This window comes from Hemitrygon akajei, chromosome 2 (genome assembly GCF_048418815.1).
Source record: "Hemitrygon akajei chromosome 2, sHemAka1.3, whole genome shotgun sequence".
NCBI classification, from domain to species: Eukaryota; Metazoa; Chordata; class Chondrichthyes; order Myliobatiformes; family Dasyatidae; genus Hemitrygon; species Hemitrygon akajei.
The window spans coordinates 58,187,364-58,259,452 of record NC_133125.1 but is presented as its reverse complement, the minus strand read 5'-3'; the positions used below and the strand labels follow the sequence as shown (position 1 = coordinate 58,259,452).

The window sequence follows — 72,089 nt, the reverse complement described above, 5'->3', positions numbered from 1 at the left end:
CCGAGAGTTGTTCTGATTGCATAAGGTCCATCATTAACACTGTGAATCACTTGCAACGGCTCCAATGCCTGGGGTATATTCATACCTATCAACAGCTCGATTTCAGGCAAATAGTTCAGCAGTTCACAATAGTTTTCACTACCTCCGCCAGCCACCTCCAATCCTGAAAAGGCATAGCTACACATGACCTTCTCTTGACCCACGGTGCGTAAGAGAATGTGTATTCCTTTTCCTGTCAGGTTGAGCTTGTTCATGAGGCCCAATGTGTAGACACTGTTGTACTTTCTTGATTTAGGAAAGTGTAAGTAACCACTGTTTCATTACTCTTAGACTTCACCTTAATTGGGATTATAGGAAGTTTACAATCAAGATCACCAGCCCCGGTAAGGCCATTAGGTACCATGGCTGTACTCATTGCTGTGTTTGCTTCATTCACGGCTTGTTTCGAATCTGCACCCTTTTCATCAGCTCTGGGATCAGTTTCAGCTTCATTTTCTACAGTAGCCACAGTAGTGGCAAAGCCACTAATTTAAGAACGAATTTGTAATCCAGTTTTGTTGGTGATGTCGCATCATATTTCTTTCCAAACACTGGATGTGTAGCAATCTTTACCTGCCGTTCAATAAAATCAGCAATATCACTGAAAGTAACCTTATGATTGTGCCTTTCTTGCAGTTTATACAGAAACGATCACCATTTTTTCCAAAGTTTATCAGGCAAATTCTTTACAACAATCTTCATATCAGCAGGCATGTCCAATTCATGCATGGCCTAAATGTCGTCCATAGCATTGTAAAGACTTTTAAGAAAAAAAATGTAATCTTGAAGAACTTTCCCATCTTTTAATTTGATAAGTGGCCATATAGACCACAGCAACTTTGTGCTCATCACCAAGATGTTCCTGTAGTAAAGCTTCGGCCTTTAGCTATCCTTCCTCCAGACTAACACACTGGCAACTTTTGACAAGCTCTCTAGGATAACCTCCAGTGTACTGTTTGAGAAAATAGAGATGGTCACCATGATCTTGCCTTCCATGTTATTCTTGAAAGCCCTCATAAATGAATGATACTGAAAAGGATTGCCATCGAAGATTTGAATCTCTCTTTTAAGCAGATAGCAATGCGTTGTTGCATCACTATGCTTGTTATTTCCTTTTGTGTCCTTATGGTCTCCATCATGGCATTTAGACCTTTCTAATCTGAAACACAAGTGTCACCATACTGTAAATTGATTTTCCCATAAGCAACTTCTGCTTTTGGATATGGCATAGGTTTAGAATACCTCCTTGGTATAGGTTGAGGGTGTGCCCTCTGAACTACCCCTTGTTGTTCAAACTCATGGCTCATCAACTTTTGTTTCTCAAGTCTATCTACATTGACATTGAGTGTGCTGGATTTTCTCTGTTCCATGTCAGTGTTGGAACTTTCACCATGGAACTGCTTTGCTGGAGCACCTTTAGCATCCACTGTACGTAAAGCTCTTAGCACTTTAACTCTGGTTTCAATTTCTTCTTGCAGCTTAAGCTGCTCCATCCAACAGGACAGACCTCGCGGAGGTGGCGGGACAGTGGTGTACAGTAGAGGGAGAGTTGCCCTGGCAACTCTCAACATCAACTCTGGACCCCATGAAGTCTCATGGCACCAGGCTAAACATGGGCAAGGAAACCACGTACTGTCCTCCCTCAGCTGATGAATCAGTACTTCTCCATGTTGAGCAGAACTTGGAGGAGGCATGGAGGGTGGCAAGGGCTGGACCGAGCTGGTCAGGTCCTACTGGACAGAGCTACTAGACTGGGACTACAGCAGGTGGTGAGGGAACTAACATGAGGGAAAAACACACTTGACCTCACTCTCACCATCCTGCCTGCTGCAGAAGTATCTGTCCATGACAGCATTGGTAGAAGTGACCACTGCACTGTATTTGTGGAGACTATATGCTGTCTCCACATTGAAGAAACCCTCTGCAATGTTGTGTGGCACTACCACCGTGCTAAATGGGATAGACTTCGAATAGATCTAGCAGCCCAAGACTGGGCATCTACGAGGCGCTGTGGGCCATCAGCAGCAGCAGAATTGTACTCAACTACAATCTGTAACCTCATGGCCCGGCACATCCCCCACTCTAACATTACCACCAGGCCAGGGGATCAACCCTGGTTCAATGAAGAGTGCGGGGGACATGCCGAGAACAACACCAGGCATATCTCAATATGAGGCATTACCCCGGTGAAGCCACAGTACAGGACTACTTGCATGACAAGCACCCTAAGCAGCAAGTAATAGAGCTAAATGCTTCCACAACCAACGGATCAGGCCTAAGCTCTGTAGTCCTGCCACATCCAGCTGTGAATGGTGATGGACAATCAAACAACTCACTGGAGGAGGAGGCTCCACAAATACTCCCATCTTCAATGATAAAGGAGCCCAGCACACCTGTGTAAAAGATAAAGCTGAGGCACTTGCAACAACATTCAGTCAGAAGTGTCGAGTAGATGGTCCAGCTTGGCTTCTTTCAGAAGTCCCCAGCATCCCAGATGTCAGTATGCAGCCAATCTGATTCACTCCACGTGATATCAAGAAACAGCTGGACACTGCGAAGGCTGTGGGCCCAGACAAAATCTCGGCAATAGTCCTGAAGACTTTTGCTCCAGAACTTGCCATGCCACTAGCCCAGCTACTCCAGTACAGCTACAACACTGGCATCTACCTGGCAACGTGGAAAATTAGCCAGGTATGATCTGTACACAAGAAACAGGACAAGTTCAACACAACCAATTACTGCCCTATCAGCCTATTCTCAGTCATCAGCAAAGTAATGGAAGGGGTCATCAACAGTGCTATCATGCAGCATCTACTCGGCAATAACCTGCTTACAGATGTCCAGTTTGGGTTCTGTCAAGGCCACTCAGCTCCTGCCCTCATCACATCCTCAGTCCAAACATAAACCAAGGAGCTAAATACCAGAGGTGAGGTGAGAGTGATAGCCCTCGACATCAAGCCAGTATTTGACAGAGTATGGAATCAAGGTGCCCCAGCTAAAGTGGAGTCAATAGGATTCACGGGGGAAACCCTCCGCCGGTTAGAATCATACCTGACACAAAGGAAGATGGCTCTGATGGTTGGACGTCAATTATCTCATCATCAGGCCATCACTGCCCGAGTTCCTCAGAGAAGTGTCCTAGGACCAACCTTCTTCATCAATGACCTTCCTTCTATCATAAGGTCAGAAGTGGGGATGTTTGCAGATGACTGCACAATGTTCTGCACCATTCATGACTCCTCAGATAGTGCAGCAGTTCATAACCAAATGCAGCAGGATCTGGACAATATCCAGGCTGGGGCTGACAAGTGGCAAGTAATATTCGAGTCACATAAGTGCCATGCAATGACCATCTCCAAAAAGAGAGGCTCTAATCATTATCCCTTGACACTTAGTGGCATCACCATCATTGAATCTCCTACAGTCAACATCCTGGGGGTTACCATTGACAGGAAACAACTGGTCTAACCATAGAAACACTGTGGCTAACAGAGCAGGTCAAAGGCTAGGAATCCTGCAGTGAAAAACTCACTACCTGACTCCCTAGAGCCTGTCGTCCATCCACAAGGCTCAGCTCAGGAGTGTAATGGAATACTCACCACTCGCCTGGATGAGTGCAGCTCCATCAACACTCAAGAAGCTTGACACCATCCAGTACAAAACAGCCCACTTGATTGGTACCCCTTCCACAAGCATCCAATCCCTGTATCATTGATGAACAGTTGCAGTGTGTGTACTACCTAGATCTAGGAGATCTAGGCCTCATATGGAGCCAGTGATCATTAATGGAGAATATGTGGAGCAGGTTAAGACCTACAAGTATCTGGGAGTACAGTTAGACGAGAAGCTAGACTGGACTGCCAACACAGATGCCTTGTGCAGGAAGGCACAGAGTCGACTGTACTTCCTTAGAAGGTTGGCGTCATTCAATGTTTGTAGTGAGATGCTGAAGATGTTCTATAGTTCAGTTGTGGAGAGTGCCCTCTTCTTTGTGGTGGCGTGTTGGGGAGGCAGCATTAAGAAGAGGGACGCCTCACGTCTTAATAAGCTGGTAAGGCAGGTGGGCTCTGTCGTGGGCAAAGTACTGAAGAGTATAACATCGGTAGCAGAGCGAAGGGCGCTGAGTAGGCTACGGTCAATTATGGAAAACCCTGAACATCCTCTACATAGCACCATCCAGAGACAGAGAAGCAGTTTCAGCGACAGGTTGCTATCGATGCAATGCTCCTCAGACAGGATGAAGAGATCAATACTCCCCAATGCCATTCGGCTTTACAATTCAACCGCCAGGAGTAAGATATGTTAAAGTGCAGGGGTTAGGACTCAATGTATTTAAGTAAACTACTTAAGAACTTTTTAAAAGCTATTATTAATGCTTTTTGAGAGGGTGATTTTAGATGCATATCATATTTTTACTGAGTTAAGTATTGTATGTAATTAGTTTTGCTACAATAAGTGTATGGGACATTGGAAAAAATGTTGAATTTCCCCATGGGGATGAATAAAGTATCTATCTATCTATCTATCTACAAGGTGCACTGCAACAACACACCAAAGTTCGTAATGCAGGCCCTTCCAGATCCACGACCACTACCATCTAGAAGGACAAGAACAAAGGTACCTGGGAACACTACCACCCGGAAATCCCTCTCCAAGTCACTCAACACCCTGACTTGGAAATATATCACAGTTCTTTCATTGACACTGGGTCAAAATCATGGAATTCCCTCCCAAACAGCACTGTTGGTGTACTTACACCTCAGGGGCTGCAGCGGTTCAAGAAGGCAGCTCATCACCATCTTCTCAAGGCAACTAGGGTGGGCTACAAATGCTGACTTAGCTGGCTCTGCCCACATTCCGTAAATAAAAGAGCAAACACGAGGAAATCTGCAGTTGCTGGAAATTCAAACAACACACACAAAATGCTGGTGGAACACAGCAGGCCAGGCAGCATCTATAAGGAGAAGCACTGTCGACGTTTCGGGCCGAGATACTTCGTCAGTCCTGCCGAAGGATCTCGGCCCGAAACATCGACAGTGCTTCTCCTTATAGATGCTGCCTGGCCTGCTGTGTCCCACCAGCATTTTGTGTGTGTTTTCCGTAAATTAATACATTTTTAAAAATGTCTTCGAAATAGCTCTCCCTGTTCTTCCTGATTTCTCCAAAGCTGTTCTTCCTGTTGTTCCTGGTCTCTTTAAAACTGTTCTACCTTTTCCTCTAAGGCATGCTTATCCCTCAATACTGTTGTCTTGTGTATAACTCTGCTGCATCAGCCTCCATTCTGATGTGGTATCAGACGCATGGGACGTCTTGCAGAAAGTACTTCATACACATTAGGCATGCTGTCTTCAACTTTATAAGTAGTCACAGCTTGTTTTTGTCTTTGTAACCATTCAGTTTCTCCCAGGGAACTTACCTTCAACGTTACATGATTATTTAATTTCTCACTTAGTCTTGGGTTCAAGGTCACTGCTTCCAGCTGAACTCATTTGTCTTCCAAGTGCGCAAACGAGACAAAACAGTTCAGCTTTTCAACAATGGAACCAGTTATTTCAATTCTTCAGCATTTTAACAGATTCAAGGGTTGAACACTTCAGGCAAACACCACGATAGAGCTTTCCAGTTGGGCACAGCAGTATTGACCACTTCAGAACTGTGTTTCAAATCCAAACATACAGCGGGAAAGAATAAAAAAGGATGTCACTTGCCACAAGCTGCTCCAGGATGGTGCTTCCAGTTTCTCAGACACATCCAACCGCTGATGTATAACTGTCAAAATCTTTGCTGACAAGATGTAATGGCTAAAACTAATACAAAATCAAAAGAAGACCACTGCTGTTACCCTGTGGCTGCCACACGGTTGTTGTACTTGCATGATGCACCCTCAGCTCCAATGAAATGACTGTTCCAAAGAGTTAAATTTCGTACTTTGGTCCTTTATTAGCAATTAACAAACACACAATCCTGAAACAATATTAAGTGGTCAGCAAAGCTATGACTTCTGCTGGTCCCAAGCCACAAACTGCCACAAAATATTAAGAGTACGTAACTTAATTGCTTTGTTTTTACCACACCCCCATTAATGAGGCTAGTTACCATAATAAACATAATAAATGCACAACACAAAATACACAACAAATGGAGAACAGATACATTGGCTCCTGCTGTGACCTTGTCAAGATCCTAACTGAAGTCTATGTAGACCATATCAAAGACACTGCCTTATTACTGTAACACTCCTTGTTACTGCCTCAACATATTCAGTGAAGTTAACAAGCCTGAACTTTCCTTTAGATCTGTACTGACTGTCCTTGATTAATTCATCCGTTTCTGAATGAAGTTTTATACTGGCCATGTGAATTCATTCTAACAATTTGCCCACATCCAAAAGTAAACCAACTGGCTGTAATTTCTCAGTTTATTCCTTTCTTTTTGATTAGCAGTACAAAATTAGTCAAGTTTTACTGGATTTGTGTAGCCGGAGGTGACTGGAAAAAGAAAGTTGGAGTCTCTGTGATTTTTCCCCTTACTTGAACCGGCTGTATATGTATCCAACTGTGCCCGCTTCCGGGGTTTAGAAGCTCTAACTCCCCGGAATATGGATAACTGGTGTAGCACCTTTAGAGATTCAGAGCTGTACTGCTAATTGCCAATCATTTTTTGAGTGTCAAGAATTGAGTAGTTAAAGAGTCCCTGAAATGAGTTTCAGCGCTCGATCAAAAGCCCTACTAGAGGTACAGTCTAGCATTTCTTTTGTGCTCAGTTCTTGATTCAGTTTGATACTGTATCTCGATCCCAGCCTCGGATACACCAGCATTCGGGTCTAAAACATCCTCGTCAAGGACTCCTGTCACTGTATGATTGAACTGGTACGGACACAGTGGGGTATCAGAGTATTTCATCCACTGTGACTGGCCACAGTGAAAAATATTTCCAGATGGCCTGGAGATACACATCCTCCAGGTAGCCATTGGTCAATTTTTGGAAGGGAGAGCCAGTCAGTCCTGCTACAGAGCCAATACATCTTCTAACCCTGGAGAGATTTGATGGTGACCCAGGCTCAAACCTTGTTGGGGTTCAAACTCCAGCCTTCAGAGCACAGAAAGGTGGCCTTCATTATCTTTCTTCTGACTGGAAGAGCCCTGGCCTGGGCCACCGCACATTGGGAACGAAGGTCAGATTTGCTCAGATTCAGAGAAATTCATGGATGCCATGAGGAAGATGTTCCAGACGAGGCTTCGACAGTGTGATGAAGATTTAAACTTGGCCCAAGAGAATGGCCGGAACGGGGAGGCCTTGGCCACCCTATACCACCATGGATTCCGTGACAAACTGAAGGATGCCTATGATTTGGGAGAGCCAGCAGAGAGCATAAGTGGGACTATATCAAGAGGTTGAAGAGGACTAACCCGAGCCCAGCCTTAACACATCATAGTGTCATTCCCTGATCTCAAACCTTGACCAGCCAATCTCCTGCTCAGGATCCTGTCAGGTCCATGCAAACTGGCTGCGTAAGTATCTCTCCAATGAGAGGTTCCGGCATCTGACTATTACTGTGGGGAAGCAGGTCACATACAAGCCAAATGTCTGAAGCTGCAGCTGTTAAGTGCAGAGATCTCCCTGGGGATGAACCCATGAGAGGTGAATGCATTTTTGGACACTGGGGCAGCTGGAAATTTCCTGGACTTGTGCTTCACCCATTGACTCAACAAATCACTGCTGGAGTTGAGCCAGCCCATGCCCACTGCAGTCTTGGACTGCGCTCCACTTGGTTACGGGCAGATCTGGCTGCAGATATTGGTCTTGCGGATGTAGATAACGTGGAGGACATTAGTTTCTCTATCACTGAGTCTCCTTACATACCCCTGATCCTATCCTTGGGTACCCTTGCCTGTCCCAGCATAGCCCTTCCATGAACCGGAAGGAAGGGAGGATCACTATATGGTTCAGTCACTGCAAGAAGGTATGCTTTTGGCTAGGCGTACCAACCCCCAGACTGTCCCAAGACCAACAGCCGACAAGGGGGCAGATTTCTGTTTGGGGTACCTGGAGCCTTCAGGAAACCCATTCCTGCCTTCAAGGGCAGAGCTAGCTCCAGCCAAAGTCTCGATCCTGCCCAGTCAGGGTTGCACTGGAACCAGGTGTCTAGTCAGGTGCCCAGTCTGGAACTCCAGCAGCTAAGCCAAGGTTCTCCAGTTGCCGGGTACTGTCTAAGGGGAAGGCTCAAAAATGGAGACCTTTGGAGCCTAGTCCCAGGAGCACAAGGTCCGTTCGTTGTGCCTCACTGCCAGTGTCTGAGGAGACGGATGAGGATTCTGACTGAGATTTGGCCTCAGTTTTCAGTAATGACTCTTGTGGAGTATGGAGGAGACTCTGAGGTCTGCTGAATCACATCTGCTACATTAGGAGCCTCAGGAGTCATCATCAGAGTGAAGTTCTGGGGTAATTGAAGCACCCAAGCTGGTAGAAATCCCTTCTGTCTATAAGAATTTGGAAGGGAAAGGCCACAACTCATTCCACTGCACTGACCCTATGATTGTGCAATAGATCTACTACCTGGTGCCCTCCCTGGACTTAATTATACACACTCTCAGGCTCAGAGAGTAGCGCTATGGAGAGGAATACTAAGGAGGCTCTTGCCCTGGGGTTCATTCAGGCCTCCACCTCTCCAGCTTGCTTCTTCTTTGTACAAAAAAAGGGAGGGAACCTCCATCCACTTATTAACTATAGAGGGTGGAATGGCATAATGGTCAAGAATTATTGCTCTCTTCCACTCATGAACACTGCCTTCAAGATTCTCCAAGGAGCAAGAGAATTCTCAAAGCTAGACTTGGGATGTGTGTGCAGTCTGGTTCATATAAGGGAGGGTGATGAGTGGAACACAAAGATAGGGCACTGTGAGTACTTGCTCTTGCCCTTCAGCCTTGTGAATGTGACAGCAGTTTTCCAGGCCTTTATAAATAGCATGCTCCATGATGCTCTCCATAAGTTCATCTTTGTTTACTTGGATGACGCCCTGATCTTCTCGAAGTCCATGGAGGAGCACGTTGCTCATGTCAGAGATATTCTAGAGAGGCTTCTTGATCATGGACTTTGCATCAAGCTGGAGAAGACCAAATTTCACATAATCACCATTTTGTTTTTGGGTTTATTATCTTTAATGTCAATCTCAAGATGGACCCTAGTAAAACTAGAGACTGTCAGAGAGTGGCACAACCATCCAGTGTGAAACAAGACTACCAATTCCAGGATTTGCTAACTTTTATCAAAAGTCCATCAGAAACTTCATCTCAGTGGTGGCTCTGCTGATAGCACTAACCAAAAAATCCATGGGTCCTTTTGTTTAGATTACTAAAGCAGAGGCTGTTTTCACAGAGCTTAACAGTTCATAACAGCTTCCATTTTGGTTGAACCTAGCCCAGACCTTCCCTTCACCGTGAACGTGGATGCCTCAGATGTTAGAGTCGGTGCAGTGTTGTCTCAGCGGACGGATATCTTTGGACAATAAACTGCATCTGTATGCATTTTTTCCAGTCAGCTATCCCCAGCAAAGATGAACTATGACATTGGAAATAGAGAGCTTCTCATGGTCAAGTTGGGTTGGAGGAATGACATCATTAGCTTGAGGGGACCAAGGACCCTTTTATTGCATGGACAGACCACAAGAACCTGGATTATATTCAGGAGGCCAAGAGACCAAATTCCAGGTGGTTTCTTCTTCTTTAAATGTTTAAATTTGTCCTGACCTATCAACCAGGGTTAAAGAACCAGAAGCCAGATGTCTTGTCCCAACAGTTTGATGAATCTGAATGAGAAGAGCAATATTCCACCAATTTGCCCCAAGCCAATGTGATAGTACACATTTATTGGGGAATCAGCATACTTGTTCACAAGGCTCAGGCACAAAGGGGGATTCCTCAGAATAGCCGTTCAGGTTGGCTGTTCATTCCTAATCCCATCTGGTCTCAGGTTCTTCTATGGGGACATGTATCAAGAATGACCACTCATCAAGGGGTTGCCAGGACCCTCGAGTTCATTAAGAGAAGATATTGGTGGCCTGGAATGGCGAGGGAGGTCCATCAATACATGCAGGCATGTAGAGTGTGCACCCGATACAAGGAGCCCTCACACCCATCCTCAAGGCTCCTTCACCCTCTACCTGTTCCAGAAAGACCATGGGCCCACATCTCCATGGATTTGTCACGGGTCTTCTTACTTCCAAGGGGAAGACCGTTATCATGGTAATTGTGGATCATTTTTCAAAGGCCTGTAAACTCATCACCTTGGACAGACTGCCATCGGTGGCAGAGACAGATGAACTTTTCCTGCACCATGCTTTCAGGATCCATGGTTTTCTGGTGAACATTGTGTCAGATTATGGTCTGTAATTCATATCACATTTTTGCAGGGTACCCTTAAGTACTTTCTCACTTTTATACTTCTCACACATAATATTCCACACATTTTCTTACCTATAACATCAGAGCCAACCTACCTTTATGAATTAGAATCAGAATCAAAATCGGGTTTATTATCACTGGCATGCGATGTGAAATTTGTTAACTTAGCAGCAGCAGTTCAATGTAATACATAATCTAGCAGAAAGAGAAAAAAAATAATAAATAAAACATAATAAATAAACAAGTAAATCAATTATGTATATTGAATAGATTTTTAAAATGTGCAAAAACAGAAATACCGTTTATTAAAAAAGTGAGGTGGTGTCCCGAAAGACAGCTGCATTACTATCAAGAATCTGTCCTCTATCTACAATATCCTATAGCTCCATATACCACATGTCAGGCCATAATCTTTCTAGAGTTATTGTTTTGATATTTATGTTTTGTCAGTATTTTCTCATGCCCTATCTTTTCTTTCCTATTTTCCGTTTTTTTGTTTTACCACTACGCCTTTTTCCCCACACAGAATTTATTCAATCTGCAAAATAAGCTCTATTTTGTCTATATTACCCTCTTTTAAGTTGGGATCTCCGAATTCAGCAGACCCGCCAATTTTCTTTCTGGGAATGTGCTTATCCTGAACCTCACATCTTCTTGAACACCTGTCTTGTGCTGAGACTGATTTATTGGATCCAGTGCATATCTGTTAAACCACTGAGTGTCCGAGCAACATGCCCATGCTTGGATCCATATCAACAAGGATGGCAGAATTTGTGACAAAAAGAATCAAAAGTTCAAAAAAAATCTCTTAATTTTGACTCCATATTTAAATTTTGAATCCTTGCTCAAATTCTACCGATTGTGACATCTTAGTGTTGACATAAAGTGATTTGTAATTGACTTTGAAGCACTGGTGGCAGCTTTATCATGAAAGAATAAAGGTTGATTTTGTAGTTAGCTAAAGAAGTCATGATTTAAATAGACAATATATCAATAGAACTGATGTTTCAAATGCTACTTTTGTTTCAGCTACAATGCTGTGATAAGTTTGGATGTTTCACTGAAATGCTGAACTACGGACTTCTGCAGAAAATATCTTATTTCCTATCTTCCAACACCTCACAATGGCATACAAATCACAAGATAGGGTGTGATAGAGTCCTATCAATCCGCCTGAAGGGCTGAAGCTCCAACTGCATTCAAACAGCTCAGTGTCATTAAGGACAAGTCAGTTGACTTGATAAATAACTGTGCGTAGTATAACTATTTACCCCTGTGCCATCAACATATCATAGATGAATTATGTTTTGTCTAAAAGGCTGCTCTGCAGGAAGTTGCAATTATTGCAACTATTTGGAATTGCATATGGAATATGTGCATCACTAGAAAAGTTCCCATTGGTTGTCCATTTTTAATAACAATTAGGATGGTAAGCAGTCTATGGCAGAATTTCATGTGGATAATTTTTAATCAACTTTCAGGATCTGGGTAATGTTGGCAATCCATCGTTGCACTAGAGAAGGTTGTGGTGATCCACCTTCTTGAACCACTAGTCTTCTTGGTGAAGATGCTCTCCACTGCTACCAGGGAAGGGGTGGGGAGAGGCTCCAGGAAATAGACCCAGTGAAAATGAAGCAAAATATTTCTGGATCAGTATAGTTATGTGACTTATGAACTGCAGATGGTGGAATTGCACCCACTCTGGATCTGCTATGCACCTACTATCCCTGTCTTTCTTCATGGTAGCAGTTGTGGTTTTGGGAAGTTCTGTGGGACCAGCTGAATAAGTTATTGCAGTGCATTTTGTAGATGTTAATAGTGTAGTCACTGTTTGTTTGTGGCACAGGGAAAGAAAGCTTAGGATGATTAATAGGTTGCCAAACCTATAATAGGCAGCTTTGTTTTAGAAGGTTCTCAGCTCTTTGAGAGTTGCTAGTACCACCAACTAAGCAAGTGGAGAATATTCCATCATGATTGTTGATTGCAGCGTGACTTTGGGATGTCAGGAGGTGAGCCACTTTTCACAGCATATTCGCACTGTGAATTGAATTTATAGCCAGGTATTTATCTAGGTGGTCTAAATGAATTTCAAATGAATGGTGACCATTGAATGTGGGGTACTTGTTAAAGATAACTTGCCAACTGAATGTCAGGAATAACTGGTCATGCCTCTGTCATGCAATTTGGAAATTGACCACATAGGTGATGGTGTTAGTATAATATGTGTTGTTTCATGACTTGAAGATCATAGGCTGATGAAAACATCTTTGCTGCTCACTGCATTGCATCTTCTGGATAAAATGCAATGTATCCATGGTTGTACAATTACAGTTACATTTCTGTCGGGATAGTATAGAAACATAGAAACATAGAAAATAGGTGCAGGAGTAGGCCATTCAGCCCTTCGAGCCTGCACTGCCATTCAGTATGATTATGGCTGATCATCCAACTCAGAACCCTATACCTGCCTTCTCTCCATACCCCCCCCCCCCCGATCCCTTTAGCCACAAGGGCCATACATAACTCCCTCTTAAATATAGCCAATGAACTGGCGTCAACTGTTTCCTGTGGCAGAGAATTCCACAGATTCACCACTGAATGAGATACTACGGTGTGTAGGAATGTTTCTTACCACTGATCATCTCAATCTTCTATACTTTTGGATCAGAAGATAAAGTCCTTATTGCAAAAGGACTGTGAAAAAAAAACCTAAATACTCTAAATCAACTTCTAAGATTCCATCACCAGGCATGCTTTCAACTCCCCTCTCCTTTCAGGGTTTCCTTTTATAAAACTCTAGTCAAAGAGTTCATTTCTACCAATCGGTCCCCTTTTCACGGCTCTTTTCCATACAAGGTGATGTGGCCCCTGTCTTTTATCTCTTCCCTTCCCATCAAGGACACAGCAGGCCTTTCATCTACACTCAGTGGCCATTTTATTAGGTACACCTGCACACCTGCTTGTTGTTACAAATCCTGAGGCAGCAACTTAATCCTTAAAAGCATGCAGACATGATCAAGAGGTTTCATTGTTGTTCAGAGCAAACATCAGATTGGGGAAGAAATGTGATTTAAGTGACTTTGACTGCAGAATGATTGTTGGTGCCAGACGTGGTAGTTAGAGTATCTCAGAAACTGCTGCTCTCCTAGGAATTTCATGCACAGCAGTCTCTAGAAATTACAGAGAATGGTGCAAAAAAACAAACAAAAATCCAGTGAGCAGCAATTCTGGAGGTAAAAGTGCCTTGGTAATGAGAGGTCAGAGGAGAATGGTCAAATTGGTTCTAAGATGACAAGAAGGCAACTCAAATAGCCAGGTGCTACAACAGTAGAAGAGCATCTCTGAATGCACAACACATTGAGCCTCGAAGTGACTGGGCTACTGCAGCAGAAGACCACAAACATACACTCAGTGGCCACTTTATTAGGTATTTCCTGTTCACTTAGCCACCCTCCGATCTGGCATGCAACTCAGAATGTGGTTAACTCTACACTGGGGAAATGAAACTTAAATTGAATGACTGCTTTGCAGATCATCTTTATTCAGTCCATAGAGGTGACCCTGAGGTTTGAGTTACCAGTTAGTTTAATACTCTTTCCTACTCCCATTCTAATCAATCTGACCACGGATACCTACACTGTTCTAATCATACCCATTAGAAGCTTGAGAATTGGCTGTCTGGGCATACAGCTGCCTTCCAGACTCAACAATTTCTACAGACTCACTTTCCTAGCTTGCGAGAGAATCAGCCAATTCTGTTGTAAGTATATTAAACCAGCATTTGTTTCTCACTATAAGACCTGCCAATGATACCTATAAGACTACAAGACCTGCTGAACATTTTCAATAACTTTGTCCTGCATTTCATATCTTTTACATTCTATTTTCTTTTCCTCTGTTTCTCTTTAATTAATCTATAAGCAGTTGCTTTTTAACAACATCCCCATGGCACTTTTGGCTTCACTCTGTCAAAGATATTCCTTTTGTCCTATCCATATGTCCCCACTCTCTCTTTAATTTTGTACTAAATATTTTCCTTGTCACCCACTTTTGATAAAGGGTCTTTGAAATGAAACATTTAATTCTCTTTCCACAAATGCTATCTGTACATGTGTTTCCTGCAATTTTTGTTTTGAAGAAATTATTCGGTATATTTTGTGATTTTCATTAGCTCTAACCTTGTTATGAAAGGATAGTCACTAATAAGGCAAACGATGGTGCCCAGGTTAAATATGTTATTACCATTTAGGAATACTAAAACTATTCTCCTGATTCTATTGTCCAAATTATTTACATAGATAATGAGTAACAGTGGCCCCATCAGTGATTCTTGTGGAACAACTTTGATCAGCATGCTCCAATTTAAGTATACTGTCATGTTTAATGGTTCTCCTCCGTTTCTGAACCAATTGGATCTCACTTCTACAACTTGACCTGCTTCCTTCTGCTTTATGCAGTGCAACATCAAAGACTTTTTAAAATACAAGTATAATACATCTGCTATACAACTCTTAAGACTGTTTCAAAGCTTTAATTCATATTGGTCAAGTATGCCCTTTCTTCTTGAAATCTTTGCTGACTATTCTTTGATAATTCTTTCTCCAGATTTTCTATTATGTCTTTGAGTAAAGATTCTACTGTATTTTCTACCATTGACATTAAGTAATTTGTTCTATAGCTTCCTAAACCTGTTCCATCTCCCTTTTTAGTGAAAGGAATTATATTCATTGTCTTCTACTCCTTTATCTGATGAAACCTTTTCTAAAGAAGGCTCTGCCAAGTCAGCTTTTGCTTCTTTTAGTGTATGTGAATGCAATTGATCTGGACCAGAGGTTTTATGCTTAATATGTGTGAATGGTTTAACAATTCTGTTCCTTATTGTCTATTTCTTTGTCTTTATCTTTTAGGTGAATTTCTGAGTATTCTTTCTATATTCCAAGTAACGTGCTGTAGATTAAAATAATGGACTTGGAGACTGGTGTTAGAGACTGCATTTCATGCCCTTGAACTGTATTTAAACCTAGTAGTTTTTATTTAGATTGGGACAAAACTTATAATATTATAATGAATAATCACACCTATATTGATGAGAACAACATACACAAAATGCTGCCTGGCCTGCTGAGTTCCTCCAGCATTTTGTGTGTGTTACTCAGTCCTGCCAAGAGGTTTCGGCCCGAAACATCGACTGTACTCTTTTCCATAGATGCTGCCTCTCCTGCTGAGTTCCTCCAGCATTTTGTGTGTGTTGCTCAGTCTTACTGAAAAGTTTTGACCCGAAATGTGGACTGTACTTATTTTCATAGATGCTGCCTTGCCTGCTGAGTTCCTCCAGCATTTTGTGTGTGTTGTTCGGTCTTGCCAAAAGGTTTCGGCCCAAAACGTTAACTGTTCTCTTTTTCATAGATATTGGCTGGCCTGTTGAGTTCCTCCAGAATTTTGTGTGTGCTGCTTGGATTTCAAGCATCTGCAAATTTTCTCTTGTTTATAATGATGAGAAGCTTGTCATACATGACACGAATCATGATGACAAATCCAATTCTATCATGAAGGAAGAGAGTTCATTCAAACTTAACCCTTAAGGTAATTGAATCCAAGCAAAATATTAAGAAATAATGCTGCACAACTTTACCATTGCTGTTACTGAATGTGCAATTTTTAATGTTGATTCATGAAGTTAAATGTAAGAGAAACATCAGGAGAAAGCTTAAAAATATACAAGCTGCTGAGAATAAATCCATGGATTATTGTTAATTTGACTGTAAATTCTGTATTGAGCAAATTCCAGTAACTAAGCAAAATGCTATTTATTTCCGGTTTATTTCTTTTTATGCAAAGGCAATGTAGTGCTATTGACCAAATACACCGGAAGACAGGAAAAAATGGATAGGAGAGAGAAAAACTGAAGGAAACAAATTTCTAACACAGAAAATTATGGTTTTTGATGACAAAGAGATGGTGCCAAAGACAGAAAGGATGATGATAGGACCAGTAGGTCTCTCTATTACCAATACGATTTGCAGATAAGGCCAGAGTAGGAATGCCAACAGCACATTTAACTTTTATTTCAAAATTATACACCTACAGTATTATAATTTTATTCTAATTTATTATGAACTTTCAGAAGAATGCATTGATTACAATGGCAATATGATATCATTGCTACTATGTATTTGCAACTTGGGACTATTAATCTTTCTGGAGTAAAATTTTTCATCTGGTAAATACTTCATCTATTTGTGCCCATCATTCCTTAATACAGTTCAGGGTAGTGCATCAGGCACATATGCCAAAGGATACATTAGCCCGAATTTTTCCCAATATTAATCCTATTTGTGATAGATGTAATACTCAGGTGGCCACTTTAACTCACATGTTTTGGTCTTGCATAAAGTTGGAGAATTTTTGGAAAGATGTTTTTAAAACCTTATCAAAAGTGCTGGATCTGGATTTACAACCAAGCTTATTTACAGCTATTTTTGGGATTATTCCATCGGAAGCAGGATATATTCCTGCTTCCGCGCAGCGAATGATACTAGGAAAGCCATTTTACTTAAATGGAGGGACCCTAACCCTCCTACCACCTTTTATTGGCTTTTCTCTATCATGTCCTGGTTAAGTCTAGAGAAAATAAGAAGTTGGACATTGGATACATCCTTTAAATTTGAAGAAGTTTGGTGACCTTTTATTCAATATTTTCATATGATCTGATTTTTCTACTGATTTCTTCCAGCTATTTTTTCAGAACCCTGGATTTGATCAGAGGTTTCTCGCTTCTCTTGGTTTTTCTCTCAGGATGGACTGCCCAGTCCTTTTTTTTCTGTTTAGAATAGTGTTTTTTTCTTTTTTCTTTTATTTAAAAATTTCTACTAGTCCTTCCTTTCTTCATAAATTGATAAGAGGAGAACTATACATTCTATATCAAATTTGTACTTTGTGGATCAACACTATGTGTGATTCTGATATTGTTTATTTTACCTTCTGTGTGCACTGCTATTGACATATATCCCAGAGATATTCTCCTGCTGTTTGTATACACATTTCTTTCTAAAATCAATAAAAAGATTGGAAAAAAAAGATATTCTTTTAGGCTGGGAAAACTGGGTAGTATTATTAGTGGCAATTCATTTTATATTTCAAAATTTCAAAGTCCAATTTTCAAAATAAATTTATTATCAAAGTACTTATGTCAACAAATATTACCTTGAGATTCATTTTCTTGCAGGCATTCACACTAGAACAAAGAAATACAATGGAATCCATGAAAAGCTACACACAAGCAAAGACTGACAAACAACTAACGGCAAAATAAGACAAATTGTGAAAATAAAAATGATAATAATTAAATTGTTAAATAAGTAATACTAAGAATATGAGTACTAGAGGCCTTGAATGTGTATCCATAAGTTGTGGGATCAGTTCAGGTTTGAGATGAGTGAAGTTATCCACACTTGTTCAGGACCCTGATAGTTGAAGTATGCTCCTGAACCTGGGGTGTTGGACATAAGGCTCCTGTACCTCCTTTCTGACCGTGAGAGGAGAATATGGCCCGGTTGGTGGGAGTCTTTGATGATGGATGCTACTTTTTATGGCAGCAGTCCTTCTGGATATGTTCAATGGTGCAGTGGGCTTTACTTGTGATAGACTGGCCTGTATCCACCACATTTTTTGTCAGCTTTTCCATTCCTGGGCATTGGTATTTCTATACCAGGCCATGGTGCAACCAGTCAGGATACTCTTCACAGTGCATTAATTTCCAGAGGATGATAGTGTTGGATGCTGAGCTGTAATCAATGAGGAGCATCCCAATGAATCTTTCTTCATTGTCCAGATGTTCCAGAGCCGAGTGAAGAGCCAATGAAATGGCATCCGCTGTTGACCTGCTGTGATGGTAAGCAAGTTGAAGCAGATCCAAGTCACTCATCAGGCAAGAGTTGATCGGCCCCTCAAAGCACGTCATCACTGTGGATTTAAGTGCTACAGGATAATAGTACAGGATAATTAGCACAGTTCTTCAGTGCACAGTCAGGTACACCATCTCTGTTAGTTTGTAGAATGTGGGATTCAATGGGGAGATCTTCTATTATTGCCATTCCTCATTAATGATGACGCATTTGCTTGAAAATGAATTGTTGTTTTGCCAAGTGATTTCAAAGGATAATTAAGAGTAAACTCATTTGCCTGGATCTGAAGTCATATTAGGCCTGTCTGGGGACGGATGGAAGTTGTCTTTCCCTAAAGAACAGTCATAAACCGAATGAGTTTTTACAAAAATCCAGATGATTTTGGTCACCATTACAAATACTTGCTCTGGTTTATCATTGTTTCCAGATTTGTCTGGTCAGCTGGATTGAAATTCCTCAAATGCTCTGTTGGGATTTGAATCTAGATTAACGGTAGATTTGATCTAACTGTCTATAGCAGACATGTTGATATATTTTAAAATATCTAAACTACTTGTAAATCAACCTGTCAGAAATATAAAGTGCTCTACACAATCAAAGTGTGTGTTTGAGATATGGCACCACGGCAGCTGAGCGGTTAACCCAACATTACTGCAGCTCGTGGTGTTCCGGAGTTCAGAGTTCAAGTCCAGTGCCATCTGTAAGGATTTTGTATGCTCTCTCCGTGATCTCATGGGTTTGGGTTAAAAAGATGGGTTATTAGGCGGTGCCCCTCATTTGGCCAGAAGGGCCGGTTATGTGATGCATCTCTAAATAAAATAAAAATAAAAAAATAAATTTCCCCAAAAATACAGGGCTATATCAATGTTAATTTTTCCCTTTGCATTGACTATACTGGGAACAGCTGTTTGATTAATATGACGTAAGAACATTTAAAAAAAACTATTTTGTTCACCACCTTTTAACAAAGGTTATCTTTAGAGTGTATAATACCAATAACAGTGTATTGGGATTGTATTTGTTTGGAATTTATTTTATCATCACAGAGACCAAGGTACAGTGAAGAGCTTGTTTTCTATACTGTTCATACAGATCAAATTATTACACAGTATATTGAGGTAGTACAAGGTTAAACAACAACAGGATGCAGAATAAAGTGTATCAGCAGTGCAAGCAAGCAATAAGGTGTATTATTATAACAAGGTAGATAGTGAGGTCAAAGAGTCCATCTTATTGTACTAGCGAACAATTCAAAATCTTATAACAATGGGGTTCCTGAGTTTGGTGGTATCTGTTTTCAGGCTTTTGTACCTTCTGTCCAAGGGTAGAGGAGAGAAGGGAGAACGTCCATGATGAGTGGCTGCTTTACTGGGGCAGCAAGAAGCATAGATTGAGTCTATGGAGGTGAGTTTGGCTCCTGTGATGCACTGAGGTAAGTCCACAGCTCTCTGCAGTTTCTTGCAGTTACATACCAATTAGACCAATCCATCCAGATAGGACGATTTCTATGGTGTATCAATAAAAATTGCACAGGAACAGGCCCAATGACTTGTGATATCTTTGATGACCATGCCAATTTTAATCATCTCCATGATCAATATCCCTCTATTATCTGTCTTAATGTCTCTTAACTATTATTGTAATTTCACCGGTTCCTTTGACAACACATTCCAGGCACCTGTATAAAATCTCTTACACAATTTTTCTCTCTCTCACCTTAACGCTATGCCCCTTAGTATTTCAAATTTCCACGCAGGGTAAAAGACTCTATCTACCCTATCTATGCTACTCATAATTTTGTGTACTTCTGTCAGATCACTCCTCAGCCTCCAAAGCTCCAGTGAAAACAGTCCAAGTTTGTCTAACCTCTCCTCACACCCTAACTCAGATCATCTGGCCAGGTTCTTTTGCCGACAGCAATTCTAGTTGGCCTCTTCTACAAAATGTTTCAAGAGATCTTCCAAGATGCACCAAACCATCTTTTTCCAACTTAGCCTCTTGCACTCAGTCATACTGAGGCAATCAATGTCACCCACTACAACTATTCTGCTGCATTTACATGTTTTGATGATCTGTCTCTCACTGGTTTTCAGAAGGCCTGTAGTATAATCAGCCCCGTAGAAATTGCATCTTTTACATGCTTGAGCTATTTTCATATGGGCTCACTGAGTGAGCCCTTCATGATGTCCTTTTTATGTGCCACAGTGACACTCACCCTGATCCGTACAGCAACTCCCAGAACTCTTTTCCACCCCATTCTATTGCGCCTGAAACATCTGAACCTTTGAAAATTGAGCTGCCAGTCTGGCCCTTCAGCCAGCAACGTCCCTACAATGGCTACAGTGGTAGTTCCATGTACTAATCCAGGCCCCAAGTGATCTGCATTTTCCATAATCCATCTTTGCGCTGAAATAAATGTGCTTCAGCCCATCCGATTCACAAGTTTCATTAACCTGGTCCTGCCTGTCCTTCCGTTCAGCCTTACTTAACCTAACATCCACCATTCCCTCAACTCCTCCTCTTTCTGAATACAGCTCTGGTTCCCATCCTCCACCACTCCTGTTTAAACCCTCTCTCAAGTAACACTAGCAAACCTCCCTGCCAAGAACTTGCAGTTTAGATACAACCCATTCTGCTGGTTCTGGTCCCACTTGCCTTGTTCTTAGAGCCTTCCCTCTTGCTACAGGTCCTTAGCTATGCCATATAACTCTACTGTCCTGGAGGGAACAGGATGAGATGAGACCTGTCCATATATGCAGTGGGAATATAGTGAAGCTTGAGAGGAAGCCCGGACTAATTTGTGTTCCAGGATGCAGACCTGTTAATCCCTCAGGAAAAAACATGTGCCTGATTGTCTAAGTGTGCCTAGAATATGTCTTCAGTACCGCGTGTACCCTCCTCAGATTCCACATACAAATTCTGGTTTCACCCGTCACTGCAATCCCCCTCCCCCACCCACCCACATTCTTTCTCACCTGGTCCCACCTATCATCTGCTGGCTTGTATTCATTGCCCTCCCCACAATCTTATTCCGGCTTCTTCCCCCTTTCTTTCCAGTCGAGATGAAGGGTCTGACCCCAAAACTTCATCTGTTTACTCCACTCCATAGATGCTTCCCAACCTGCTGAGTTTCTGTAGCATTTTGTGTGCATTACAAACTCCATGCAAAACATCACTGCTGAGCATAATCCCTCTGAGAACAGATATTGCAAATGCTAGGTCACAGTATCAATACACTTTTAAAATAATTTACTCTTAGGCAGGAGGTAAATTATTTTAAAAGTGTACAGATACTGTCATGGACAATGTACAGCAGAGATCTTGCAGTGCAGAGAAAACACACGATTCCCATCATTAGCCTCAATAGAATACAATGTAAACCTATCACTGCCCTCAATATTACTGTTTGTTGCACCAGTTATTTTTCTGGCATCTCTAAATGAGACTATATATTTTTCACATTAGTGTCAAAATATGGCAAGTTTTATGCTGTGGACTTCTGAACTCTGACAAACTAGATTGGGACTGCATAAACTCGTTCACTTGGCATAATTACAGCAGGCAAAAAGGGATGGTTTGTGCTCCATTAATTTGGACAGAATGCATAGGCAGTTTATCCTGCTTGCCACTCTATCTTCCAGACATTTCAAACACTTTTCAACAAATGGAGCATACAAAGTGGTAATGATATTTTCCCCAGCAAAACTAACGTGAAAAAGAACTGGTCTTTGGGTAAATTGTTTTTTAAATGTTTACTACCTTGCACTGATTATTAAAATCAAGCTTAAGCAAATAAAACGATGAAGAAATGACATTTTGTTAATGCATAAATATGTGTGAACATACTTGCAAAAGACAGTGATGAAAATTGCTGTACTCCGACAGAATTTACAGAATAATTTCACCTTTACAGGCTTTATGCAATCTTCACTGACCATTTTTTTTGTATGGGCAATGTTAATTTTAACTCTAGGATGTTTAAGGATCTCTTAAAAAAACATAGCCTCTAAATTAAAAGCTAGTTATCCACGAGTTATAGATGAAGTTATACAGTAGATGTTCATTTAGATTTTGTTTTAAACATATTAAAAGATAAAACTGCAAACAAAGTCAAAGAATCTAAAAAGAATGACTTCAGTCCGTTTTAATAATCTAGTGAAAACAGTGTAAGGTTGTTCAATGGGACAGCAAATGGAAATCTATTATAATTGTACTTGTGCCCACTAATGTAAATTGTTCTATGGTGTGACTTCTTATTGAATAAGGCAGTTCAATCAACTGAAGGAACTGAAAACTTTATTGACTTTTTAAGTTTCCGCTACAACAGTAATAACCACAGACACATCCAGGTGAATATAAACAATAAGAGTACAATGGTATTTTCATTATTGTGCCTTCTTTCTTGGCGTTCTCTCGGAACTGAGAATGATGTCTTTCTACTCCAGCTTCCTTTGTCTTTGAGGTGATTGATGAGCCCATTATGGAACCTAGCTGTAGCACAACTTGGGGAAGAGGTGCCTTCTGGGTATTTGGTGAGGTGGTGTGTCGGTGCTGCCTTTTATTCTGGGCTCTGTGTGTTCTTGATGCAAGAACTCTGGGCTCTCAGTGCCGTCCCAAATATTCTTTCTTCACGTTTAGTGGTAATGAGCCAGAAATTGCCAGGAGTTAGTAGGGTGACGGATTTTGTCAAGGAGGTTTTGAAAATATCCTTGAATATTTTCCACTTTCCATCCTGATGAACTTTTACTGTGAGAGAGCATGGAGTGTTTGTATTGGGAGGCCTGTGCTGTGTATGTGAGTGACATGGTTTGACTAACAGAGCTGTCTAAGAGTGATTATGGTCCCATTGCGGGAGATATTGGCCTAGGAGAGTGCAAGGCATCTGATCGCAAGGCCCTGCATGGATTATGAGGACTGGATTATGAGAGAATCATTGTGGTCTCTCTTGCCCCACCTGCCCACACCTTCCAGGACAGATACCAAAAGCAATGCATTTGCAGAACTCTCAGCATTGTCAAGGACCAATTTCATCCATCCCACAATCTCTTTGACCTCCTACTGTCAGGCAGAAGGTTCCACAGTAGAATAAGAAGGACTGTTAGGCTGGGTAACAGCTTCTTCCCCTAGGCTGTGAGACCCTGAACACCCTGATACTACCTACTACACATTATTTATCACAGTGCCAGTAGCAGTGTTATTGTTGTATATTTACCTATATGTCTACTTGTATATCTGCAGATTTTTATTACCTTTTAATGTCATCATGTTGATATTATTTTAACTGCTTTATCTGATACATGCACTGTGTTTTGCACTTTGGTGCCAGAAGAATGGTGTTTCATTTAGCTGTATACATGTGTATGGTTCAATGACAATAACATTGAACTTAAGTTTCTTCCATTTGCTTACATTGGGCCCATATCCCACTACCCTTTTTCTGTCCATGAACCTGTCCAAATGTCCCTGAAACTTTGTAATTCTACCTGCCTCTACAACTGCTCTAGTAGCTTGTTCAATATATCGGCCACCCTCTGTGTGGAACCCCCCCCCCCCCCCCCATTAAATCTTTCTCCTCTCTGATGAAACTTTTCTCTTTAGTTTCAGACTCCCATATCCGAGGACAAAGACTGTTTCAATTGAACATTCGTAAAGCGGGGGACACCTGTATAGTAAGCCAGTCAGCCTGAGGAGATTGCTAAGGCAAGGTAAGATTTCTATGGCAAGCAGGTCTCAGGTACCAGGAGCTCCACTCCTGTAGTGAACTGACATCCTGTTACAGGAAGCAATGCTATCTGCAAAGTTTCAACATCTGGAAAACAAAATGTCAAACTCTTGACATTAACATCTAGTTTAAGTTGGTGCTACTGAAGGTGAGCCAAAACTTACTGGTAGTTCCAAAGGCAAGAACTTCAACTAAAACATTATTAATAACACCTTTTCTGAAGTAAATTACAGTAAGCTATCACTGCCCACAATGAAGAGGCAAGCAAAGCCAAAGCTGATTGGAGGGATGAGCTGTATTGATTTGTTGTAAAGCCAAAGCAGAATGTGCTTGAGATGGGGGTCACAGATGGAGTTGGAGTCAGCAGTTTGGAGAGGAGGAGTCAAGGTGGAGAAGTTTTGATTGCCATCCAACTCATTGGGTACGAGTTTTGGATCACTCTAAGCACCGAGCCAATTTGGAGAGCTCGAGAATGGCTTTGAGCTGGGCAATGAGTCCCAGGCCCAGAGCATATCGCTGTGGTGGGGCATTGGTCTTAATGTAAGGCATGATCCACTGTTTGGACAATTTAAACACTGACCCAGATAGACTGGAAAGCAGGGTGTCAAGACCAGATGCGAGAGTTGGGTCAACTTCATGCTGAGGCTGATAGACTTCCCCAGCTGCTATGCTTCGTGTCTGTGAGCTTCACGGGGATTTGCCCCACTAATTGATGAACTGAGACCAAGGCTTGGGGCCTACTCTGGGCTGCTCCGGGGATTTGGATCTAAGGACTCAATTGGTCTGGAATGCTGTGCTCACGTCTATTGTGTACATGATTTGTACTTTCTCCTCTTTCTCTGCACATTGGGAGTTAGTCTTTACTTTCTTTTTAGTTGTTTCTTTCAGGTTTCTTACTTTGTGGCTGCCTGAGAGCAGACAAACCTCAAGGTTGTATAATTTATACATATTTTGCTAATAAATATACTTTGAATCTTTGAAATAGCTTTTAAATGAAAAGACAGTCATAATTTTTAAGAAAGCTCCATAGAAAAAAATAAAGGACTAAGAAATAATAATCTAAAATGACCAGTTATAACTTTTCTCCATTTAACTTGCAAGACCAAAAAGCTGTTTTCAAAAGACTTATTTACTTTATTTACTTTTATCCCGCTCATCATAACTGGCAAGGCTAACATGTATTGCCTATCCTACGTGCCTTTGTGAAGATGCTATGAAGTAGCATCATGGACATTTACACTACACGCTGCATCTGCAAAGCAAACAGCATTATGAAGGACCCCACGCACCCCTCATACAATCTCTTCTCCCTCCTGCCGTCTGGGAAAAGGCACTGAAGCATTTGGGCTGTCACAACTAGACTATGTAACAGTTTCTTCCCCAAAGCTATCAGACTCCTCAATACCCAGAGCCTGGACTGACACCTTACTGCCCTATTGTCCTGTTTATTATTTATTGTTATGCCTGCACTGTTTTGTGCACTTTATGCTGTCCTAGGTAGGTCTGTAGTCTAGTGTAGTTGTGTGGTTTTTTTTCTCTGTGTTGTTATTTACGTAGTTCTGTCTAGTTTTTGTACTGTGTCATGTAACACCATGGTCCTGAAAAACGTCTCATTTTTACTATGTACTGTACATAGCAGTTATGGTCGAAATAACAATAAAAGTGATTTGAGTTGACTTGATTTGAGCTGTCTAGAACCACTCCAGTCCTTTGGTGAGGGTAATCCCAAAGTACTGTTGTGTGGACATCTCCAGGATTTAGGCTCAGTGATTATGAAGAACTAGAAATATATTTCAAAGTTAGGATGTTCTATGATTTGTAGAGAAACTTGAGTGGTGATGTTCCCATGCATCTGCTACCTAGAACTTTTTACTGGTAAGATTGTGGGTTGGGAGTATCCTTGGCTATAACTGTGGTGTATTTTGTAGAAAGTGCACACTGCAGCTATTTTATGTGCTGGTCTTTGAGGGAATGAACTTTCATCGTGGGGAAACCATAAACATTTGTTTTATGGTCTAGAATTAAGTGGACTACTTTGCTCTGAATTGTGTCAAATTTGTTGAGAGCTTTTGGAGATGAGATTATCCAGACAAGTTGAACATATTTCACAACACTCTTGACTTGTGCCTCACAGATGTAAAAGGTCTTAGTGTGTATATTCACAATGGTTAGTTCACTTGAATTTTTGGTAAAGGTGTTTCCAGGATGTTAATGATGGATGAATCATAAAAATCATACCACTGGATATAAAGTATAGATTATTAGCCAACCTTTGTAAGACCTGATCATTGCCTGTCAGCGTAATGGTACAAAATGTAATGTGCCATTATGCTCAACCAAGTCTGAATGTTGTTTAGGTCTTGATTATACAGGCTTGTGCCACTACACCTACTGAAAAGTTGAAAAGATGATAATGGCAGGGCCCAGGGGATTTCCTAAAGGATGTCCTGGAGCAGGTATGGTTGAACACCAACAACTGTTTGCCTTTGTGCGTGGTACAATCTCAGCCACCTGAACATTTCCCCATTGGCTTTGGTGTCACATGGGCTCCCTGAAGCTATAGTCATCCAAATTCTTCATTGATGTCGAGGGCAGACACTCTCACTTTATCTCTGGAATTCATCTTTTTGGTCCATGACCAAGTCTGGAACAGGATGACCCTAGTGAGGTTGCACTGAACATCAGTAGCAAGTTTTGGAGATCAAGTGTTGCTTGAAAGCACAACCAAAATGAACTTCCATCACTCTGTTGGTAATTGAGATTAGACTGAATGGATGCTAAGTCAGTGGATTTGCATTTCCCTGCTTATTCTTTGAATAGAATATACAACTGTTGGAATTGCATTGGAACAGCTTAGCAAGGAATCCAGCTGGTTTTAACGAGCAGGTCTTCACTGCTAAGCTCGAGTAATTGCTGCTGATATCGTGTAAAGGGTTGCTGCTCTTATGACTGATGAATTCCTCAATATAATGCTGTGGGATTGGGCACTGTCATTGGACTCCATGTTGTTTGTAGCAATCAAGCAGAAAATAGATCTGGTGAGACCTATCAGTTGAACCAATCCAACTAGATCTTAAAGTAGGTTATTGTAACTCCTGGATTTGCTCACTTAGTTGCAGTTGAATGCCAGCATTTCCCATTGAAAAGGGAGAAGTAGTGAGGTAGTGTTCATGGGTTCAATATCCATTCAGAAATCTGACAGCAGAGGGGAAGAAGCTGTTCCTGAATCATTGAGTGTGTGCCTCCAGGCTCCTGTATCTCCTGTATCTCCTTGCTGATGGTAGCAATGAGAAGAGGGCACATCCTGGGTGATGGGAGTCTTCAATGACGGATGTCGTATTTTTGTGGCATCACTCCTTGAAAATGTCCTGAATGCTGTGAAAGCTAGTGTCCATAACAAAGCTGACTGAGTTCACAACTTTCTGCAACTTATTCCGATCCTGTGCAGTGGCCCCCCACCCACCCCCCCATACCAGATGGTGATGCAGCTGGTTAGAACGCTCTCCACCAAAGCTTTACGCTAAAGATCTTTTTTTTAATAACAGAACGGAAACAATCTGAATTGTCATAGGTTTTAAAAGGTCATAGAGACAGGGGAAATGTAGAAAGAGGTAAAAGGAAATAGAAATGGTAAATATAGAAATACTTATCAGATCAGGCAGAATTTGTTGAGAGAGAAAAGTAATTAATGTTTCAGGTTAATGGCTTCATCAGAAAATGGAAGATCTATTAAAGATCATTCCGAAAAGAAAGTGTTTCTCCAATCTGCATCTGATCTCTTTGGGTTAAATGAGAGTGCACTGTGCACAGTGAATATAGGATGCCAGCATGGATCCGACTGAAACTATAGTAGAATAAACATGCTGCTTCATGCAGAACAAATATTTGAACTATGGGAAGTCTGAGTTAAAGGAGTCGGAATTTCATTGCAAAGTGCAATGGAGAGTGATTAAGAATACAACATCAAGGATTCAACATGGGACCAATGAATTACAACCTGTGATTAAACATTACAGCAGAAATGTGAATTATATTTTTGCTTGATACCCAGCAAACTGAATGTTCTGCAGATTTTCTGTGAATAAGATTTTTTTTCATTCCCAAATAAATGCTTGGTGTGAGATGGCCACAACGGTCAATGCCGCTAAGTGGTCACAAAGCCTGGAAGAAGATGCAGAAGACTACCAGGTCTTAGGAAACCCATCAAAATAATGATGGCCATCAGTTCTATCTAGTAGATGGTTAACTGGGATCATATAATGTCACTTTCAATGATGCTGTTCCATGCCAAACACTAAGAGATTTATGTTCATCTGGTCCCATGGATGCTATCAGCTATCTTGAAAAATGTGCATTTCAATGGTGCTGCTTTTGTCATTTGATGGGTCTTGTTTTTCTGTTAGTTCATAGTAGATATGGAAATAAGATTAGGAAGAAGAAAGAGAACTTAGAACATAGAACATAGGACAATACAGCTCAGTATAGGCCCTTCGGCCCAGAATGTTGTGTTGACCCTTAAACCCTGCCTCCCATATAACCCTCCACCTTAAATTCCTCCATATACCTCCGTATACCTGGAGCATATAACTTAGTAGCATAGTGTCAAGACAACAATCTTTCCCTCAATGTCAACAGAGCAAGGGAGCTGGTTATTGACTTTAGGAAGAGAGGTAATGCACATACTCCTGTCTACATCAATGGTGTAGAGGTTGGTCATAAGACCATAAGACTGTAAGACCTTGGAGCAGAATTAGGCCATTTGGACCATTGATTCTGTTCCACCATTCCAAGGCTGATTTATTATCCCTCTCAACCTCATTTTCCTGCTTTCTCCCTGTAACCAGTGACATGCAGATTAGTCAAGAGACTATCAACCGCTGTTTTAAATAAACACAATGACGTGGCCTCCACAGCCATCTGTGGCAATGAATTCTGCAGATTCACCACCTCTGGCTCAAGAAATTTCTCCTCATCTCTGCTCAAAATGGATGTCCCTCTGTTCTGAGCCCATTCCCTCTGGTACTAAACTCCCTCACTATAGGAAGCATCCTCTCAACATCACTCTTTCTAGGCCTTTCAATATTTGATAGGGTTCAATGAGATCCCCTCTCATTCTTCTAAACTCCAGTGAATACAGGCCCAGAGCCTTTAAATGCTCCTCATATATTAACCTTTTCATTCCTGGAATCATTCTTGTGAACCACTTCTGGACCTTCCCCAATGCCAGCACATCTTTTCTTTGATAAGGGGCCCAAAACTAATATCCCAAGTGGAGTCTGACCAAAGCTTTATGAAGCCACTGCATTACATACATCCTTGCATATATATTCTAGTCCCCTCGAACTGAATGCTAACATCGCATTTAACTTCCTTACCACCGATTCAACCTGCAAGTTAAAATTCAGGGAATCCTGCAAGAGGACTCCCAAGTCCCTTGGCTTTCTGCTTTTTGAGTTCTCTCTCCATTTAAAAAATTGTCTACGCCATTATTCCTTCCACCAAAGTGTATGGCCATGCAACACACACAAAATGCTGGAGGAACTCAGCAGGCCAGGCAACATCTATGGATAAAAGTAAAATCACCCATCACCTCCCTGTGGTGCTCCTCTCCCCCTTTTCTTTCTTTCTTGGCCTTCTGTCTTTTTCACCGATCAACTTTCTAGCTCTTTGCTTCATCTCTCCCCGTCCAAGTTTCACCTATCACCTGGCATTTCACTCTCCCCTCCCCCCAACTTTCACATCTACTCCCTGTGGTGAACTAGATATACCTGTCTGACTGCTCCTGTGGCTCCTCCCAAGACCCTGCTGACTACCCCTGTGGCTCCTCCCACAGACCCCTGTATAAAGGCGACTGTGGCCTGCTGCTCTCCCTCATTTTCCCCAGGATGTAGTGTTGTCCTTCAGTCAATAAAAGCCGATAATCTCACTTCCTAAGTCTCGGCGTGAGTTATTGATGGTGCATCAATTTTATTGACTGAAAGTTACAACATGGAAACCGCTTTGCGCCCAGAACGCCTAGACTTGGACCCCCGAGACCCGGGAGCAGCTCTTGCCTTTGAACACTGGCTGGTGTGCTTCCAATCGTACTTAGAGGAGGTTCGTGCCACCGATTCGGCTGTTCGGCACAAACTTCTCTTCTCGAGGGTCGCCCCAAAAGTTTATTCGTTCATCAGGGACATATCCACCTACGAGGAGGCGCTTGCCGCCCTCCAAAGACAGTACCTGCGGCCAGTAAATCCAGTTTATGCACGGCACCGCTTGGCCACGCGAAAACAGCGGCCTACGGAGTCGACTGCTGAATTCCTCAGCGAACTACAGATACTCGCGCGAGACTGTGGCTGCAAAGCGCTCTCAGCGGAACAGCATAAGGAACTCTTGGTCCGAGACGCTTTTGTGACTGGGGTTCGGTCAGTGTGTATCCGCCAGCGGCTGCTGGAAAAAGCTGATCTTACCTTACGCTCTGCGATAGAGACGGCCAGTTCGATAGAGGCTGCGCAACTGTACGCCGAAGAAGTCCAACCGAGCCATTCCCCGGTTCCGAGCGAATTCGCCAACGCCGCAGCCAGTCGCGGTATCTCAAACCCCACGAATTCGCCAGGTATGAGACTCTGTTACTTTTGTGGGCTTCGGAAACATGCACGAGAACTCTGTCCGGCGCGCGAAGCGACTTGTTCCCGCTGCGGGAAGAAGGGCCATTTCGCCAAGGTCTGTAAATCTAAACCGCGCCCGGGGTCGAGCAGCGCCGCGTCTGAGACCTGGGGGCCGCCATTTTGCATGACCGGATGTGGACAACCATCTTTGCCGGCGTCACCTGGCCCCGCCCCTACCTACCCGTGTGCGACCTGGGAGCCGCCCTCTTGCATGCCCGGATGTGAGCGGCCATCTTTGCCGGCGTCACCAGGCCCCGCCCCCGCCTCGCCATCTTGCATGCCCGGATGTGAGCGGCCATCTTTGCCGGCGTCACCAGGCCCCGCCCTCGACACGCCCAGTTCAACGCTGGCTTCCGTGACCCTCGACCAAAGCGCTCCGCACCAGCTCGCAAGGTCGATGATGGACATCCTGGTGGAGGGGCACAGGACTCGCTGCCTGTTTGACACGGGCAGCACTGAGAGTTTTATTGACCCGGCCACAGTGAAACGCTGCGGACTCGTGACACGGCCGGTCCGTCAGAAGATCACCTTGGCTTCAGGGTCGCATTCCACAGACATCCGGGTGGGTTGTGTAGCGACATTGGTGGTGCAGGGCACAGAATATCGGAACTTTGCGTTCCTGGTCATGCCTCGACTGTGCGCACCTGTGCTATTGGGGCTGGACTTCCAGAGCCATCTCAAAAGTGTGACTATGGCATATGACGGGCCCCTCCCACCACTCACTGTCAGGAATCCTCAGTTTGGTGGGACTTCGCCATATACTCCGTTACCACACGCACATACACCCCGAACCCCACATCCCGCCCAGCACCATGCCGATAGCTGTGCTGCTGACACTATTTGCAACCTCTCCACCCTCAAGATCCCTCCCCCATCGCTGTTCACCAACCTGACCCCCGACTGTAAACCTGTGGCAACTAAAAGTAGGAGGTACAGTGCGGGGGACAGGGCCTTTATTCATTCAGAGGTGCAGCGGCTGCTCAGGGAGGGGATCATTGAGCCAAGCACAAGCCCATGGCGGTCCCAGGTGGTCGTTGTTCGGACTGGGCAGAAAAATAGGATGGTTGTGGACTACAGCCAGACCATCAATAGATTCACGCAGCTTGACGCGTACCCCCTACCCCGCATCGCGGATATGGTCAACCAGATAGCTCAGTACAAGGTGTACTCGACAATTGATCTGAAATCCGCTTATCACCAGCTCCCCATCCGCCCAGAGGACCGCCCCTACACCGCCTTCGAGGCGGGTGGCAGGCTCTATCACTTTCTGCGCGTCCCATTTGGTGTCACAAATGGGGTCTCAGTCTTCCAGAGGGAGATGGACCGGATGGTGGACCAGTACAAACTGACGGCCACATTTCCCTATCTAGATAACATCACCATCTGTGGTCGCGACTGGTCGGACCATGACGCCAACCTCCAGCGTTTTTTCCAGGTGGCCGATGCTTTGAACCTCACTTATAACAAGGACAAGTGTGTGTTCAGAACCACACGGCTCGCTATCCTTGGGTATGTCGTGGAGAACGGGGTCATTGGCCCTGACCCCGACCGTATGCGCCCCCTGTTAGAACTCCCTCTTCCCACTACTCTCAAGGCCCTCCGGCGGTGCCTGGGGTTTTTTTCCTATTACGCCCAATGGGTTCCCCATTACGCAGACAAGGCCCGCCCCCTGGTCAAGTCTACCACCTTTCCCCTCTCTGCCGAGGCCCGAGCGGCCTTCAGCTGCATTAAAGGGGACATTGCCAAAGCAACGATGCATGCGGTAGACGAGACCATTCCCTTCCAAGTAGAGAGTGACGCCTCTGACGTCGCGCTGGCTGCTACCCTCAATCAAGAAGGCAGGCCAGTGGCGTTTTTTTCTCGTACCCTTCAAGGCTCTGAACTTCGGCACTCCACGGTGGAGAAAGAAGCCCAAGCCATAGTGGAAGCTATTCGGCACTGGAGGCACTATCTCGCCGGCAGAAGGTTCACCTTGCTGACCGACCAGCGCTCGGTTGCGTTCATGTTCAGCAGCCAACAGCGGGGCAAAATCAAAAATGATAAAATTTTGCGATGGAGAATAGAACTCTCCACCTATACTTACGATATCCTGTACCGGCCTGGCAGGCTCAATGAACCGTCTGATGCCCTATCCCGGGGACCGTGTGCTAGTGCCCAGCTCGACCAGCTGTATGCCCTTCATGCCCAACTTTGCCACCCGGGGGTCACCCGGTTTTATCACTTCATTAAAGCCCGGAACCTGCCGTACTCCCTGGAGGACATCAGGACGATGACCAGGGACTGCCAGATCTGCGCTGAGTGCAAACCGCACTTCTACCGTCCTGACACTGCGCAGCTTGTCAAGGCCACCCGCCCTTTTGAGCGACTGAGTATTGACTTTAAGGGCCCCCTTCCCTCCACCGACCGCAATGTCTACTTTCTTAGTATTATTGACGAGTACTCGCGATTCCCCTTTGCCGTTCCCTGCCCCGACACTACTACCACGTCGGTCATCAAAGTCCTGCGCCAGCTCTTCACACTGTTCGGATATCCCTGCTATATCCACAGTGATAGAGGGTCCTCCTTTATGAGTGACGAGTTGCGCCGGTTCCTGCTTGCTAGGGGCATAGCTACTAGTCGCACCACGAGTTATAATCCCCGGGGGAATGGCCAGGTGGAGAGGGAGAATGCCACAGTGTGGAAGGCCATACTTTTAGCCCTTAAGTCACAAGGGTTGCCGGTCTCCCGATGGCAGGAGGTCCTCCCTGAGGCACTCCACTCTATCCGCTCCCTGTTGTGTACGTCCACTAATGCCACCCCTCACGAACGCTTATTCTCTTTTCCCAGGAAGTCTGTCACTGGGACCACCCTGCCAGTTTGGCTGACGTCCCCGGGGCCAGTGCTGCTGCGTAAACATGCGAGGAGTAATAAGTACTCACCACTGGTCGAGAAGGTTCACCTCCTGCATGCTAATCCCCAGTATGCCTACGTGGTCTTGCCTGATGGGCGGGAGGACACGGTCTCTGTCCGCGACCTGGCGCCCGCCGGAGCAGCAGACCACTACCCCGAGCACTCCACGGTAACTATGCACCCTGTACCCGAGGTGACTCCGCACGCCCCGTGCCCCACACAGACTCCGTATGCGTCTGTTCCAGGGCCCTCGCTCACACGCGAGGGGTCCCTGACACCTCCTGTTGGGACAGAATTAACCCACTCTCCGCCTTCGGAGCACACACCACCTCCGGCACCTGTGCCGTCATCACCTCCGGCTCCTGTGCAATTGCAGCCGGAGCTACGTAGATCGCAGCGAACGATTCGACCACCTGATCGACTTAACCTGTAAATATGCTTGGGAATTTTTTTAAACAAAAGGGGGGGTGAATGTGGTGAACTAGATATACCTGTCTGACTGCTCCTGTGGCTCCTCCCAAGACCCTGCTGACTACCCCTGTGGCTCCTCCCACAGACCCCTGTATAAAGGCGACTGTGGCCTGCTGCTCTCCCTCATTTTCCCCAGGATGTAGTGTTGTCCTTCAGTCAATAAAAGCCGATAATCTCACTTCCTAAGTCTCGGCGTGAGTTATTGATGGTGCATCACTCCCCAGCTACTTTTTCTCCAGTCCTGCCCAAGGTTTTCAGCCTGAAATGTCGACTGTACTCTTTACCATAGATGCTGCTTATCCTGCTCAGTTCCTCCAGCATTTTGTGTGCTTTGCTTGGATTTCCAGCATTTGCAGATTTTGTTTGTTTGTGCATGGCCACACATTTCCCTACACTATATTTCATCCGCCATTTCTTTGCCCATCCTCCTAATCTGTTTCAGTCCTTCTGCAAACTCCCTGCTTCTTCCTCGGCACTACCTGCCCCTCCACCTATCTTCATTTCGTCCACAAACTTGCACACAAAGCTAGCAATTCCATCATCCAAATTATTGACATATGACGTTAAAAGAAACATTCGCAATGCTGACTCCCATGGGATATCACTTGTCACTGGTAGCCGGCCATAAAATACCTCCTTTTCTCTCACTCTTTGCACCCTGTCATTCAGCCAATCTTCTACCCATGCTAGTATCTTTCCTGTAATACAATGGGTTCTTATCTTGTTAAGCAGCCTCATGTGTGGCACCTTGTCAAAGGCCTTTGGAAAATTCAAATAAACAAGATCCACTGACTTTCCTTTGTCTATCCTGTCTCTTACCTGAGAGGGTTGGAAGCTTCAAGTTGATCTGAACAACTGAACACTCCAGCTGAAGAACATGTTCAAGTTTCAAGTGAACATCATTAATAGCCTTTCCTAGTTCAACCATGGGAACCATGGCCAAGAAATCTCACCAACACTTCTACTTCCTCAGGAGGCTAAGGTGTTTTGGCATTAAAACCTTACCGATTTTAATAGATGCAGCATAGAAAGCATTCAGTCTGCTTGCATAAAGTATGAGAACTGCTCTGCATGTTACTAAAAGGATCTGTAGAGAGTTGTGGGCATAATCTAGCACATCTTGGAAACCAGAAGTATGGATTCTCTCTATACCCGTCATTTCCTCAGTAAAGCAGCCAGCCTAATCAAAGACCCCACTCACGCTGAACATTTTCTCTTCTCCCCGTTCCATCAGGCAGAAGATAAAAAAGCCTGAAAGCACGTACCACCAGACTCAAGGTCACTGTTATAAGACTATTGTTCCCTAATGTAATAAATTGGACTCTCAACTTCACATTCTACTTGTTTTTATGATTATGCACTGTATTGTTCATCTGCACCACTCTTCCTCTGTCGGATCAACTTTATTCTGCATTGTTCTTGTCTTCCTTTGTTCCTCCTCAATGCCCTGTGTAATGGTCTGATCTGTATGAACAGCGTGCAAGACAAGCTTTTCACTGTATCTCTCTACATGCGCCAGTAATAAACAACTTCCAATTCCAATTCCCAAAGAAGGCCTATCAAAAGCATTGGCAGGTACAATAGTATTGGTATGGCGATAGCAGTATTGACAGTGAGAAACTTCAACCGTCATGCACTAAACTCCTTACCTGTCACCCAGTTCAATGACAAAGAGATGAAATTGCGCCTCAGCTGTAAAATCCAACTAGAATCTACCTGATAAATGATTTTGCAACACCTTGGATGGTATTTGCCTTTGCCTAGAAGAATGCTGAGACAAAAGATTAAGGGCTGTGATGAGCTGAACTGGTATTGTTATCCTTATGGCTTAAGTTGGCTGCAGGTATTCTCACAGCAGATGGAATAACACTGCAGCTGGCACCACAATAGTTCAAACATTTTGGAAATGTTTGTCTCCTTTCAAAACCAGATAAATATGTCTGAGCTAGCTGCTATGATTGGCATGATGGCAGGTGCAAGTAGACAAACTCTGATGCTTTGGTCATTTTTCTGAAATGCATTCTTTCATGTCACATCGATTCAACCATGGAAGTTGTACTTGGCTCTTGTTAAAGGCAACTTCCATCATTAATTTTAATTTGGCATGATGACCAAAACAGGATGTTGTAGCCTACAGTTTGAAACTGTGCTGTTCATTAAGCTCCAGCTTGGCTATAAGGATCTATTTCTTTATGTTCTTTGCTTTATAGTACACTTCAGTGAAAGCTTCAGCTGAGTTAACTTTTGATTTATTTTAGATAAGGTGTGTTTAAGTTTAAATATTTGGTCAATGTATTGGAATCAAAAAATAATTTGAAAATGAGTCAAATATAAATGAGCTAAAAGTATTCATTGAAAGAATACCCAAAAACATCAACACTTTAAAAATCCTCCTGAAAACTCTTGAGAAAACTTGAAGTGTAAATAACACCCACAAGGAGAAAATTCATCCTTGCAGAGTTGTGTAATGTTTCAAGCTTAATTTCTTTGTTTACAGGGAATGGCAAGTGCATCACATAGCACAACTATATTCTAAATCCCCTGTGATGACTATATTATACTGTATTTAAGAAATATATTAGTAAATATTATATTTAAGTGAAGTGTTTTCTAATGGATCTGCTAGCAGCAATCTTACACCAATGCAAACACGGTGAGCACCTATGGACTGATTTTCTTGGCATGAAAATATATCCTCATCTGCTTATAGTTATCAAATCTAAATCATACTTAATTTTTTTTATGCTAAAGACTTAAAATAATGTCTCATAAACAAGAGAAAAGCTGCAGATGCTGGAAATCCAAGCAACACACACAGAAAATGCTGGAGGAACTCAGCAGGCCAGGCAGCATCTATGGAAAAGGGTACAGTTCTGCCAAAGAGTCTCAGCTCAAAACGTCGACTGTACTCTTTTCCTTAGATGCTGCTTGGCCTGCTGAGTTCCTCCAGCATTTTGTGTGTGTTGTTAAAATAATGTCTGCCTGAAGGCCTTAAATGGAAGTTCATTTCATCCATCCACTTCATAAAATAATATCTAATTCTAATTACTTAGCACTTTTTTTCTGACTGTTGAATGCAATGGATAAGACCATTTTTAGGGCATACTTAGGAAGATCATGCTATATAACTTCACCCTTTATATTAAGGAACAAAATTAGTATTTTAATCCAGATTTGACTTTCTCTAAATAATATCAATACTAATTACTTCAGTCCCTTGGAACAGATATTTATATTAGTGAGGGCAAAATGTTAATTTTGTTGGTATTGAGAGTAGGGGAGATTCAAACAAGAGGGCATGAGTTGAGAGTTAGGGGGCAAAAGTTTAAGGGTAACACGAGGGGGAATTTCTTTACTTAGAGAGTGGTAGCTGTGTGGAACGAGCTTCCAGTAGAAGTGGTAGAGGCAGGTTCGGTATTGTCATTTAAAGTAAAATTGGATAGGTATATGGACAGGAAAGGAATGGCGGGTTATGGGCTGAGTGCGGGCCAGTGGGACTAGACGAGAGTAAGAGTTCAGCATGGATTAGAAGGGTCAAGATGGCCTGTTTTCGTGCTGTAATGGTTATATGGTTATATGGTATAAGTCTTAGATTCACAGACTCATAGAGCACTACAGCACAGAAACAAGACTGTCAGCCCATCTAGTCTATGCCAAAACATTCCTGCATCATAACCCTCCATACCAAAGTACAATACATCCATGTATTTATCCAAAACTCTCCTCAAAATTCCAATCAAACTTTCATCCACCCCTTTCACTGACAGCTCATTCCACACTTCCACCGTCTGTGTGAAGAAGTTCTCCTCATGTTCCCCTTAAATCAAGTTCAAGTTCAACTTCATCATAATTACAACTGTATGCTTGTTTACCAACAAACAAAAAATCATTCCTCTCGACCAAGGTGTACAATACAGTACACACCTATTTATCATGCATAACACATAATGTAATATTACCACAAATAAATTAGCACATAATGAAGTGCATTTACATTACAAGCTAAAAAGTAAACAGTATAAAGCTACTGGGACTTCATATGTGGTGAGACGTGGGTGGGGAAAGGAAGTTCAGTAGTCTCAGAGCCTGTGGTTAGAAACTGTTTCCCATCTGCAGCCATAGGACAGACCTTGTCCTAATACTATGGTATCTCCCGCTGATTCCTAATACTACAGTACCTCCTGCTGATTCCCAATGCTACAGTACCTCCCGTTGATTCCTAATACTACAGTACCTCCCGTTGATTCCTAATACTACAGTACCTCCTGCTGATTCCTAATACTACAGTACCTCCTGCTGATTCCTAATACTACAGTACCTCCCGTTGATTCCTAATACTACAGTACCTCCCGTTGATTCCTAATACTACAGTACCTCCTGCTGATTCCTAATACTACAGTACCTCCCGTTGATTCCTAATACTACAGTACCTCCTGCTGATTCCTAATACTACAGTACCTCCCGTTGATTCCTAATACTACAGTACCTCCTGCTGATTCCTAATACTACAGTACCTCCCGTTCATTCCTAATACTACAGTACCTCCTGCTGATTCCTAATACTACAGTACCTCCCGTTGATTCCTAATACTACAGTAATCCCGCTGATTCCTAATACTACAGTACCTCCCGTTGATTCCTAATACTACAGTACCTCCCGCTGATTCCCAATACTACAGTACCTCCCGTTGATTCCTAATACTACAGTACCTCCCGCTGATTCCCAATACTATAGTATCTCCCGTTGATTCCTAATACTACAGTACCTCCCGTTGATTCCTAATACTATAGTACCTCCCGTTGATTCCTAATACTACAGTACCTCCTGCTGATTCCTAATACTACAGTACCTCCCGCTGATTCCCAATACTACAGTACCTCCCGTTGATTCCTAATACTACAGTACCTCCCGCTGATTCCCAATACTATAGTACCTCCCGTTGATTCCTAATACTACAGTACCTCCCGTTGATTCCTAATACTACAGTACCTCCTGCTGATTCCTAATACTACAGTACCTCCCGTTGATTCCTAATACTACAGTACCTCCCGCTGATTCCTAATACTACAGTACCTCCTGCTGATTCCTAATACTACAGTACCTCCCGTTGATTCCTAATACTACAGTACCTCCTGCTGATTCCTAATACTACAGTACCTCCCGTTGATTCCTAATACTACAGTACCTCCTGCTGATTCCTAATACTACAGTAACTCCCGTTGATTCCTAATACTACAGTACCTCCTGCTGATTCCTAATACTACAGTACCTCCTGCTGAATCCTAATACTACAGTACCTCCCGCTGATTCCTAATACTACAGTACCTCCTGCTGATTCCCAATACTACAGTACCTCTCGTTGATTCCTAATATTACAGTACCTCCTGCTGATTCCTAATACTACAGTACCTCCTGCTGATTCCTAATACTACAGTACCTCTCGTTGATTCCTAATACTACAGTACCTCCCGTTGATTCCTAATACTACAGTACCTCCTGCTGATTCCTAATACTACAGTACCTCCCGTTGATTCCTAATACTACAGTACCTCCCGCTGATTCCTAATACTACAGTACCTCCTGCTGATTCCTAATACTACAGTACCTCCTGCTGATTCCTAATACTACAGTACCTCCCGTTGATTCCTAATACTACAGGACCTCCTGTTGATTCCTAATACTACAGGACCTCCCGCTGATTCCTAATACTACAGTACCTCCTGCTGATTCCTAATACTACAGTACCTCCTGCTGATTCCCAATACTACAGTACCTCCCGTTGATTCCTAATACTACAGTACCTCCTGCTGATTCCTAATACTACAGTACCTCCCGTTGATTCCTAATACTACAGTACCTCCCGTTGATTCCTCATACTACAGTACCTCCTGCTGATTCCCAATACTACAGTACCTCCCGCTGATTCCTAATACTACAGTACCTCCTGCTGATTCCTAATACTACAGTACCTCCTGCTGATTCCTAATACTACAGTACCTCCCGTTGATTCCTAATACTACAGGACCTCCTGTTGATTCCTAATACTACAGTACCTCCCGCTGATTCCTAATACTACAGTACCTCCTGCTGATTCCTAATACTACAGTACCTCCTGCTGATTCCCAATACTACAGTACCTCCCGTTGATTCCTAATACTACAGTACCTCCTGCTGATTCCTCATACTACAGTACCTCCCGTTGATTCCTAATACTACAGTACCTCCCGTTGATTCCTAATACTACAGTACCTCCCGTTGATTCCTCATACTACAGTACCTCCTGCTGATTCCCAATACTATAGTACCTCCCGCTGATTCCTAATACTACAGTACCTCCTGCTGATTCCTAATACTACAGTACCTCCTGCTGATTCCTAATACTACAGTACCTCCTGCTGATTCCTAATACCACAGTACCTCCCGCTGATTCCTAATACTACAGTACCTCCTGCTGATTCCTAATACTACAGTACCTCCCGCTGATTCCCAATACTACAGTACCTCCCGATGATTCCTAATACTACAGTACCTCCCGATGATTCCTAATACTACAGTACCTCCCATTGATTCCTAATACTACAGTACCTCCTGCTGATTCCCAATACTACAGTACCTCCCGCTGATTCCTAATACTACAGTACCTCCCGTTGATTCCTAATACTACAGTACCTCCCGTTGATTCCTAATACTACAGTACCTCCTGCTGATTCCTAATACTACAGTACCTCCTGCTGATTCCTAATACTACAGTACCTCCCGTTGATTCCTAATACTACAGTACCTCCCGTTGATTCCTAATACTACAGTACCTCCTGCTGATTCCCAATACTACAGTACCTCCCGCTGATTCCTAATACTACAGTACCTCCCGCTGATTCCTAATACTACAGTACCTCCCGCTGATTCCTAATACTACAGTACCTCCCGCTGATTCCTAATACTACAGTACCTCCTGCTGATTCCTAATACTACAGTACCTCCCGTTGATTCCTAATACTACAGTACCTCCCGTTGATTCCTAATACTACAGTACCTCCCGCTGATTCCTAATACTACAGTACCTCCCGCTGATTCCTAATACTACAGTACCTCCTGCTGATTCCTAATACTACAGTACCTCCCATTGATTCCTAATACTACAGTACCTCCCGTTGATTCCTAATACTACAGTACCTCCCACTGATTCCTAATACTACAGTACCTCCCGTTGATTCCTAATACTACAGTACCTCCTGCTGATTCCCAATACTACAGTACCTCCTGCTGATTCCTAATACTACAGTACCTCCCGCTGATTCCTAATACTACAGTACCTCCCGCTGATTCCTAATACTATAGTACCTCCCGTTGATTCCTAATACTACAGTACCTCCTGCTGATTCCTAATACTACAGTACCTCCTGCTGATTCCTAATACTACAGTACCTCCCGCTGATTCCCAATACTATAGTACCTCCCGTTGATTCCTAATACTACAGTACCTCCCGTTGATTCCTAATACTACAGTACCTCCCGCTGATTCCTAATACTACAGTACCTCCTGCTGATTCCTAATACTACAGTACCTCCCGTTGATTCCTAATACTACAGTACCTCCCGTTGATTCCTAATACTACAGTACCTCCCGCTGATTCCTAATACTACAGTACCTCCCGCTGATTCCTAATACTACAGTACCTCCTGCTGATTCCTAATACTACAGTACCTCCTGCTGATTCCTAATACTACAGTACCTCCCGTTGATTCCTAATACTACAGTACCTCCAGTTGATTCCTAATACTACAGTACCTCCTGCTGATTCCCAATACTACAGTACCTCCCGCTGATTCCTAATACTATAGTACCGCCTGCTGATTCCTAATACTACAGTACCTCCTGCTGATTCCTAATACTATAGTACCTCCTGCTGATTCCTAATACTACAGTACCTCCCGTTGATTCCTAATACTACAGTACCTCCCGTTGATTCCTAATACTACAGTACCTCCTGCTGATTCCTAATACTACAGTACCTCCCGCTGATTCCTAATACTATAGTACCTCCTGCTGATTCCTAATACTACAGTACCTCCTGCTGATTCCTAATACTACAGTACCTCCCGTTGATTCCTAATACTACAGTACCTCCTGCTGATTCCTAATACTACAGTACCTCCCGTTGATTCCTAATACTACAGTACCTCCCGCTGATTCCTAATACTACAGTACCTCCCGTTGATTCCTAATACTACAGTACCTCCCGCTGATTCCTAATACTACAGTACCTCCTGCTGATTCCTAATACTACAGTACCTCCCGCTGATTCCTAATACTACAGTACCTCCTGCTGATTCCTAATACTACAGTACCTCCCGTTGATTCCTAATACTACAGTACCTCCCGCTGATTCCTAATACTACAGTACCTCCCGCTGATTCCCAATACTATAGTACCTCCCGTTGATTCCTAATACTACAGTACCTCCTGCTGATTCCTAATACTACAGTACCTCCTGCTGATTCCTAATACTACAGTACCTCCCGTTGATTCCTAATACTACAGTACCTCCTGCTGATTCCTAATACTACAGTACCTCCCGTTGATTCCTAATACTACAGTACCTCCTGCTGATTCCCAATGCTACAGTACCTCCCGTTGATTCCTAATACTACAGTACCTCCTGCTGATTCCTAATACTACAGTACCTCCTGCTGATTCCTAATACTACAGTACCTCCCATTGATTCCTAATACTACAGTACCTCCTGCTGATTCCCAATACTACAGTACCTCCTGTTGATTCCTAATACTACAGTACCTCCCGTTGATTCCTAATACTACAGTACCTCCCGTTGATTCCTAATACTACAGTACCTCCTGCTGATTCCTAATACTATAGTACCTCCTGCTGATTCCTAATACTACAGTACCTCCTGCTGATTCCTAATACTACAGTACCTCCTGCTGATTCCTAATACTATAGTACCTCCTGCTGATTCCTAATACTACAGTACCTCCTGCTGATTCCCAATACTACAGTACCTCCTGCTGATTCCTAATACTACAGTACCTCCCGTTGATTCCTAATACTACAGTACCTCCTGCTGATTCCTAATACTACAGTACCTCCCGCTGATTCCTAATACTACAGTACCTCCCGTTGATTCCTAATACTACAGTACCTCCCGTTGATTCCTAATACTACAGTACCTCCTGCTGATTCCTAATACTACAGTACCTCCCGCTGATTCCTAATACTACAGTACCTCCCGTTGATTCCTAATACTACAGTACCTCCCGTTGATTCCTAATACTACAGTACCTCCCGCTGATTCCTAATACTACAGTACCTCCCGTTGATTCCTAATACTACAGTACCTCCTGCTGATTCCTAATACTACAGTACCTCCTGCTGATTCCTAATACTACAGTACCTCCCGTTGATTCCTAATACTACAGTACCTCCTGCTGATTCCCAATACTACAGTACCTCCTGCTGATTCCTAATACTACAGTACCTCCCGTTGATTCCTAATACTACAGTACCTCCTGCTGATTCCCAATACTACAGTACCTCCCGTTGATTCCTAATACTACAGTACCTCCCGTTGATTCCTAATACTACAGTACCTCCTGCTGATTCCTAATACTACAGTACCTCCTGCTGATTCCTAATACTACAGTACCTCCTGCTGATTCCCAATACTACAGTACCTCCTGCTGATTCCTAATACTACAGTACCTCCTGCTGATTCCCAATACTACAGTACCTCCTGCTGATTCCTAATACTACAGTACCTCCTGCTGATTCCTAATACTACAGTACCTCCTGCTGATTCCTAATACTACAGTACCTCCCGTTGATTCCTCATACTACAGTACCTCCTGCTGATTCCTCATACTACAGTACCTCCTGCTGATTCCTAATACTACAGTACCTCCCGTTGATTCCTAATACTACAGTACCTCCTGCTGATTCCTAATGCTACAGTACCTCCTGCTGATTCCCAATACTACAGTACCTCCTGCTGATTCCTAATACTACAGTACCTCCTGCTGATTCTCAAGTTGTTGTGCTCCAGTCGCTCTTCCTTCTCTCTGTACACCGTCTTGACATTGTTGTTGATGAGCTCAACCACAAACTTGACGATTTGGTTAGGACTGTATCTAGCAGTACAGGCGTATGTCAGGAGCTTGAACAGAAGTGGGCTGAGATGCAGCCCTGGGAGTTGCTGGTGCTCAGTGTGATGGAGCTGGAGGTGATGCTGCTAACACAGATTGACTGTGGTTTTTCTGCCAATATATCCACAAGATCCAATTTCAGATAGAGGTGTCAAGACTCAATGAGGTAAATACTTCACCATTCATCTTTAATCTATGTCCCCTAGTTCTTATCTCACCTCGCCTCAGTGGAAAAGGCCTGCATTGACTCTATCTGTACCTCTCATAGTTTGTACATTTCTATCAAATCTGCTGTCAGAGACACTCTGGCTTCTCCCATGAAACCAATGTTGAATCTAATTTACCACCTCATCCTGAATGTCAAGCAACTGACCAGCCTCCCATTGAGAACTTGTCAAAGACCTTACTAGAGTCCATGTAGACCAGTGGTCCCCAGCCACCGGACTCCACTGCACTGCGGCTGACTCGTATCACTTCATACCGCCAAATCATATCATTTCCTCACGGCCCGGTACCGGTCCGCAGCCCAGTGGTTGTGGATCACTGATGTAGACAACGTCCACTGCCTTTCCTTCATAAACCTCAATGGGAACCTCTTCGAAAAATTCTATAAAATCAGTTAGATTCACTCTACCATGAACAACGCCGAGTTGGCTACCTCTAATCAGACCTTGTTTATCCAAATACTTGTAGATCAGGTTCCTTAGAATATCTTCCAATAATTTACCCACTGCTGACATCAGGCTCACTGGTTTATTATATTTCAGATTATTCTTAGAGCCTTTCTTGCACAATGGAACAACATTAGCTATCCTCCAGTCCTCTGGCACCTCACCTGCGGCAAAGGATGTTTTAAATAACTCTGAACTAGCCTTCCACAAAGTCAGAGGGGACACTTTATTAGGACCTGGAGACTTATCCTTCATTATTTGACTGAAGACATCTAGCACCTTTTCTTCTGTAATCCCTATATGGTCGATGGCCTCACTGTTGTTTTACCCAATTTCTATAGACTCTGTGTCCATCTCCCAAGTAAATCCAGATGCAAAAAAATCCAGTTAAGATCTCCCCCAACCCTTTTGGCTCCACACATAGATGACCACACTGATATTCAAAAGGACCAATTTTGTCCCTTGTGTTTCTTTTGCTCTCAATATATCTGTAGAAGCTAGATGTCTATAAGCCATTCATCGTATTATGTCAACTCAGTTATTTGATCATGGCTGATCCATTACCCTCTCAACCTCATTCTTCTGCCTTCTTCCCATAACCTTTCATGCCCTGACTTATCAAGAACCTATCAACCTTCGCTAATGACCTGACCTCCACAGCTTCCTGTGGAAACGATTCACTATCTTCTGGCTAAAGAAATTCCTCCTCACCTCCATTCTACATGGACACTCCTCTATTCTGAGGACGTGCCCTCTGGTCCTAGACTCCCCCACAGTAGGAAGCATCTTCTCCATATCCACTGTATCTAGGCATTTCAACATTCAATAGGTTTCAATGAAATATCTCCTCATTCTTCTAAATTCTAGCATGTACGGGCCCAGAGCCATCAATCATCCTTATAAGATTCCTTGGGATTCTTGTTCACTTTGTCTGCTGAGCAACCTCATGCCTCCTTGTAGCACTCCTGATTTCTTTCTGAAGTGCTCTCGTGCATTCCTTATACTCCATAAGCATCTCAGTTGTTCCTATCTGCCTATACCTGATATGCACCTCCTATTTTTTCTTAACCAAGGCCTCAATATCCCTCAAAAACCAAGTTTCCGTAAATGTGTGACCCTTGACTTTTACTCTGACAGGGATGTACAAACACCAAACTCTCAAAATTTCTCTTTTGAAGGATTCCCACTTAGTAAGTACACATTTGCCAGAAAACAGCCTATCCCAGTCCACACTTGCCAGATCCTTTCTGATACCATCATAACTGGCCTTTCTCCAACTTAGAATCTCAACCCAAGGACCAATCTTATCCTTCTCCATAATTATCTTGAAACTAACGGAATTATGATCACTAAATCCAAAGTGTTCCCCTACATACACCTCTGTCACTTGCCCTGACTCATTCTCCAATAGGACCTCCAATATCATGCTCTCTCTATTTGGGACTTCTATATATTGATTAAGGAAACTTTCCTGACACATTGGATAAATTCTATCTCATCCAGTCCTATGGAAGTCTCAGTCAATACGTGGAAAGTTAGAATCAACTACTATCACAATCTTATTTTTCCTTCAACTCTCTGCTATCTCTCTAACAAATTTGCTCCTCGAAATCCCACGCACTTTTGAGTTATCTATAATACAATCCCATTAATGTGGTCATCCTTTACTAATTCCTCAGTGTCATCCATATAGCCTCAATTGATGAGCCCTCCAGTCTTACCTGTCTGAGCACTGCTGAGACATTTTCTCTGGTTAGTAATGCAATACCTCCCACTCTATCGTGTCTAAAGCAATGGAACCCTAGGACATTGAACTACCAGTCCTCCCCCTCTTGCAGCCAAATCTTACTACTACTACTACTACTAATAATAATAATAAAAATACTTTATTGATCCCAAGTAGGAAATCCTTTTGTTACAGCAACATTTAAAACACACTTACTTGTGTGCAGCCTTAACTAATAATAAAGTACATAATAATATACACAATAATAATTTACCAATGTGCAATACTGTGCAATAATAATCAACAAAATAATATAACAGAGACTATTGTACTATGATGTGTGTTCTCCTGTTGCATAGAGATGAACTGTTGTATATGCCTATTGCATTTGTTAGGAAACATTTTCTGTAATGACCCTTGTGGCAGCGGAGCTGAATGAGTCTGTTTGAAAGGGTGCTCTGCTGCTTATTCAGTAGATCATGGAGAGGATGTGCAAGATTGTCCATAATGGCTAACAATTTGTTTAGTGACTTTCTCTCCACCACTAACTCAAAAGAGTCTGGGTTGTAGCCAAGGACGGATCCAGCCTTTTTGATGAGGCTACAATGACTGCAATGTCATAATTGCATGCTCTCAGCTCATCCGCCTTACCCACAATACTCCTAGCATTGACAAAGACACTACTCAGTACATATTATCACCATATTCAATCTTTCTATTTGTGTCTTTGTATGTAGGATTAACATAGTCATTCCCATGGAAAACTGGTTTCTATCTGCCACAACTCTAGTTTAAATTACTTGGTACAGTACTAGAAAACCTTCCTGCAAGGATATTGGTCCTCCTTCAGTTCATGTGCAAACTATCCTGTCTCTACAAGTGCAATCTTCCCTGGAAGAGAGCCTAATGATCCAAAAATCTGAAGCCATTTTCTACACCATCTTAGCCACCTATTAAACTCTATTATCCTCCTATTTTGGGCTTCACTATATGTGGCATGGGTAGTAATTTTGAGATCACAACTCTGGTGGTCCTGACCTTTAACTTAGCACCTAACTCCCTGAACTGATTGTACCAGCACCAGTATTTTGGATTCCTTAATGTCACAAATAGCTGGAAATCAAAAACAGACTGATAAATTAAGTTTCACTTATGTATTTCCCTGGTTAAGTTTTCTACTATTATGCTGTAGGTATTTCATTTTAGCAGTTTTGTAAAAGCAGTGTGTTCTGCTGGTAGACTGTTTGGATTTTGGCTATAAGATAAGGGGCTTTTGATGTTCAACTTAAGAATATTGTGTCAGCCAGTCAGGATGGTGAAATTGGGAGAAAGTTCTAGAGAGAATTGGATGGAGTGAGATTTGTGATGGACAGTGTGGTTCACATTTTTTTTGGCAGGAGCTACAGAGAGGACAGGAGGGAAGATGGCTGAGGATGCTGTAGGAAGGAGGTTCCACCTTGTGTGAGGTGCTTTGTGCAGATGAATGTCTCCAAGGAGGAAGGGCCAATACCCCCAAGAGAGTGGCTGTTTACTTGAGATGGATTTTGAGCAACGTTGAGAAGGTGGTGTGTGCTTCACGCAACTGTGGTCCAGCGCGTAAGTACAATGACAACTTCAAGATGAGCTCCAACTTTATGTGTAAATTTGGACTAGGCTAACTGTAATGGGACCTTTTTTTCTTTTCTTTTTCCTAGTAACTGTTAATAAAGCTGAAATATGTAAATATACTTCCTTCATAATTCTATGCAGTGTGCAATCTGTTATTTCTTGCCAAGTGACAATTATGCATGGGCAATATTTACCCAGCATTCACTCAAATCGAGGTTTCTTTAATCAGAACATTACAACGTTCCTGTCTGTTTGAGCCCCAAATCATTCCGACCAAAGTCGCATATTTATGAAAGATGACCTTTTCACCGCGGAGTCCCACGGCTGTTAGCAGAGCTGGCTAATGAGTCAAGTTTCCATACGAGCCTGGTGAGGGGGGGATACATTTATTTCTGGTGTGATAATCTGACATTAAGTTTAGCAGTGACCCCAAAAAGAGTCACCCACAAAATGACATGAAATTGGCAAACAGATGCTTGAAACAGCACTGTAGTAGCCTACCAGTAGGTCCTAAAGCAGAACTTATGTATTTCCTGATGGGAACCACAGTGAATGAGAATGATCTGTATAACTTTGCAAAGCTCTGTACAGGGAGGCATATCGGGCCTTAAATGACATCTCTTCATGCTAGCAATAGAGCAGTTATATAATTGGTTGGAACAGAGACGAGTGAAAGGATGTGTGTGCAGTACAATTTTCAATGTGTGAAGCCACATTACCTCATCCCACACCCCCTTCCCGCTCAGTCCAAGGATGGGGCAGCATGGTAGCGTGACATTTAGCAATATACTTTACAACACCAGCAACTCAGGTTCAATTCCCACTGCTCTCTGTGAAGAGATTGTATGTTCTCCATATGATCATTTGAGTTTCCTCCCACATTCCAACAATGGATGGGTTAGGATTAATAAGTTGTGGGCTTGCTATGTTGGCACAGGAAGCATGGGGACAGCTGTGGGCCACTCCCAGCACATCCTCAGACTGTTGGTCACTAAAGCAAACGATGTACTTTGCTGTATTTTTCAATGTTTCAGTGTACGTGTGACAAATAAAGCTAATTTTGAACTTATTTTAAGGACTTATAGGGTAGGAATGATCTGTGACAGAGAGAGAACAACAAATAGAATTAAAAGGTTTGCAAGCAATCATGGAACAACAAAAAAAATGTTAAAACTATTGTGGTCATTGCATATTTAGGTCAAAGCACCAAAGCCAAAATGAAGATCCCTTAATTCACTAATGGATTTTGGTGTGTTATGGTCCTTTTGTTTTCTTGACATTGGAATGCCAAGGTGCAGTGCTGTGGCATCATTTTATCCACATCTGATTAAATAAAGAAACCAAAGAAGGAGTAGGCCACCCAATCTCTGTAACCTCCCTACCATTCAATATGGTTATGGCTAATCTATGCTGGCCACAACCCCTTTTCTGTGCCCGTTTCTCATAGTCCACAATTCACCAAAGCTTCAAAAGTATATCTACTTAAATGCTAAGTACTTCTAATGATTTAGCCACCACAATCCTCTGGGGAAGAGAAGTCCAGAGAGTCGCAACACTCAGCAAAAAGAAGTTTCTATGTACCTTCTATTATGTTAAAGAACTTCCCTTTATTTTGTAACTATGTCTGCTTCTTTGGGACTTTCCGACGAGTGAAAATACATTACTATGAACAAATCCTAATTGTCAAGTCCCTTTCATGCTGGGCATTGTTCAGAAATAACTGTTTCTCCCAGCTTGATTTTACTACATTCCAACCCTCCTTCTACATTCTTCTGCTTAAAAACAGAATTAAAAAAAAATTATTGGTTTAGATTTTTAGCTGTCACTTCTTAATTTTCTGATGGTGACATCACCAACAATATATACATCTCCCTGGTTATCACCAACCAATTACCCACAGATCTACGAAGCAGTTATGAGGTAGAAAACTGAACAATAAATACAAAAAAATGGTGGGAGACTCTTGTAGACGCTTGAGTTCGAGTGTGATTTAATAGGGTTTGTGATAAAGTTTCCAAATGGTATTGATCCTGAAGACCCTGGACTGCAATAAAAATTGTCTTTTCGGAGAAGGCTGTGGACCAAGGTTTAACAAATGGGATTAGTATAGATAGGTACTACCACTCCTAGACTATTGGGAGATGACAGCTTATGAATTTCAAATGCTTTGTGATAACGGGCAGGTGGAAATGAGAATCTGTCATCTCCCATTGATTCCAAGGCAGACAACTTGGGCAAACATAAATGGTGAACTGTTTGTTATCTTCCTGGTGTGTACTTTCAATATCAATCAGAATGGAGAAGCAAGATGACTTCTCTGAGCCTAAATTCAAAATGCAGATTGACCATAGAAATGCATAAGATGCACCCAAATTGAATGGTCTGTGTGTTCTGCTGAGCTTGAATACAAACAATTTATTTAAGGTGAAAATAGATTATTGTTTATTTGAGTAACAATTAGTTTGGAAATCTAGAATCCTGGTCAGGGTCTTTTGACTTTGGAATGGATTGAGCTATTTGGAAACATATGCAAGCATATAGTAAGTACTGTACATTACAGCAATAAATTGCCTGAGTCCTGGAGCTCTCTCCTTACAATCACTTGGCTCGCTCCTTTCCTTCAAGATGCCCCATAACACCTGCCTCAGTTGGGCATCTGTCCAGGTACCTCCTCTAGATTGGTAGTTCAAAGTACATTTATTATCAAAGTATGTATACTGTATACAACCTTGAGATTCATCTCCGAACAGGCAGCCAGTGAACAAAGAAACCCAAAAGAACCCATAAAAAATGACTGTCAAACATCCAATGCGCAGAAAAAAACAAATCATATCCTGCCAATAACCCAAAGCGAATAGTGCTTTGAATTAAAGTCCACAAAGAGAGTCGAGTTCCAGAATTCAACACAATATTTGGTATCAAATATTGTCATTTTTTTGTTTAAATATCCTTACATAAACTGTTTGGGGATATTTTATTGTGTCAGATGTGTTCATGAATGCAAATTGTTGTTGTTACACAGACTATAAATTGCTACAAACAGTATTATACTGGGATGAGTCAATCTCATAAATGGTTCAGAAGACTCAAGGGAATATGTAAGAACTACACAAGTTCTTGCATTCATTTCAATAAAAATAGATTATTAGAGGGCTTGTCAAAGAAGGAATAACTGGAGTAATTGCAGAGTGCCAGATGGTTATCTGTTCCCTGCTTTGCACTGCCAGAGCCATGATCTGGAGAGGTCAAGGTGAGTCACTCAGTGTAATGTTCTATAAAGCCTCAGTCAAAAACAATTATAAGTAAGTTAGCTTAAATCACTTCATGTTAAGTTTTACAGGATCCTTGTATGCTTCTCCTTCCTTATCCTAATCAACTGGTCACATTATGATTATCTCTATCCCTCCACTTAAATATTTGATGCAACATAATACTCTTTGCTGCAATACAACTCCCTCTACCCTACCTGTCCATTGCCCAAATGTGCTGCTCTGTGAGTTGCACCTACTGAACAAAGTTGTATGCATGCATTCAAGCTGACAAGGACACTCTTTTGTATGTAGTTCTGTAGTTATGTTTTCCAGTGGTTTTGACTGTATTTATAGGCAAATAAGAATGCCAAAGGCATCTTTCACAGTCTCCTGTCTGAGGTATTACTATTAAAACACAACAGCTGGGTTGAGGTAACTCAATTCAAACCAATGAACTTGGTTTATATAGGGTGCCTATAAAGGTATTCAACCCCACCCCCCTTGGAAGTTCTCATGTTTTATTGTTCTACAACATTGAATCACAGTGGATTTAATTTGGCTTTTTTGACACTGATCAACAGAAAGAAGACCTTTGTGTCAAAGTGAAAACAGATCTCTACAAAGTGATCTAAATTAATTACAAATATAAATCACAAAATAATTGATTGCGTAAGTATCTACCCCCTTCAAGTCACAATTTGATAGGTGCACCTTTGGCAGCAATTACAGCCTTAAGTCTGTGAGGATAGGCCTCTATCAGCTTTGTGCATCTGGACACTGCAATTACCTCCAATTCTTCTTTAAAAATACTGCTCAAGTTCTGACAGATTGCATGGGGATCATGAGTGAACAGCCCTTTTCAAGTCCAGCCATAAATTCTTAATTGGATTAAGGCCTGGACTCAGGCTTGGCCACTCCAGGACATTAACTTTGTTGTGTTTAAGCCATTCCTGTGTAGCTTTGGCTTTATGCTTGGGGTCATTGCCTTGCTGGAAAACAAATCTTCTCCCAAGTCACAGTTCTCTTGTAGACGGCATTAAGTTTTCCTCCAGGATTTCCCTGTATTTTGTTGCAATATTTTTACCCTCTACCTTCACAAGCCTTCCAGGGCCTGTTGCATTGAAGCATTGCCACAGCATGATGCAGCCACCACCATGCTTCATGTTAAGGATGGTGTGTTTTTCATCATGTATAGCGTTTAGTCTGATGGTCAAAAAGCTCAATTTTGGTTTCATCAGACAATAGAACCTCCTTCCAGCTGACTTCAGAGTCTCCCACATGCCTTCTGGCAAACTCTAGCTGAGATTCCATGTGAGTTTTTTTCTGATAGTGGCTTTCTCTTTGCCACTATCCCATAAAGCAGCAATTGGAAAAGCACCAGGGCAACAGTTGTTGTATTTGCAGTCTCTCCCATCTCAGCCACTGAAACTTGTTACTCCTCCAGAGTTGTCATAGGTTTCTTGGTGGCCTCCATCAGTAGTCCCCTACTTGCATGGTCACTCAGTTTTTGAGGACAGTCTGCTCAAGGCAGATTTACAGCTGCGCCATATTCTTTCCATTTTTTGATGATTGACTTAATTGGACCCCAAGGGATATTCAGTGACTCGGAAATTTTTTTTTGCATCCATCTCCTGACTTGTGCTTTTTAATAACTTTTGCGTGGAGTTGCTTGGAGTGTTCTTTTGTCTTCATGGTGTATTTTTCGCCAGGATACTTACTCACCAGCAGTTAAACCTTCCAGATATGGGTGATTTATTGCTCCAATCAATTGAAACACCTTGACTGCACACAGGTCTCCAAAATAGATCTCCGTTTATCTAATTATGTGACTTCTAAAACCAATTGGCTGCATCAGTGACAATTTGGGGTGTCGTGTTAAAGGGGGTGAATACTTATGCAATCAATTATTTTGTGTTTTATATTTGTAATTAATTTTGTTTTCACTTTGACACAAAAGAGTCTTTTTCTGTCAATCAGTGTCAAAACCACTGTGATTCAAAGTTGTAAGACAATAAAACATGTAAACTTCCAAGGGGGGGATGAATACTTTTCATAGGCACTGTATCTCAATCTGCTTTGCAAAGTCATTCTTCCATAATGAATAGAGGACAATCAATGGTAAATTACGAAAAAAACAATTATTGCTGACACTATAAACATGTACAAGACCAACCTATATGATAATAGATTTTAGTATTTAATCTAGATTATTTTGTTTGTTAAATATACAGTACATTTCAAAACTATACATTTTTACTTTTGAAAAGATTTTATTCTTCCACTTCCATTACGTTGGTAGAAAAACTGAGGTATGAAAATTATCAATGAGATAAAGGTATAGAAAGACACTGTTTTGATCTATACTTTTCTGTAGACTGCAATAGATTTTTATTGAAAAACTGACCAGAATGAAGTCCATTCATGGTGCTCTTCTGGGCATTTTTTCTAGATCAGGATCAGAATGCAAGCATAGTGGTTAGCATTACACTATTACAGGGTCAGCCATCCAAGTGTAATTCCAACCCCTTGAATAAGGAATTTGTGTACTCTCCCCGTGACTCTATGGGTTTCATCCAGGTGTTTCAGTTTCCTCCCAAATTCCAAAGACATACCGGTTTGAAGGCTAATTGGTCACATGGATGTAATTGGGCTTGTAAAGTTGGAAGTGCCTGTTTACCAAGCTGTATCCATCTAATGTTTGTTACACATATACCAAGAGGCCTTTGGGTATGTGTTGTGAGATCAAACTAAATGTAATGCTTATTTTGACCTCACTTGCACAGAATTGTATACCCAGATGAGGCCTATAAATGGAATTATCCAGCAACTGCAGATGGCATCAGATTTTAACCAGAAGTTAGATCCTTGCATTAATGTTTGTTAAAGAGGCTCGAAAACACCTGGACCACTGGCAGAGATTTTGAGGAAATCATTACCTTCCAGCTCTTCAGATCTCTTCTTCAAGATAGTTGCCATTTGTGCTCTCACACCCCACTTCAAGTACACCACCCTAGCTCATTGCTAACATCCTCAGGTTCACCCAAAATTTCTCACTGACCCTATCAACTTCCTTATTGATAATTCATCCCATCCTAGTCTCTCTATTCATCATTAGCTGCCAAACTTAACATGTGCCTCCAAAGCCGTGGTCAACCATTATTTTAGACTTGCTCTGTTTTGCTTCTGTACCTGTAATGAGACTCCTTGGCTTTTGGAAAGGATAGTCAGGAACCAACTGTTTCCGGGTTAAGGGATCATGAATGCAAGATTAAATATAAGAGCTTTCAAATGGAGAGTAGAAGAGATTTCTTTTCTCTGAATGGTGCATACCTTTGGATTTCCATTGCCAGGGTTGGCTGCTTTGATGGCTACTGACTTCAATATCCAAAGTCAGTTTAATGGAGGAAAGTAAGCGAATTATGATGAAACATGAAGAATAAGCACCAGCCAAGAACTGCTTCATCAAATGCTTTGTAATTCTTTTGTATATGACATGGAATACACTTTGACATTTACCATCTGGCAGGTACAACAAAAAACAAGGGAAAATCTGGAGCCAGGATCATATTCCAGTATGAAATGACCCATACTCTTTCCATTCCATTTAAATGGATGGAAGAGAAATCCTACAGTTTTACTGAAGGATGTTCCATCCTCTCAACCAGACTTGCATTTTATATGCTTACTGTCCAGCTGACACAGAATAGGTAGAGAATTATAAATTAAAATTTGTCCAAAATAGTTCCTGGCAAAAAATAAGGTAGTGTTCACCATGCAGTTTCTGTGAAATCATAATTAACAGGAAAGTCCTTTGAATTTTTCCTCAGGAAAAAAAAACATTAGTTGGATTTTCTCTGCATTTTCTTTTCTGCTGTTGTCAGATACTCATATTGCTGAACTGTTCAGTAAACGGCAACCATTCTTCTCTTTGTCCTGCATTGTGATGAATCTCCCTCTTCATTAAACTATTTTCCATTGTCCATGCCATCAGTTGTTCAAGAAGAGTCCTTCAAGACAAGAGGTCAAGTTGTGGTGGAGAGTATCAATGTCAGTACATAATGAACTAAATATTTTCCATCACTCACTTGTGTAAGTTTTCTTTTCTGTTGGATTTACTGCTGTACTAACTTAATTAGTCAGTTTTGGAACACTGGTAATGTGTTTTGTGAATTGTGTTGTGTTGAGACAATCTGCTCTTTCTGCAAAGGTTCCATGTTGGCAGTATTTTGCAGTTGAAAACTGGAATCCCCAGTGTAGGGGAGTCTTCCTCTTGACTGCAAAGCTCTGTTTGCTGCAAAGGATAATTAGTTTGATAATCTTTCTTGGTGCATGCAGTGTACCTTCTGTAAGCTGCTTGCCAGATTCAAGCACCATCCAGAATGTCACTTAATTTATTCTTTGCACTTGCAAAATCATTTCCTCTTATGGCAGGGAATTTTGCAACAAGGCCCCATTAAAAAAAAACTTTCAAATATTTCCCTGCAATATGAATTGTTTTCTTATTATTTTATCTCTTTTCCTCTTTCTGTCTCTTATTTCCTTTGTTTCCCTTTCTTTTCCTTCAACTATTCAGCTACTTCCCTTCAACCAGCAGAACCCTCATCACTACAGTTTAGGAACAATATGACCACTTGGATCACTTTGTACTAAAACAGACTTTCTTTATACCAATTGTGTTCCTTTTTGTAAAAATGTATAAATTATGCTCAATTAATGTTCTTCTTGTGAATGCTGTTTATGCATTGCTGGGATCTGATGAATATCACCTTGTCGTGGTGGAGAGGCTGAGATCTCAAAAGTGAGGCTGTCTGGAGCTTAGTTCCTGGTAGGATCACCAATGATGGTAAGGTGAAGGGGGAGTTTCTGGACAAAGAGTGATCCAACCAAGACCTCAACTGTGGAGCTGGTGGAAGATGATGACACATCACACTGACAATGAAGGCAGAGGAAGGCTGCAGCAGTGAAGGGTCCCCAGTTGTCTTGGATCCTGACCCTGATCTGTCGAGGGCTGTGTGGTTGCTGCCCATGCATCTGCCTCTCCATGTTAAATAAAGTCACAATCTGGTATTCTCCAGTAAGGGAATAGCCCCTTGAGAGGACATCATACTCAAGTCGAGTGATCGCACTAGCATACAATGTTATCTGCAAGTAAATTTTTTTATTGCACCCACACTTGCTTAGTTCTATTGTTTGCATGATTTGTTTTTTTTCTGCACATTGGGTGTTTGACTGTCCTTTCCTTAATGGATACTCCAATGTTTCTTTAATTTGTAGCTGTCTGTAGGGAGATGAATCAAAAGGTTGTATATACTATACATACTTTGATAATAAATGTATTTTAAACTTTGAATATGATAATAAATTTGACTTTTGACCTTGGCCTTCTTCTTTCTTTGCTGTCCTCTCATGCCTTTCTTCTTTTTATTTTTTTCTCATTTTTTTTCTTTCCAAATGCCCATTGCCTCTCCTTTTATTTCTTCCTTACTTCCCACATCTTTCTGTTCTTTGTTCTAATGTTACTCTTTTATTGTGCTTCCAAACCTTTGCTCCCATCATTTCTTCCGCTCATAGAAACATAAGAGATTCTAAATGTTGCTAGACAATGCAAAAAGCAAACTGTCTGAGAAACTCAGAGGATGAGGCAGCAGCTCCAGTGGTAAATGAATGGACAATATTTCAGGTCATCACCTTGCCTTAATCCTGACCCCAAACAGTGAGCATCCCTTTGCCTTCATGGATACTGCTTGACCTGGTGAGTTCCTCCAGCAGTCTGATGTTTATTTACTTTTATACTCTCACTTTCTTCTGCACTGTCTCTTCACTCTGCAGCTGCCACATTTTCCAGCACCGAGTCTTATTTCTTGTTGCAGGGAAGGAAGACTGTTTTATTACTGCTTTATGAATAGCAGGGCTTTATACTGCTTTGTATCTCTAACACAGAGCTGAAATAAATTGATCAATGAAAATAGCCACACTTCATTCACAAAAGAGTTGTACAATTTATTTAGGAGACTTTGGTAGGTCATCTCTGCTATTGAGTTCCAGTCCATATTATTCTTTGGAATTAGAGTCACTGGAGGGAAAAAAAAAGAAATTGTCTACGTTCTTTGATGGTCTAGAATTCTTGATGTTTTTTTCCAGAAGGCACACAATCACAAGAGAGAAACTAAGATATAAATGTTTTGAGTGGTTATCATTACCTTGCTGGCCAGTTATGCTAACTGAGGAAAACTGAATGGCACTAACAGAAATACAGGTAGCTGTAGGCAGCTCCAATTTCATTTACCTTGCCAAAGTGGTTGATAGAGGATGAGGCTGCAGAAACATATCCACTGCCCGCTCCAGTATTGAAATGAAATACATTGCGAGTGAGGATGGTGTGCAGGAAGACAGAAGTATTGTGGCAGCAATGAAGGCTAGAGGTGGGAAGTAGAACTAGCTGCTTTCCACAAAGTGTTTAATGACTTGAACAGATTTGTTAAAGTCAGTGTTCAGGCCAAGATCCCACATTATCTTCAGCATAAACACACCCAGTGTTGGAGAAGCTCAGCAGATCAGGCAGCATCTTCGGAGAGCGAAAACAAGTCGAGGCTTTGGGTCTATACCCTTCATCAGGTCTGGAAAAGAAAGGGAAAGAAGCCAGAATTTCAAAGCGAGGGGGGGAAGGGGTACAAGATATAAGGTGAGGGGGCAAGTAGGTGTGAGGGGAAGGGGGATGATGTGAGGATGAAGCTGGGAGGTGATAGGTGGAAAAGGTAAAGGGTCGAAGAAGAAAGAATCTGATTGGAAAGGACACCAACCATGGGAGAAAGGAGAGGATGAGGGACACTAGAAGGAGATGATTTGGAAGAAGGTAGCACCCATAAAGATTCTCTATCACTCTAACTTATCCCAGCAAACACTGACTTAGAAATTGACATCACTCTCAGTTTAGAAGACAGGGTGGATAGGTTTACTCATGTTGGCCTCCCTGAATTAATACTCAGGAGCATTGGCAAGATGCTTCAGAAAGTTAATTATTGCAATGATGCCAAGAAAAGAGTGGTGACCTACTTCAAAGATTCCTGTCCTGTAGTGCTTACCTCAACTGTAATTAGGTGCTGTGGTATGTTGGCCTTAGCACAAAGAAACTCCTGCCTCTGTGATGCCTGCGATCCATTTCAGTTTGCCTGCCACTACAACAGATGCGATTTCCCTGATTCTTCACTCTGCCCTGGACAATAGGAACACATACATAAGCCATGAGATATGTGCATCAGTGGTGAAGAGGGCCAGTGGCTTTAAATTCCTGGGCATTAACTTGCTAGATGACCAGTCCTGGTCACAGCACATAAATGTAATTACAAGGAAGGCATGCCAGCACATTTATTTCAGATGCAGATTCGGATTTATTTATCACATGTACCTCAGTGACATGTGGTATTTGCATTAACAACCAACACAGCTGAGGATGCATTGGGGGCAGCCTTCAAGTATCACCACACATTCCCGTGCCAACATAACATGCACACAATGCTCAACACAACAAAAACTGACACAAACAACAAAACAACAGCAAGACAAACTCCTTTCCTCTCACCCACACACATGGACATTCGTCCAACCCAAGGCCTCCAAGCCTCAATTCTTCAGCCTTCAGGCTTCAGTATATGACTTCTGGACTTACGATCCATCTTCGATATTGACCCTCAGACTATTTTCTTAGAAAGTTAAGGGGTTTTAACATGTTGCCGAACACACTAACAAACTTCTCCCAACTTACAGTTGAAAGTATTGTAACTGACTGCATTCTGGTCTACAAAGCCATTGAATCTACAGGGAGCAGTGGACTCAGTCTAATAATTACAGGCACAACCACTCTCACCCCACTGTTGAATGTGTCTACGTGAGGTGCTGCCTCAAGAAAGCAACTTCCATTACAAATATAATCAGAATCCAGTTTAATATTACTGGCATATGTAATGAAATTTGTTGTTTTGCAGGAGCAGTACTTTGCGTTACATAATAATAATTTTAAAAACTTATGACTTACAATAAGAAATATATATTAAAAATAATTAAATAAGTAGTGCAATAAGAGAGCATGAAAAAGAGAACAAAAATAGTGAGATAGTATGCATGGGTTCATTATCCTTTCAGAAATCTGATGGCGGAGGGGAAGAGCTGTTCCTGAAACACTGAGTGTGTGTCTTCAGGCTCCTATACTCCTCCTTGATGGTAGCAATGAGAAGATAGCATGTCCTGGGTAGTGGGGATTCGATGATGGATGCCACTGTTTTGAGGCATCACCTTTTGGAGATATCCTGGATGCTGGGGAGGCTGGTGCTGATGAAGGAGTTGAGTTTGGTTTTTCCAATCTCGTGTAGCGACCCCTCCATACCAGGTGGTGATGCAACTAGTTAGAATGATCTCCATGGTACATATGTAGAAATTTGTGAGTAGATTAGTTGACATACCAAGTCAGCTCAAACTCCTAACGAAATATGAATGCCATCATGCCTTTTTTGTAAATGCATCAATATGTTGGGTCCACGATATCTCTTTAAGGATGTTGACGTGCAAGAACTTGAAACTTCACCCTTTCCACTGCTGATCCCTCAATGTGGACTGGTGTGTGTTCCCTAGATGACTTCCCCTTCTCGAAGTCCATGATCAATTCCAAGGTCTTACAGACCATGAGTGTAAGGTTGTTGCTGCAACAGCACTCAACCGGCTGGTCTATCCCATTCCTCATCACCATCTGAAATTCTACCAACAATAGTGGTGTCATTGGCAAAATTAATTAGAGATCCCCAAAATCCAGGCTCTCTCATCTTCTTGCAGCCACCATTGAGTAGGAGGATCAATAGCCTCAAGTTACACACCATCAAGTACAAGAACTTGCTTTTAACCATTTGGTTCTTGAACCAACCTGCACAACCTAATAACAACCTTAGTTTAACAACAGTACAATCACTTTTCACTTCGATGGATTTTATTTTGTTTGTTCTAATGATGTTTGTTTGTTTATTCATTGGGATACTGCATGGAGTAGGCCCTTCACGTCCTTCGAGTTGCACTGCCCAGAAATCCCCAATTTACCCCTAGACAATCTACCAACTGGTACGTTTTTGGACTGTGGGTGGAAACTGAAGCACCCGGAGGAAACCCATGTGGTCACAGGGAGAACGTACAAACTCCTTACAGCAGCAGTGGAAATTGAACCTGGGTTGCTGGCACCGTAAAGCGTTATGCTAACCACGACGGTACTGTGCTGCGCGTATTCTTGTATAACTTTGTATAATTTATGATAAATGTATGTTTTTTGTGAATGCTGTATCTTTATGTTATGTGCTAGTGATGCTGCTGCCAGTAAGTTTTTCATTTAACCTGCGAATCTGTGTAGTTGTCAATATGACAATAAACTCAACCTTGATTTTTACATTGAGTTATAATAGATCAGGGGTTCCCAACCTTTTTCATGCCATGGACCCCATCATTAACCGTGGAGTCTGTGGTCCCCAGGTTGGGAATCCCTGATTTAGATGATTCACTGACAAGAATACTATCTTGTATATTCAGGGGAATAAAGTCAGAAAATGTATATTTCCATTGTATATTGTATATTCAGCTTACGTCCAAAGAGTTTCCCTGCACTTGCACAGGATGCAACATCACCAAAGTGAAAATTCAAGAATAGTGAGCATGACAATCAGATTCCTGGGGTGAGAGAGGTGCTCCTGGGTGAATCCAATACTTGAGGTCATTCATATTAGCCTTTGGCTGGAAGAAGGCATTTAAAACTCAAATTGAGTTTAAATCAAACTCCCAAATGAAATGCAACAAATAAATGAAGATCATTGGGTGTACAAAGCAAGAAACAATAAACAAAGCTTCCTTTTTAGACATAGAGGGCAATTTATAAAATAACTATCTGTCGTTCTTTTCACTGTGGTTCAGGTCTTCACAAAGTCAAACCTCACAAGAGACCCTGTTAATTCCACCAATCGAAGGTGATTCAAAGTCCATTCATTCACCTTAAAAAGATTAATACAACAGATTTGTAACCTCATTTATCTAAATCTAGCTAGAAAATGGGCAGCATGGTAGTGCAGTGGTTAGCACGATGCTTTACAGTACCAGCGACCTGGGTTCAATTCCTGCCACAGCCTATAATGAATTTGTATATTCTTCCCATAACCATGTGGGTTTCTTTCAGGAGCTCTAGTTTCCTCCCACAGTCCTAAGATGTACCAGTTGGTAGGTTAGTTGGTCATTGAAATTGTCCTGTGATCAGGATTGGATTAAATCAGGAGTTTGCTGGGCAGCATGACTTGAAAGGCCAGATGGGGTTATTCCTCATTGTATCTCAGTAAATACATTCTTTAAACATTTGCAAAAGCAGCACTTAAAGGCATTTTTATTCTATTTCCAGTTTAAAAAATGCTTTCCATGCAGGCAGGAGGAACGAAGGCTGGTGACTCCCAAGGTATGCAAGTTGGCACAGGCCAGAGTTCGAAGCCTACTGTTCGGGGTCCCATCATTGGCGAGTCTGGAGTTTGAGGACTCTAGTGTGGGGTTGTCATACAGGATCCTCCTTCTTATCATCAACGAGTCCTGGGTCGATACCAAAGATCGAAACCCAAAGGTCGATCGGATGTCTGAAAGTGTAGGCCCATTGGCCAAAGCCTGGATCTGCGAGTTTGTGAGTCCAATAAGGCCCAATGTCTGTGAATCTCCAAGTTCACTGGAGGCTGGAGACAGAAGGCGAGAGACAGTCTGTCCTGGGGTTGGAGGACTCTCTGTGAGTTTGCCTGTGTGCGTGGGTGTGTGTGTGGTAGGAATATGGCTTGTTTTTCTGTTATTGTTTTGTTTCAGATATTCTGTTGTTGCTGTTGTTTGTATTGTTCTGTGAACATTGTAAGTATTCTGTGTTGATGTCAAAATGTGTGGCCACACTTGTGCGCTGCTCTCAGCACATCCTTAGGTTGTGTTAGATGTTAATGCAAATGACGCAGCTCACAATTTGTTTCGATGTGCATATGGTAAATAAATGAATTTGAATGTGTATCTGAACCTGAATCTCTCCTGAAACTATTGCTCATCTCCCCTTCTTTTCTTTCTCAAATCAAATAAACCAGATGGCTCAAATCAAGATGAGCGACAAGGTGCTGGGAAAATGAGTTCAGGTATTTTCAAGGGACTCAGATCTTGTGGATACTAGACTGAAAAAGAGGGTACTCAGAGAACCACATTTCTGTGTACCGACACTGTGATCATTTCCAGACAAAGTGACTCCACAATCTGCAGTCTTCATTATAGCAACATCATAGAAGCTATTTTTTCCATTACAAACATCAATGGAGCATCTGACAGTTTCATTAGAATCTATTATAGTCTTTTATAGCCCTCATTTTCACAGGCCGATTGGGGTCACTGAGTATCTTCTCCTTCATGAATCTACACGGTACTGTCTGAGTGGCAACTGGGAATGTTAGACATCATTTGTCTCACATCTTTCACATTGCTGGGACCAGTTTGGATGTAGGCGAACTTCAGAGGATTCAGAATCCAATAGAAGGAATTTCTGCAATAAAGTTGGTTAGAGACAAAGGTACAAAGCCTAGCTCAAGCTGTCACTTCCAAGGGCAGCAGCTCATACAAAGTGCTGGCCTTTCCCATTCAGAATAGCAGACATGTGGTATGGTGGAAAGTAGTACCAATCTGTCTAGGTGCATGCTCAACAGACACAGCCATCAGTTCATTGTCCAATTTCCATGAGCAAAGATGTATGAACCCTTTGTAAAAGGGGAGCTGTCAGCTACTTCCCATAGTTGCCCAGAGGACAAAGATCACATTGCACCCTTCAAAGTTTTGTGGGTGAGATGGCAGCGAGAGGTAATTATCCTGACGGTTCCACTCTTTAATTCCTTTCATATCAATAAAGACTGCACCTCAAAAGTACTCATGCTTTGAAGTGATCGGAAAAGTGAAAGAAGCTAAAATATTTTCTATTTATTTTTAAAGTCAGGATGAACACTAACTATAAATAATAAATCCCAAGGTGAAAGAACAGTTAGTGACGTTGAGCTAAATGAGTTCCAATTGTCTTAATTAAACTTCATTGTTGATGTATCTGTAGTACAGTTTAATACTCCATATTCCATAACTAAAAATTAAAATCCAAATTCTTGCTGTAGATGTTAATGAGGTTTATCAGGACAGCATACCAACATGAGACCTCAGCTTTTCTATAGGAACCTATAACATGTGGCTGCAAATCTCATGGTTCTTCAGTAAATCATGATTTTGTCAACTCAGGTTTAATCGTTTTGAACAAAGATTGTGCTCTCAACAACAGGATTACCAAATATTCTCACATTTATAAAGGTTAAATAGCTCATAGCTACTTGAAAAGTATTAAATGCTAATGACTATTGCCTTTGGATCATTAAGATTAACATCAATTCTTTCAGTCCATATAAAAAAAAACTAGCTCTGTAAAGGAACACACACAAAATGCTGGAGGAACTCAGCAGGCCAGGTGGTATCGATGGAAAAAAGTACAGTTGATATTGCTCGAAACATCGACTGTACTTTTTTCCCCAGATGCTGCCTGGCCTGTTGAGTTCCTCCACCATTTTGTGTGTGTTGCTTGGGTTTCCAGAATCTGCAGATTTTCTCTTGTTTGTAGCTCTGTAAAGGTATAGATTACAAAACAAATGTGTTGATGTGTTAGCATTAGTAGGTAGAAAATAATGAAAACAATATTTCTTTCCTTCCTGTCCAAGGATCACAAAATATTTGCACATTATTTACTCACTTATATACTGTGATTTGGGCCATTTAATTTGTTCTTCATAAAGAGTAGAGTGTTAATGTTTTAACATGATAATGATTAAAATGACTTTTTAAAACTATTAATCATCTGTAAATATTTCATTGAGAAGAGCCTGAGGATTTCCTCAGATATGCCTTCCATGGTAGTTCAGGATTAATTCTCAAATCCCAAACCCACAGTGGGAAAGCTGTGTTATAAGGGACTACGACTGGAAATGGGTAATCATATTGTAGCCTCTAATCTGTGACACACATTTCCCTGAGCATAATTAGTTGATCCACTTCTGAGCTGTGCTGCTGTAATGAAATCAACATATAAAATGCTGTGTCTCCGGGAGTCCTTCAGAAGGTCAAGTCAGCTATCACATTGAAACAACAAAGGAAAAATCAGCATAACATTTTGCTAAAAGAGCTATAATTCAGCCACTTACTTTCAGCCTTTCATTTTATTGAGTGCTAAACCTACAGCAGGAAAACAGCATGGTTGGTTAAAGCCAAGTTTATAACATATTGAAATTATGAATGTGAAAAGCTCCACCTTCTAAACAGTTGGCTAATGCTGTCTGCAGGATGTTATAGATGAATCCATGTCCAAAGAAACGAGTCCCTCTTGCTCCATAGCAAAACTAAAATACACCTTTGGATTTACTGCCCAAAAAACTCATTTCAAGGATTCTGCACACAAACCTAGCTTACTCATATTGGCATCAGTGTACATGTTCAGCAGCTATTAGACTTTGTGATTCTGGTACATTGCCTCTGAACAAGCTTGTGTTCTATATGGCATATCACACTCTTGGGAATTTGAAGAAATGACAGAAGTTGCAAGATGCATCCAGTAAGAAAAGAATTAGTTTCACTCCATTTGTGATCATCTTTTAAAGGAAATTATGAGCATACAAAGAGACAAAGACTGACTAAATGAACAGGTTGATGTATGTATAAAATATAAGAATGGGCCCTATGAGAGATTATGAGAAACACAAAGAACAGTTTCTGTGATGGGTTGCCAACAAATGTCTGGATTTTGATAGTTTGAGGTGCATTGAAACAGACACAATGATGAAAGGTTGTTATTATGTCAGAGCTCAATTGAATTCTCCACTGGAATTCTCACATACTTTATTGTTTTGGGACTATAGAAATACAAACACTATGAGAATTGGCATCGTTTCATGTGAGTGGCACTGTTCTCTGCCTTAAACTATTTGTGCCATTCGTTACAATGAATAAAGCAAATCTAGTCAGTCAACTGGGATGAGGGTTAAGCAATAATAGTTATGGACAGTGGATGTTAATTCCTCTGTAGCACTGTGCCTGGAAGCACATTGTCCTGGGGACACAGTCCTCGACCACAGCTGAGACAGCATGGTCTTATGAACAAAGCATCGGATGCTATGAACAAGAATGCTCATTACCTCCTCTAATTCGGCAGAACGCTAAGGAACTGCAGCACATCACTGTTGATGTAAACTAATGTTTATAGAAACCATCTTAGCTTGACACATCACAGCTTGGTATGACAACTTCTCTGCCTGAGACCGCAAGAAATTGCAGAGATTTGTGAACACTGTTCGGTCCATTACAAAAATCAGCCTCCCCTCCACGGATTCCAGCAGCCAACACAATCAAAGACTGTTCCTACCCTGGAAATTCTCTCTTCTCTACCTTCCAGTTTAGTCATCAAACCTGCAGACAATTTCAGTGTCATTGTAGTTCACTGGAATGACTTCAACCTTGCAGATGCCAGGTGGCAGCTCTCAAATACTTCTTCGTACCTACCCCTGGACTATGACTGAACCAATGAACACCAAGGCCATTGTCTCCTATATTGTGACAGATCTCGTCACATCAGATGTCCCTTCCACAGCCTCCAACCAGATAGTGCCAATACCTGGCAATTCTCACTTCTATCTCTTACCCAGGATTCACAAAGAGTCTGTCCTGGTAGACCTTTGATGCATACTTGAAAAGGGAGATTAATGCAACACCTGTACGAATCCCTGCAACATCCAGCGACTCTGCGATATATCATTTGGAGGCAATGTCAGAGCATCCATCAGGAGGGTGAACATTTGCAAGGTGTCAGGTCCCAGCAGCGTATCTAGCTGGGCACGGAAAACCTGTTCTGACCGACCAGCTAGAATGCTCAAGAACATCTTCAAGCTCTCACTGCTGCAGTCAGAAGTTCCCATCTTCTTCAAAAGGGCATCAATCATACCAATCCCCCAAGAAGAGCAGGGTAAGCTGTTTCAATGATATTGACCAGCGGCACACATATAATGCAATTCTTTGTGAAGCTGGTTATGGACACAATTAAATCCTCTCTGAGTAAGGACCTGGACCTGCTGCAATTAGCTTACCACCACAACTGGTTTACAGCAGAGACAATACCCTTCGTTCTCCACTCTGTTTTGGAGCACCTAGATAATAGCAATTTGTATATTAGGTTGCTGTTTATTGATTAAAGCTCAATGTTCAATAGCATAATCCCTTCAGAATTAATCACATAGCTTCTGAACTGGACCTCTATACCTCTCTCTGCAACTAGTTCCTCAGCTTCCTCATCATGAGACCATAGTCGACGTGGATCGGTGATAAAATCTCCTCCTTGCTGACAATCAACATAAACACACATCAAGGATTTGTGCTTAGCTCTCTACTCTACTCTCTCATGACTGTGTGGCTATGTATGGGCTGAATGGCCTACTCCTGTACCTATTTTCTATGTTTCTATGTTTCTACGTACAGCTCATACGTCATCTATAAATTTGCTGGTGACACCACTATTGTTGGTAAAATCTCAGATGGCATTGAAGACGCATAGAAGAGTGAAATAGATCGGCTGGTTGAGTGGTCAAAGTTCAACCTTCAAATTAAATTTATAACTGAAGTATGTAAATGTTACCGTATGATATATTTTATCCTAAGTTTAATTTTCTTGTGGGCATTCACAGTGGAACAAAAAATTATAATAGAACCAATTAAGAACTACACACAAGCAAAGACTGACAAACAAACAAAGAAGACAAACTGTGCAAATACAAAAAAGAAAATAATAATCATATTAATATTAAATACATAAGTAAATAATATGGAGAATATAAGTTGTAGAGTCTGGAAGTTAGTCCATAGGTTGTGGATCGGTTCAGTGTTGAGGTGAGTGAAGTTATCTGTGCTGGTTCAGGAAGTGGATGGTTGTATGGCAATAATTGTCCCTGAAATTTGTGGTGTGGGACCCACATCTCCTGTACCTTCTTCCTGATGGTAGCAGTAAAAAGAGAGCATAGCCTGAATGGTGGAGGTTCTTGATGATATATGCTGCTTTACTGTGGCAGCACTCCTTGTAGATGTAATCCATAGGACCATAAGACATAGGAGCAGAATTAGGCCATTTGGCCCATCAAGTCTGCTCCACCGTTTGATCATGGCTGATTTACTTTCCCTCTCAAATCCATTCTCCTGCATTTCCCAGTAACCTTTGAGGCTCCCAATAATCAAGATCCTGTTAATCCCTACCTTCAATATATGCAATGATTTGACCTCCAAGTCTTCCTCTTTGACAACAAATTCCACAGATTCATGGGAGTGCATAGGAGATCTTGTGTCCATTTTCAATCCCAGGAAGGGAATCACAATGATGTCTGCTGCCCGGTTCCAACGTTGTGCACTTTTCTGAGAATCTCACTCTTATGACCTAGAGTTCAAGGGCACCAAACAACACAGCAATGCTGACAACCTGTCACGTCTTCCACTATTTGCAGCTGAAGAAGAAAGTCTTCATACTGCGACCCAGCAGAAGTGTTTCACACAGCACTGGTGGACCAGTTCCCATTAACAAATTCACCATTACCTGTCTACTAATTACCCCACAAATCAATGGTGGGGTAGGCTTTTCCAGTGATGGACTGGGGTGTATCCACTACTTTTGTAGGCTTTTCCATTCTTAGGTACAGGTATTTCCATACCAGGCTGTAATATGACCAGTCAGGATACTCTGAGCAGAAGTTTGTCGAAGTTATAGATGACGTGCCCAATCTCTGCAAACTTTTCAAGTCCCATTGCATCTCAGATTTTTGAATTTTCTCTCCAATTAGCGAATAGTCTATGCTTTTCTTTCTTCTACCGAAGTGCATAATCACGCACTTCCCTATGCCATATTCCATCCGTCTCTTCTTTAATCATTCTCCAAATCTGTCCAAGTCCTTCTGCAGCCTCCCTGCTTTCTCATTACTCTATGCCCTTCCACCTATGTTTATATCATCCACAAACTTGGCCACAAAGCCATCCATTCCATCATCCAAATCACTGACATATACATAAAAAGAAGCAGCCTCAACACAGACCCTCGTGGAACAACACTAGTCACCAGCAGCCAACCAGAAAGTCTCCTTTGATTTCTGCTCTTTGCCTCCTGCCAATTCTGCCAATGTTTGATCCATGCTAACATCTTTCCTGTAATACCATGGGCTTCTGTTAAACAGCCTTATGTGTGGCACCTTGTCAAAAGCCTTCTAAAAATCCAAGTACGCAACATTTACTGATTCTCCTTTGTCAATCCTGCTTCTTATTTCTTGAAAGGATTCCAACAGATTTATCAGGCAAGTTTTCCCTTAAGGAAACCATGCTGACTTCTACCTATTTTATCATGTTCCTCCAAGCACCCCAAAACTTCATCCCTAACAATCGATTCCAACATCTTCCAAACCACTGAGGTCAGGCTAACTGTCTTATATTTTCCTTTCATCTGCCTCTCTCCTTTGTCGATGCTCAGGTTGAAATTTTGCTTTCAGACTCTGGAAGAAAACTTCTACAGAGTCAGCATAACGTGAAGAGACTTCACAATGGAGACTCAAGAGGCTACAGATGGTGGAATCTGGAGCAAAATCAATTAGCTAGAGGAACTTAACGGATTGAGCAGCAGCTGAGGAACCAAAGATATATTTCAGGTCCCAATCCAAAACTCTTCATCACAACAGCATTCCTCCAAAAGACTGTTTGTTGTTCCAGATACCAGCATCTGCATTCTCCTGAGTCTCTGGTTAACATTACAGGTCCAGGATCCTAGTCAAAATTAGAAATGCCAGAAATGTACGAAAGGTCAGAGAGAATCTGAAATAGAAAGGCACTGCATCCATTTGTTGGAATAATACCACCTAATTATCAACCTTCTCCTCAATGTTAGTTTCTCTTTAAAATGTTAATTCACACGTTTAGCATTTCTAACATTTCCTTGCTTGTGTGCACAGTTAACTGCTGATCAGTATGGGATGTTCCATTTCATTCCATAATGTTCAGTGTTTTAGAAATTTCAATGATCAGTCTCTCTATTTCTCAAGAATAAAATTAAGTGGTGCATATAGGTCAAAATAATGCTTCCTACTGATATCACTGGACCCTTTATACAATTCACAGAGCAAATATAGATATTATTTAACATTTCTACTGACTGTAAACTTCTATTATTTGCCTAACGAGGTATAAACAGGCCACATAATTATGATCTGTGGGATATGAATTATATCTCACTTGTGCATCTGACTGCATCTCACTTGAAATTTCATTGTTCACGAATTATTAGCTCACCCACTCATGAATAAATCATACCCCGCCAGCTCTTTATCTTGTATCTTTGTATGAATCACAGGGACAAATAAAAACTACTTCAATGAATTTTGAAACTAACTTGCTAATCTCATTTAAAAACAATTCAGTGACTTATTTTCTTCATTTGAAAACTGAAGACGCAAAGCTATATTTTCATGATTCCATGAATAAACTAATTCTTTGATTTGTAAATTTACTGAGAGTAGTATTGTGTATATTGAGAGTATAATAGTGTAGTACAGAATGTAGTATAGCACAAAATGTATTGTAGGTGAGAAGCTTAAGTATTCACCACCAAATGCAGCACCACCACTGTCCAAACAGTCTGAATCCTGAAGGACACACCTGTCAATTTGGCTCCACAGTAGGCAGTGATTCAGCTTACATGAAGCCTACTTTACCTCATCCAGATCAATCTACCTGATGGATGTGTCCATGATAACATTGGTGAAAGTGACTAGCTCATAGAATTAACTCCTGTCTGAGCAAGGACATAGACCCCCTGCAATTCACCTACAACTGCAAATGGTCTACAGCAGACACAATATCCACTGTCCCCACTCTGCTTTGGAGCACCTAGATGGTCCCTAGGGTCTTGCTGCATGCTTATTGCTTTAATTGCTGAGGAACTGCAAATAGAATTGAACATGGTGCAATGATTAGCAAACATCCCCACTTCCAATCTCACAGAAGAAGGAACCATCTGGTCATTATTGAATGGAAACGAAACATTCTTTGCATTGAGAACACTATTCACGTTATTAGCCATTGTAACCATACCAAATGGGGTTTTATCAGAGTAGGTCTGTCAGCTGTGAATTTTTGTCAGAACCAAAATGTGTACCTCTGGCCCATCTGTGACCTCATGCATAGCATATCCCTCACTCTATCATTACTATAAAGTCATGTGACCAACTCTGGTCAATGGGAGACATGATGGGACTATACACCAGCCATATCTAACAAAGTGTCACCAGTCTGGTGAAGTTACAATAGGGGACCATTTCATTGTAAACAGCACAAAATATACAAAAGCTAAGTGAAATCAGCATATCAGATCAAACTCCATGGTCAAACCTCATTTGGTCATGAATGGTGGTAGATAATTATAATAAATAACATGAGGAGGTGGCTATTGGAACATCTCCCAGTCTCACTGATGGTGAGGACTGGCAGTTGAATGCCAAAGGCAAGGTTGAAGCATTCCAAATTATGTTCATCGAAAAATATGGAATAGGTGATCCAACTTATCTTCCTCTTGAGACAGTCATGACCAAAGGTGCAGTCTACAATGAACTCAATTAACTTTCTATGATATCAATAAATGGCTGGTAGAGCAAAGTCTACAGACGAACTGACATCCCAGCTGTGATACTCAAGATCTGTGTTCCAGAACTAGCTGTGCCTTTAGTGAAGCTGTTCCAGTCTATTATAACATTGACAACTGCCCAGCTCTGCTATTCTAAGTGCACCAATGGAATAGAACCACTCTGGATGCTTAATCCACTCTGTCTATAGCTGTAATAGAAGCCGTTGTCAACATGGCAACCAAGAAACACTAACTCATTAAAATTTTGTTTTGCATACTGTAGCTAAGTCTAGGTTTTGACGTGACCAGTCTGCCCCAATCTCATTACAGCTTTAGTCCAAACATGGACTTCCAGCGATGAGGTAAGCATGACTGTTGTAGATTTATCAAGTCAGACAGGACAAAGATAGACCCTTCAACCCACACATCTATGTTTTTCTAGCCATCTATACATCTCCATCAGACCCATACCCTTCCATGCCTTGCCTATTTAAGAACCTATCAAATTGCCTCTTAAATATAATGGTTCCATTTGATTCTATCTCTTCCTCAGGCAGCACATAACAGATATCAAACACCCTCTGCCCAAAAAATGCACCACTTCAATTCCCTTTAAAATTCACCAGAAACCTGTGCCATTTTCTTTTTATTCTCTTATCAAGGGGAAAAGATCTTGATTGTCTACTCTATCTTTGCTCTTCATAAGTTTATATACTATTAGATCATCCTTCAGCCTTCTTCAGTCCAGGGAAAACAAGCCCAAACTAATTGATCTCTCCCCATAACTGAAGTCCTCTAATCCAGACAATAGCTAGTGAATCCGCTCTGCACTCTCTCCAGCACAATTACATTGTATACCCCA

General features: G+C 41.9%; 1 long non-coding RNA gene across 1 annotated transcript; it reads left to right on the top strand.

Annotated features, from left to right (window-relative positions):
* Positions 1–19,702: 19,702 nt before the first annotated feature.
* LOC140737450 (uncharacterized) lies at positions 19,703–48,250 on the top strand. The gene is made up of 3 exons (XR_012101156.1): positions 19,703–19,775; positions 23,942–24,048; positions 48,031–48,250. It is a non-coding gene; the product is annotated as an uncharacterized lncRNA (long non-coding RNA).
* The last annotated feature ends 23,839 nt before the right edge of the window (positions 48,251–72,089 follow it).